Source organism: Helianthus annuus, chromosome 9 (genome assembly GCF_002127325.2).
Source record: "Helianthus annuus cultivar XRQ/B chromosome 9, HanXRQr2.0-SUNRISE, whole genome shotgun sequence".
In the NCBI taxonomy this organism is placed as follows: Eukaryota; Viridiplantae; Streptophyta; class Magnoliopsida; order Asterales; family Asteraceae; genus Helianthus; species Helianthus annuus.
Genome location: NC_035441.2, coordinates 169,886,104 through 169,955,140, shown reverse-complemented (window position 1 = coordinate 169,955,140; position 69,037 = coordinate 169,886,104). Strand labels below are relative to the sequence as shown.

At 36.6% G+C, this 69,037-nt stretch overlaps 5 protein-coding genes across 5 annotated transcripts; 2 read left to right on the top strand and 3 right to left on the bottom strand.

The window, feature by feature from the left end:
• The first annotated feature begins 4,151 nt into the window (after nt 1-4,151).
• LOC110876726 lies at nt 4,152-5,282 on the top strand. Its single transcript, XM_022124888.1, has one exon. It carries the CDS (start codon nt 4,152-4,154, stop codon nt 5,280-5,282), a length of 1,131 nt encoding a protein of 376 aa, XP_021980580.1.
• Nucleotides 5,283-29,318: 24,036 nt separating this feature from the next.
• Nucleotides 29,319-30,312, bottom strand: LOC110879507 (peroxisomal membrane protein 11A). Its single transcript, XM_022127977.2, has one exon. It carries the CDS (start codon nt 30,206-30,208, stop codon nt 29,459-29,461), a length of 750 nt encoding a protein of 249 aa, XP_021983669.1. The 5' UTR covers nt 30,209-30,312; the 3' UTR covers nt 29,319-29,458.
• A 643-nt stretch (nt 30,313-30,955) lies between these two features.
• On the top strand, nt 30,956-33,289 carry LOC110876725. Its single transcript, XM_022124887.1, has 2 exons — nt 30,956-31,966; nt 32,042-33,289. Exons 1-2 carry the CDS (start codon nt 30,956-30,958, stop codon nt 33,287-33,289), a joined length of 2,259 nt encoding a protein of 752 aa, XP_021980579.1.
• A 116-nt stretch (nt 33,290-33,405) lies between these two features.
• LOC110876724 lies at nt 33,406-34,429 on the bottom strand. Its single transcript, XM_022124886.1, has 3 exons — nt 34,205-34,429; nt 33,927-34,124; nt 33,406-33,849 (listed from the first exon to the last, which is right to left on the bottom strand). Exons 1-3 carry the CDS (start codon nt 34,427-34,429, stop codon nt 33,406-33,408), a joined length of 867 nt encoding a protein of 288 aa, XP_021980578.1.
• A 27,970-nt stretch (nt 34,430-62,399) lies between these two features.
• On the bottom strand, nt 62,400-64,300 carry LOC110879506 (protein BRASSINAZOLE-RESISTANT 1). Its single transcript, XM_022127976.2, has 2 exons — nt 63,893-64,300; nt 62,400-63,268 (listed from the first exon to the last, which is right to left on the bottom strand). The coding sequence occupies exons 1-2, from the start codon at nt 64,127-64,129 to the stop codon at nt 62,573-62,575; spliced, it is 933 nt and encodes a 310-aa protein (XP_021983668.1). The 5' UTR covers nt 64,130-64,300; the 3' UTR covers nt 62,400-62,572.
• Between the last annotated feature and the right edge of the window lie 4,737 nt (nt 64,301-69,037).

The window sequence follows — 69,037 nt, the reverse complement described above, 5'->3', positions numbered from 1 at the left end:
TTTTCTTCTTGAACAACATTTTCATCCTTCATCTTTTTCTGTTCTTTTGCTGCTCGTCTCTGCTTCAGCTTCTCCAAGCGATCTGCAAAATAAAATTGAAAACTTTTAGGAGATAACTGAGTTTTTACAGTATTAATATGCATTTCTTCCTCATCATCACTACTGTCATCAGTTAATGACTATGACTGGTCAAAAACTGTTGTTTTTTCTGAATTATCTTCAGAAGAAACAGACTCTTCCTCTTGGCTCGACTCATTACTGACAAACACTTTCAACCATTCTGTCATCAAATCAGGCTTTTGAACTATTTGTGCAATCAAAGCTACAACTTTTGAATCAGGTGGAATGTATTTGTCCCAGCTGAAACCTGCAGCCACTTTCTCATCATCTTGATCAATGATACCATAATAAGCTTTCTTATTTGCATCTTCGATCATTTTGGCATGTGCAGTTTGTGGTTCTTTTTGTTGATGTGGTTGATGAGCAACTTGTTGATATATGGCTTTCCGATAGTAATCATTGCTACCAAACGGATTCTTTGCTCCGCTAGCTTCTTGATTTTTGCGTTCTCTCTTAAAATGTCCTTTCTCCCTGCATCGAAAACAAGTAACTTTAGATTTATCAAAACCTAAAGTAGAGACATTTGCATCCAAGAAATCATTTCTTCCTGTAATCATCTTAAACTTTTCTGCTCTTCTCAAGACACTAGCTAAACACCATTTGATGTCCATAAGCTCCATCTCTTCAGCATCTATCTGATCGTAATCCTCTTTCGTCAGCATAGGATTTCAGATTCTACCAGCAACTAATCCTTCATAAGATTCTAACTGTAATATGCGAAACTTTCAGAACCCTAATGAAATAAATGTCATAAATAGTATGACATTACTATGTTGGATATTCAATGCCTAGAATGTTGGTTAACTTTTAACCATAAATTAATTAAGGTATAATAATAATAATAATAATAATAATAATAATAATAATAATAATAATAATAATAATAATAAGATAATGCTATGCAAATCACAATTCAAATTGTGTTTCTACCCCATATCTGTGTCTTGAAACCGAAGAAAAAAAAATATTAAATGAGTTAAATATGGTGTAAATTATACAGCAAACATTTAAAAAAAAACACATTTCCATATCTCTGACAATTGTGATGTTGCTTTCCTTTCTAACATATCTATTACACAAATCATGGGATTTTGAATCCCTTCAATCGATCAGCTCATCAATCAAATGTATTAAGCGATCTCGACAAATCATTCCAAAACTTTGTTTTCCCCTCTCTTTCTACTTTCCGTCCACCAGCTATAGTACCGGTGAAATCTCTTACGCCAACCAAGCGCAAGTTTGAACCTATCACACCGGTCCATTTCGCCTACGATCCGTTCAGTTGGAGCCGCAACAGAACTGTCGACCACCGGTTTGAACCTACCAAGCTTGCATGTTCCGCCTGTGGTTCCTGTGTTGAACGCTACGAAGACCGCTGAGCACTGCACCACTCACCGTCGCATCGCTTTTCACCGTTGAACCAGAGTTGTCTCATCGACGAGTCCACACCTCGTACCGCCATTACTCCGTGACATTCTGTCGCGCACCGTCTCTGTAGCCCCACCCGGTTTTTGTGCGAACCAGGTACGAGGTAGTTACCATTCTTTGTCTTTTGAACACCATTACACATGTTAATCTGTTTCGACGCCTTGACAGCCACCACAGTTCGTCGCCGGCTATAATTATCACCATCACTACCTTTTACTATCGCCGTTTTCTCTCGACCCGTTTGTCCGATCTATTGTCGAGGTAATAATCCCACCTGTTAGTAACTTATGTCCGGTATTCCTATTTGTATAATCTGTTTGATTTTTGGGGTTTTTATATTCCGTTTCATTTCCGGCGATCGAGGGTTTGGGGTTTGTTTGGGTTACTTACCGGCGAGTTACGAACTAAGAGATGGTTCCGAAATCTAATTCAATATGTATGTGTGATAATATAGATATGTGAGTATGTGATGTGTGTGTGTATGTGTGTTCTGTTGTATATGTGCGTATGTAGTATGTTTGTGCATGATCAAGGTTATCCACATTGTGTGTGTTCATTGTGTCATGTGTGTGCTGTGTATGATATGATATTTTTTATTAAGTTTGATTTTATTGTCCAAGAGTGGTGGACACGTTCTAACAAATATTTATTTAGATGGTTTATCTTAATGTTTGAATAGGTATTTATTCTTCTTTTGGGTGATAACAATTTAAGCAATATTGGTCCAACTAGTGATTTTGTGAAATTAATTTCCATTAACAAATTGACTAAAGTTGGGTTCTAAATCAATTAAGTTGTTGTAAAAGTGTTTGAACTGTTAATATTTAATAAGTTTCTAATGGGAGGTGATAAAAGTCAATTGGCGACATTCTTCAATCTTAAAACCACTTTAGGTAATTGAATGAGTGCCATGTATCAGTAATGATGCATGATTGATTATATATTGTTGTAAATGTTAGTGCTCTGTGTAATGTGAGTTTAGTTGGCATCTATATGGTGTGTATGGATATTATATGTCTTTGTAGTATGGTATGTATGTGAATACTTTTAGTAAATTCGATGTATTACATATATATTATCAGTTAACATGGTTTCAATTTTTTTAGTCATTCTATATTTCATATACATACCATATTATGTCTTTTCAACTATATAGCTCCACTGTTACCATTAATATAATTGAAGCAAAAGTGTACATAATCTTGGATAAATGGACAACTATGATTCTTCATAATATGAATGTAGAGCATCTAAGAATGGTTTGGATAAATTGAGCTAATTAATGAGTAAATATATAACGAGCCGCGGAAATTTGAATAAGTAATATAATTATTAAACCGAAGTTGTTCTTTCATAATCCATGGGTCGCCGGGAACAAAATTTAACAAAGGTTCTTTCGCTTTAATTAAAAAGAAATAAAACTAATCTCGAAGATACGGGATTTAGGTTTGCATACTTTTGAGGACGACTCTATTTGTGGATTTTTGCTTTGATTACTGCTTAAGGTACGGATTTTGTTTCTTTTACATCATAATATAATTTTATTTTTCGTTACACGTTGGTACGGATTCCTTGGTCTTCTCATCAGAGTATTTTTTTATCATATCCGTTACTTTGCAGTACGGATTTTGTTTGTTTCCGTTAGTTGCTTCATTTCGCATTTATTATTTGAGAAGTTCATAGTAGCATGCAATAGACTTTAACAGTTGTAATCATTGTTGCATGTTCTCGTTAGCTTTAATTGTTGTACTCTGTCACCCGAGCATGTTTGGTTTGGTTTGGTTTGGTTTGGTTCGGTTTGGTTTGGTTTGGTTTGGTTTGGTTTGGTTTGGTTTGTGGAGATGGAACAATGGGTGTACACCGTACTCACCGTCTCATAGGTGCATGGACTAGCTAGCCGTGTACCTGTTTGGTTGTTTAGGCTCGTGGGTGATTCCGTCTCACGTGACTTGGTTTGTTATTATTTATAGTCACGTAATCTGATATCTGTTTCTGATCTGATATGTTTATAATATTGCATGGTATGCTTTGTATGTCTGATTATGTTCTGCCTCAGATTATGTTCAGTTTTTGTTCAAGCGTCCGTTTTGGTTTTATGTTCAAAAGAATTTCTTATTTCTTTCTTTATATCCTTTCTTTACTTGTACTATTTGATTTTTCCGTTACTGGGCAACCTTTGGCTCAGCCGTAGTTTTCTTTGTTGTGTTTTCTTATGTGTTGACAGGTAATCCGGGAAATGTTGGGAACTAGTGATGATGAGAGTAAAATGCGGTTCAAGAATAAAGACTTTTATTTATTTCAACATTTTGAATTAATTAGTACTTAGGATTCTTGGTTTGTTTTAAGACTTTGTTTATCTTTCGAATTTAACTTTTCTTCGTTAAATGGATTGTGTTTGGTTTTTGATATCTATGATAGTGACACGTCAGCCCTATCCGGGTTGGGGTGTTACAGTTATGGTATCAGAGCCCAGGCTCCTTCCTGTAGAAAACTTTAACATTAATAAACATGTGAGTTAATGGGTAGACGTCGGGTTAGGATCTCTCTCTTCCATCTTCCCCGTCACTTTGAAATTTTCTTGTCTCTCACATCTTCTTTTTCAGATGCCTCCTAGAAGAAGTGTGAACAACCGTCGTAACGAGAATAACGACATCCCTATTGAGACCCTCATTGCTAATGCTGTCAATACGGCTATCGCGGGTTTGGTTCCTAACTTGTTGCAACAGCTTCAGCAAAATAACAAGAATGGGCCACCAGGAGGTAATAACAACAACGGACCACAAGGGGGTAATAACAACAACGGCCCTCAAGGCGGAAATGTTAACCCTCCTGTTGCCATTCATGATTGGCTTGATCGCTTCCAAAAGTTAAAGCCAAAATCGTTTAGTACCGCTGCTGCTCCCGTCGAGGCGGAAAACTGGATTGCTCTTATCGAGAAAAATTTTGAAGTGTTGGGTGTGAATGACGAATTCAAAGTCAGGCTTGCTAGTTACAAATTGGAGGACGATGCTCATAGGTGGTGGAAGACTTTGAAGAATGCTCGTGGCGGAGATAATTATGCAGCCGCACTTCCTTGGAATGAGTTTCGTACATTGTTCTATCAGCAGTATTTCACTGATGCTGACCGCAGTGAATATCTAAGAGAGTATTCCTCTATCATGCAGGGGGACGATGAGCCTATCATGGAGTTTAAAACTCGTTTCTGTCGTTTGGTCAATTTTCTGGGTCCGACTGCAGGTACACTAGAGCAGCAAACCAACACTTTCAAGTGGGCTATATGTGACCGTGATAGGAAGTTTATTCTGAATCTTCGTTTCGCTGATATTAATGAGATTGTTGATGCGGTCAAAAACTTGGATAATAATAAGAAGCATCGCCAGAGGATGTTGGATAATAATCGTAAGCGACCAAGGGAAGATAACCAGACTAATTCTTCTTTTCAAGGTGGCAATGATCAATCTCGAGACCGTAGGCACCGTTCTGACAGGAATTACGACAATCAGATACAACAAGACAAACAAAACCTGCCACAATATCGTGACCCTCCTTGTGCCACTTGTGGGAAACCTCATAGCGGGGTTTGTTGCCGAGCGGAACGTCTCTGTTTCAATTGTGGAGATGCAGGTCACCTGGTTAAAGAGTGCCCTAAGTTTAACCCTAGAGCTAATACTAGGGGAAATGCCAGACTTGCTGCTAATGATGCCGCTAATACCCCAGGTATGATTTTCGGTTGATTGCATATTAGTTAACGTGAGATGCATGCTCTAATTGACACTCTTGCATCAATATGTGATATCACTTCTACTTGCTAAGTACTTGATAACTAGGCCCACTACTTTAGGGTACCCATTAATTACATCTACCTCCTTAAGAGGCGACGTTATCTCTGATGTTTATAAAGATTATCCAGTTTGAACATAGTCCATTATCCGTTCCATAACATCCATTCGGACTTTTTATCTGTTCTCACTATCTGAACAGTTTGCTTGCTCTGGTGTTTGATATGTTGATTTTTGTCTGATCTCGTAAGAGTTCTCACTTGTTTAAGTCCATGTCTACCTGTCATTTTGTCACTCAGAATTTCTCTTGTGAGTGGTGTTTCGCTATACAACTATGATACTTGAATTTCGTACCATATGCATATGTTTAAATTTCCCTCTGTATCTGTACTTAGCAATTTCGAGGACGAAATTTTTTTTAAGGTGGTAGAATTGTAATATGCGAAACTTTCAGAACCCTAATGAAATAAATGTCATAAATAGTATGACATTACTATGTTGGATATTCAATGCCTAGAATGTTGGTTAACTTTTAACCACAAATTAATTAAGGTATAATAATAATAAGATAATACTATGCAAATCACAATTCAAATTGTGTTTCTACCCCATATCTGTGTCTTGAAATCGAAGAAAAAAAATATTAAATGAGTTAAATATGGTGTAAATTATACAGCAAACATTTAAAAAAAAACACATTTCCATATCTCTGACAATTGTGACGTTGCTTTCCTTTCTAACATATCTATTACACAAATCATGGGATTTTGAATCCCTTTAATCGATCAGCTCATCAATCAAATATATTAAGCGATCTCGACAAATCATTCCAAAACTTTGTTTTCCCCTCTCTTTCTACTTTCCGTCCACCAGCTATAGTACCGGTGAAATCTCTTACGCCAACCAAGCGCAAGTTTGAACCTATCACACCGGTCCATTTCGCCTACGATCCGTTCAGTTGGAGCCGCAACAGAACTGTCGACCACCGGTTTGAACCTACCAAGCTTGCATGTTCCGCCTGTGGTTCCTGTGTTGAACGCTACGAAGACCGCTGAGCACTGCACCACTCACCGTCGCATCGCTTTTCACCGTTGAACCAGAGTTGTCTCATCGACGAGTCCACACCTCGTACCGCCATTACTCCGTGACATTCTGTCGCGCACCGTCTCTGTAGCCCCACCCGGTTTTTGTGCGAACCAGGTACGAGGTAGTTACCATTCTTTGTCTTTTGAACACCATTACACATGTTAATCTGTTTCGACGCCTTGACAGCCACCACAGTTCGTCGCCGGCTATAATTATCACCATCACTACCTTTTACTATCGCCGTTTTCTCTCGACCCGTTTGTCCGATCTATTGTCGAGGTAATAATCCCACCTGTTAGTAACTTATGTCCGGTATTCCTATTTGTATAATCTGTTTGATTTTTGGGGTTTTTATATTCCGTTTCATTTCCGGCGATCGAGGGTTTGGGGTTTGTTTGGGTTACTTACCGGCGAGTTACGAACTAAGAGATGGTTCCGAAATCTAATTCAATATGTATGTGTGATAATATAGATATGTGAGTATGTGATGTGTGTGTGTATGTGTGTTCTGTTGTATATGTGCGTATGTAGTATGTTTGTGCATGATCAAGGTTATCCACATTGTGTGTGTTCATTGTGTCATGTGTGTGCTGTGTATGATATGATATTTTTTATTAAGTTTGATTTTATTGTCCAAGAGTGGTGGACACGTTCTAACAAATATTTATTTAGATGGTTTATCTTAATGTTTGAATAGGTATTTATTCTTCTTTTGGGTGATAACAATTTAAGCAATATTGGTCCAACTAGTGATTTTGTGAAATTAATTTCCATTAACAAATTGACTAAAGTTGGGTTCTAAATCAATTAAGTTGTTGTAAAAGTGTTTGAACTGTTAATATTTAATAAGTTTCTAATGGGAGGTGATAAAAGTCAATTGGCGACATTCTTCAATCTTAAAACCACTTTAGGTAATTGAATGAGTGCCATGTATCAGTAATGATGCATGATTGATTATATATTGTTGTAAATGTTAGTGCTCTGTGTAATGTGAGTTTAGTTGGCATCTATATGGTGTGTATGGATATTATATGTCTTTGTAGTATGGTATGTATGTGAATACTTTTAGTAAATTCGATGTATTACATATATATTATCAGTTAACATGGTTTCAATTTTTTTAGTCATTCTATATTTCATATACATACCATATTATGTCTTTTCAACTATATAGCTCCACTGTTACCATTAATATAATTGAAGCAAAAGTGTACATAATCTTGGATAAATGGACAACTATGATTCTTCATAATATGAATGTAGAGCATCTAAGAATGGTTTGGATAAATTGAGCTAATTAATGAGTAAATATATAACGAGCCGCGGAAATTTGAATAAGTAATATAATTATTAAACCGAAGTTGTTCTTTCATAATCCATGGGTCGCCGGGAACAAAATTTAACAAAGGTTCTTTCGCTTTAATTAAAAAGAAATAAAACTAATCTCGAAGATACGGGATTTAGGTTTGCATACTTTTGAGGACGACTCTATTTGTGGATTTTTGCTTTGATTACTGCTTAAGGTACGGATTTTGTTTCTTTTACATCATAATATAATTTTATTTTTCGTTACACGTTGGTACGGATTCCTTGGTCTTCTCATCAGAGTATTTTTTTATCATATCCGTTACTTTGCAGTACGGATTTTGTTTGTTTCCGTTAGTTGCTTCATTTCGCATTTATTATTTGAGAAGTTCATAGTAGCATGCAATAGACTTTAACAGTTGTAATCATTGTTGCATGTTCTCGTTAGCTTTAATTGTTGTACTCTGTCACCCGAGCATGTTTGGTTTGGTTTGGTTTGGTTTGGTTTGGTTCGGTTCGGTTTGGTTTGGTTTGGTTTGGTTTGGTTTGGTTTGGTTTGGTTTGGTTTGGTTTGGTTTGGTTTGTGGAGATGGAACAATGGGTGTACACCGTACTCACCGTCTCATAGGTGCATGGACTAGCTAGCCGTGTACCTGTTTGGTTGTTTAGGCTCGTGGGTGATTCCGTCTCACGTGACTTGGTTTGTTATTATTTATAGTCACGTAATCTGATATCTGTTTCTGATCTGATATGTTTATAATATTGCATGGTATGCTTTGTATGTCTGATTATGTTCTGCCTCAGATTATGTTCAGTTTTTGTTCAAGCGTCCGTTTTGGTTTTATGTTCAAAAGAATTTCTTATTTCTTTCTTTATATCCTTTCTTTACTTGTACTATTTGATTTTTCCGTTACTGGGCAACCTTTGGCTCAGCCGTAGTTTTCTTTGTTGTGTTTTCTTATGTGTTGACAGGTAATCCGGGAAATGTTGGGAACTAGTGATGATGAGAGTAAAATGCGGTTCAAGAATAAAGACTTTTATTTATTTCAACATTTTGAATTAATTAGTACTTAGGATTCTTGGTTTGTTTTAAGACTTTGTTTATCTTTCGAATTTAACTTTTCTTCGTTAAATGGATTGTGTTTGGTTTTTGATATCTATGATAGTGACACGTCAGCCCTATCCGGGTTGGGGTGTTACAGTTATGGTATCAGAGCCCAGGCTCCTTCCTGTAGAAAACTTTAACATTAATAAACATGTGAGTTAATGGGTAGACGTCGGGTTAGGATCTCTCTCTTCCATCTTCCCCGTCACTTTGAAATTTTCTTGTCTCTCACATCTTCTTTTTCAGATGCCTCCTAGAAGAAGTGTGAACAACCGTCGTAACGAGAATAACGACATCCCTATTGAGACCCTCATTGCTAATGCTGTCAATACGGCTATCGCGGGTTTGGTTCCTAACTTGTTGCAACAGCTTCAGCAAAATAACAAGAATGGGCCACCAGGAGGTAATAACAACAACGGACCACAAGGGGGTAATAACAACAACGGCCCTCAAGGCGGAAATGTTAACCCTCCTGTTGCCATTCATGATTGGCTTGATCGCTTCCAAAAGTTAAAGCCAAAATCGTTTAGTACCGCTGCTACTCCCGTCGAGGCCCTCATTTCAATTTCTTGAACACTGCCTTTGTAATACATTTTGACATCTTGTTGACCACTTGGATTATTCATCCTCGCAATCTTTTGTTGTTCAAGATCTTGACCTTCAATCTTTTCAATGAACTGCGAAATAGTCAAATTGTCATATTCCCAGTATTTTTCAAGATCATCAGATAAGTACCCCACTCTTTCTGAGGCAAAGCATCAGCTAACTTATCAACCCATTCATCTTGACTTTTCTCAATTCCCAACAAAGATATAGATCGTACTACGTGACAATATCTTTCGATCAACTTCTTTGACGATTCACCCGAAACTTGAAAAGAAATCGAATTCTTTCTTCAATAACGCTTTCTTACTTCTAATCATCTTCTCACTACCCTCAAACTTAGTTTTAAGAGCATCCCAAATCGATCGTGAAGTACCATCATGTTGAAGTAAAATAAAAATATCTTCTTTTATAGCCTGCTGAAGTAGAGTAATCATCATTTTTTCTGCTTTGTACATGTCTCTCTCTTTGTCATTCAGTTCAGAAATAGTTTTGATAACTTGTAAAACCGTACGCGGCTTAACATACTTTTTCTCAATGCATTCCCAAGATCTCAAATTGTTAGCTTGAAACCAGTTTTCAAATCGATCTTTCCACCCATAATACTCCTCAATGCCCATTAGCTTCGGGGGTTTTTGCAATGTTCCGGTCTCATTTTCCATGTTCATACTTTGAGCAATGGCAGCCGGAGTAGTCGGAATCTTTCATGATTCGGTTAACAAGTTTTAAAATCAGAATCTTTCAAACGAAATCTCCCAAGCGAAATTAATCCTTAAGCGAAATAACCTGTCCAAGCGAAATTACTTTGAATACAACTTCAAACGAAATTACAACTCAGGCGAAATTAGACTTTTCAAACGAAATTAGAAATTTCGTTTGAACTGGCCAAATGAAATCTAATTTCGTATGGAATTACACTCAGTTCCAAGCGAAATCACAACTTTGGAACGAAATTTGAAATATTTCAAGCGAAATACTAATTCCGTGTGGAATTAACTACAATTTCAAACGAAATTAGTCTCAAACTGTAATTCCGTGCGAAATTAGAATGTAATTTCACGCGAAATTATGCTAATGTCATCATTCGGTCAAACTTTTGTCAAATTGATCTGGTTTTAGGTCGATTTTAGGTCCAATTCTTTCAAGGGTTTGATAAAACACAATTTTGCATATAATGTGAGAAATTCAGATCATTTTAACCGTTAAAACTTGTTCAATTTAGAAAAGAAGGTGTAGAAGTTAGAAAATAAGATGAAATCAGGCTGAATTTGCTAGAACTCCTCCTCTTGTGCTCTGATACCACATGTAGGATCGTTTTACCGACAAAAACGAGTCGTTCAGAGGCGTTCTACTCAATATGAAAGGCGGAAACAGACATATCGAGTTCGATTCAGCTAGATATTTACTTTAAATGTCTTTCTGATTGATTTGACAAAGTTTTACAGCGAAACGACACTTTGGCAGCACTTCGGCTCCGGAAACACACATTCACGAATGACTCAAACGAAAATACCTAGCACCTATTTATAGCTACACTAATTTCGCATGAAACAGGTTCAAACGAAATTACCTTTAAGCGAAATTAGGGTTTCAAGCGGAATTATAATTCCACACGAAATTACAAAGTAATTTCGTGCGAAATTACTAGAATACCACTTCATGCGAAATTACCTAATTTGACATATTTCTTGAACTTTGAGCCCTGAACTATCTATATACAAACAAGACTCGATACAAGTCGAAGTCGACAGACGTATGCACCAACAGTATGAGCGACCAAGGACCTTCAGACGCTTACCGTCAGTTGTCCAGCTCACACCTAGGGACGAAGACACCTCTTCACAACCTACCCTCTCGTGGTATTCGGCTGATAATGAAGATGGGATATTCGTGTTCAAAAGACAATCTGAAGAGCCATTCCCTCTCAAGAAGAGAGGATGGTTCAGTAGAGGAGCTCATGAACGTAGGAAGAGGATGAAAAAGTTATAGCAACAACGAGCTTTGGCAGCCGCTAAAAGAGAAACGAATGCTCACACTCAGGATATGCTCAATAGGAGTCTAGCAAATTTCCATATACTAGCAACCACAACTGCCGACCCGAATCTAGAACAACTCAAACCACCCTTGTTCTTACCATTGTTTCCCACACAACCAATGGAAATTGAAGCCAACCCAGAAAACCAAATCCCAATGCCTGCTTTTGACCCAGCTGAGATCCCTAGAATACCAACACCCCATCCCTCAGACCCAGACTATGACCCCTGGTTTGACGACCATAGGGATTACCAGCAACGCTACCCAATACCAGAGGAACCCATGCCAAACCTAGCAGCCTACCCAGATCTTGACCCTCTAGACCCCTATTATGATAATGACCAATACATCAGGGAAATCCTAGAGAACCCTTACCCATACGAGGAACCCATGCCCCAGTTCCCAGACCCAATACAAGCCCCTGTACCACCCATGAGCACTGAGAATGTGCAAGAACTCTGAACCTTTGGTGAGGAGATTTTAGAAGGAAGTGAGAGGCTGAGGCAGATAGGTGAAAAGCTCGTCTGGAAATATGACGAGCGTAATATGGAATTTTGGATGAACCCATACCATTAGTAATAATATATATATATATATATATATATATATATATATATATATATATATATATATATATATGTGTGTGTGTATGTTTGAAAAAAAATATCTAGACAACAGCTACGGATGCATAATAGTATTGTAATTTTAGATTTCAGTTTCAGTTTGTACTAGAAGTGTTGGGATTGAACCCTACCAGAGGAACAGATAATGAAAGCCAAAACCGGAGCACAACAATGGATTCACAATAAGCAGCTGTTTACTATAAGCTTTCCCCTTGACTGTGGCTTCAACATCTGATATACTCTAAAGTACTGCCTTTATCAACAACTGCTGGCACTGGAAACTGCTGATCAGATCAAAGACTGATGAAGACTAAAGCCCTGCTGCCCAATCTACTGCCTTGAGTCAAGCACTGTTGATCATGACAAGTACTGCTGGGTTCACAGCAGTGGAAGGATGCAGCAGCAATTTGATTCATCTTATGCAATATAATGTAATATCAGTAGTTAGCATAGCAGAGGTTGTATAGATCAGTAGATAGAGTTTGTTAGTTTGTTAGAAGTCACTTTCATGGTGACGTCAGCTGAGATGCCCAGTGGTTTGGACTGCCTATAAATGTAACAGTACTCTGTACTATTACATTTGATTGACTAAGCAAGTTCTTCTTCTCATGTCTAATCCTTTCATCTTGTGCAACCAACCTTGGAGCATCAGGCTGAGGGGGAGTTTAGTATTGTAAGCATGCTTGTAATCATTTGCTTTGTAATTCAATCATTCGACTTAATGTGAAGCATTTGTTTATCATACTATTCTCTTCTTTGATTGTGTTTACAAAGTTTGTATTCATTTCCGCTGCACTTTACATTATTTCATATTCTCTTAATGTACAAATTATACAAACAAACACAATCATGAGAGCTTCCGATCCTAACAATTGGTATCAGAGCTTGGACAGTCAAATTCGATCTAACAATCAATTTGACATAACAGTTCAGCTCACAATTCATTGATACTAAGGTTGGTCATATTTAGTTGAAAAACAAAGCAATGAGAAATCATGTTCAAAGTGACTATTCTAAAGCTTTGTAAAACCACCAAGATGTCATAAGATTCACAAATTTCAAACAACAAGTGATGTCATGCACAAATCACCCATAGTTTTCAGATCTGAAAACATGTCTGGTAACTATGGTATGACTATCTTCATTCAAAATTGATCTCAACTGTTGATATGAAATTTTGTGATGATTTCATCATATTTTATACTAAAGTATGAACCTCAGATTAACGAAACCTATGTTCATATAAACATTAGTGTTTTGCTAACATAGAAAGAGGAAAATAAAACTTTAGTCATGAAATCGTATGTGTTAAAAAGTAGGTTGAGAATCCTCAAAAGGACCAAATCAATCCTGTCAAAACACATTAAGAAAAACAGGGATCAAAACAGTCCAAATCATACGTAATGTGAGATTTGGTAATAAAACATGTACAAATGTGGCCAGATCTCAAAACATTACTGAAAAATGATTTTGGATTAAGTATATCCTCAATAAAATCTCCCAGTAAGTATTTTCTGTACTTATGAATGGGAAGGGTAAAAAGGGAAGAAGAAATTGAACAAAAACTCAAAAAGTGTGTTTATCTCAAAACTTTTGAAGTCAAAAGAAAAGAGTATAAACATAAAACACTTAAGAGTCCAAAATTGGGGAAAGGAATGGTCATAAAACAATTGTGTGCATTCATTGATTCAGGGAAGTTCAGGTAAAAATAGTATCCCAGTGATTGAACTTAGAAGAGAACTTTGCAATCATTTGATAAGAAAATCCAAACAGTGGTCTTAAAAGCTTGAGAATGATATGATTGTGAACTGATTCGAAGAGTTACCAGATCCTTTTGATGTTGTTTCAAAAACATCCTTTATTTTTTTAAGGTGTTTTTCTCTAATAAAGCCAGATATATTATTTTTTTAATAATATAATTTGTACTTTTATTTTTTATATATAGTAAAAGTTGCTTCTCTGGTCAGGAGGTAATTTCCTTATTTTTGTGTGAAATTACTATTCCTAAAACTGATCAAAAGGAAATGGTGCACATGTCAAGGTCATATTAAGCTCAAGACTGTTTACCACAGATCTAAAATTGATTGCAAATTAGTTTTAAACTACTGAGAAACTCATGTTCTAGTTCAAATAATTAGACACAAAATGAGTAGTCTCGGTAAAGAAGTTCTCATCATCTGGGATGCTAAACCACTGTCAGAAAATAGTGAACATGTGGAAAACCTAGAACAAAATTTCCTAGAAAAACTGCTGACAATTAAACTTGATAATCTACATCTAAAATGTAGTTAAGTATAGCATTCCTACAAAATAACAGATGTTGGACATGATATTGAGCTTACACAAGACAAAATCAATCCCCACATCTGAACAAGCAGATGCTAAAATTATTTGTCAAAAGTTAAAACACTGCTGCACTAACAGTTGTTATACTAATGGTCTTCATTTTGTTTTCTACCACTATTTTCCCTTAACTACTGTTGTGTCTCAAACATCTGCTTTCTAAAATCTCTCCACTGCTGAAAGTCAACCCCTGCTCCTTCAATTTCTTGATAAGCACTGTTGTATAACATCAGTGTCCTATCCACTGATGTGCTATCCATTGATAGTTAAAATCACCCACTGATCCATTTATTACCGTTGTAACTACTGATGGTTGATCCATCAGTGGCTCCCAAAACAACTGTCCTCCATTATTTACTCTTCCATCAGGGGTTGGCACGTGGTCAGTTTTTAGTCGTCAGATCATTATAACCGCTGCCACGTCAGTATTTACTTTTTCCCTAAATAAAACCCTGATCAAAATCCCAAACAGGGGTTCACTGTCAAATTGAATTCCAAACATTCTCTTCACAAAGTAGTTTCCCACTCATAACTCCAAAACATTCTTCGATCTTCTTCATCAAAATGACAAAACCAAAATCGAAATCAAAATCAAAATCATCTTCTTCCTCTGCTCCCACAGACGCCAATCAAATGGCCGCTGAAACCACAGAAATTCGCTACAAATCCCCTCACAACTATTTGGGTATACTCACAAAACCCACAACAACCAATACCTTCGACTCCATCATCGACACTTTATCTGCATCAAAGTACAAAACTTTGTTGACAGAAGACGCTCCCATTATCTACAAACCCAGAGAGAGTTCTGGAACAATGCTACCCTTGAAAAACAAGGAGACACTGTCACAGCCATCAACTCCTCAATATAGGGTAAAAAGATTCAAATTTCTCCACAATCCATTTCAGAAGTCTTTAAACTCGATGATCTGAAAGGTAAAACTTCATTCTCTAAAACCGAGTTGAAAAATGATTTCGTGAATAGGGGGTATGCAAACCAATCAAAAAAAGATACCTTACAAAAAGGTTATTTCCCCTCTGCACCCAGGTTTTTATTTCACACTCTTTTAATGTGTGTCTCTAATAAAACAACCGCTTTTAATGAAATACCATCAAAGATCCAGTGCCTGGGATATGCTATTTTAAATAAAGAAAATTTTAATTATTCTCAGGAGATCTTTGATGATTTGGTGAAAAATGTTGAGAGCAAAGCATTTCTACTCTTTCCAAGGTTTCTAAGCTACTATTTTGAACAAAATTTTGAAAAAGAAGATGCAGATTTGCCCAAACAAGGAGCTCATTTTAAAATAAATGGTTTAACGCCTGAAACATTCTCTAGAATGTTGGCACCCATAAAAACAAAAGCAGAGGTGCCTGAGCAGAATTTAGCAGATGAAACTGCTCCTCAGGTATCGGCTGCTGAGCCCACTGCTCCAGGTGATCAAAGCAGCACACCCACTGTTTTGAAACCCACACCTGCCACCACTAAAAAGACCAAAAAGAAAACATCCAGAAAGCCCCCCAAACCCAAAACAAAGGCACCTCTGGAAGATGAGATCCCAGAGCCACTGCCGGTGACAACACAAATGTCACCAATAACCACTGCTGCAACTTCCTCGCAGCAGTTGGAAGAAAGATCTCCACCCTTGCCTCAAACTCCTCCTGCATCCTCACAAAAGGATCAGGTTGTAAGCACAGGGACCCCACAATATGAAGCTCTGGACCCACTCAGATCCATCTTTCACAGTCCTGATCCCAAGGACATGTCTCTTTCAACTCCCTTACCTTCACCCCCTACATTACCACCATCCATAATGCCCTTGTTGCATGCAGTTGATATTACTCAGACACAAACCAGTTCCTCTCAATCACCTATCACTGAGAGTATACTCCCATAAGTGACTGGGTCTGATGCTGATATCTTTGCTATCCCAGCAACAACTGGGGAGGTTACACTGCAGGAGTTACAAGTAATTCCTGTCAGTAGTTCAAGTGGAGCAGCCACTACAAATGTTGAACCCATTGGTTTACATTTGGACAGTGGTTTCATTCATAAGACTCCCTTGAAGGCAATTTCTTCAATAGCACCTGTGAGAACCACCAGTGAGATTGTTCTGCCCACTGGTACCCTCAAAAGGCTATCAAGTGCTGAAGAAAGAAGTCCCTAGTACCAAGAACAAGGGGCATCAATGAATGACTTTTGGGACTCAGTTCCTAAGTCACACATTGGTACAACTACTGCTGGTGGGGATTCAAATGATCCCATTAACTTGGGTGATGATTCAAAATATCAGGAATTGACGGGCAGAGTTGAAAATCTAGAGACCTCAGTTGCTGAAATAAAGGATATGGTGCAACAGCTGTTAAAAGCTCAAAAAGCACAATCCACTGCTGCTCCAGCTCAAGCACCTGCACAACCTGCATATGCTGCAAATGAGTTATGGAATATGTTCCAACCACTGCTGGAAATACAAAAACAGATGGTTGATCAGCAGCATGCTATACATGTACAAAAGCTGACAAACATGGTGGAGTTAAGATTTAAAGATACTCAGGCAGACATTAAAGCTATCAAGGCTCATCTCCAAAGTACCTCTGGAAAAATTCCTCCCACTGTTCTTTTCATGAATGAACCTTTCCCAGATAATGCCAAAAAGGGGGAGAAGATCAACTGGAAGAAGAAGGGAATTGAAGATAGTATCTATATTGAGCCAGAAAATAGCCAAACCAAAGCTGCAGTATCAACACACACCACATCACCACACACCACCACAACCACTGCTCCACCATCATCATCATCTGTGATCACATCACCAAAACCAAATTCACCACTAAAAATAGCCACCCCATCTTCACCTCATGCCAAAAAGCAGAAGACAGCTGATGTTACAACATCTGCTGTAATGACAACAGTGGTTGAAACACCAGTTGTTTCAACAACTGTTAGTCAACCACAAACCACTACCACTACCACAGAAATCACTACCATTCCAACCCCTGCTCAAAAGCAGAAGACATCTACTGACACATCAGTAGTTGTAATGAGAACAGCGGTTGAAACATCAGTTGTTTCAACAGCTGTTAGTCAAACATTAACCACTGCTCTCACTATTCCTACATCACAACCAAAATCCATTTCATCCACAAAGCTTTACACCAGAAAGAGAAAAATTACTCAGGCAAATGAGGACAAATATGATCGAAATGCTGCAAAATATCCGATGGAACTGGAAGCTGTGAAAAATGAGATGAGACAATTTTACACTGAAGATGATCCTTCAAACAGAAGATTCCCTTCACTCATAGGCTTCATAGTCCCAGAAGATATAGATGAATATCTTGAGCTCAAAGCAAGGCAGGCTAAGATAAGAGCCAAGATTGAATGTGAAGGTCAAGGTGATGAAGCCATCTCTGAAAAATTGGAATTCTTGCTCACAAAAGTTAAGCAGATGGAAGATTTTGCACAAGAATTAAGCAAAGAAAAAGCTGATCAACAAAATAAATTAAGAAAAGAATATCTTGATTATATTATGAAAGAAAAATTCTATCCTGCTGAAGAAAAACAGTTTGAAGAATGGCCAATAGTTGCTTTAAAGCATAAGGCAGATAGGATTGATAGAATCAAAAACAATCCTAGAAAGAAGAAGACTGCTCCAAATTGGAGCAAATACAAAAAGCTCATAGCTGACCTAACATCTGAGTACAAGAGAAAGAAACAGGAGCTGGTGGATGCAAAGGTGGACACTGCCACTACCATAGCAAAATGGTCAAAGCAGCATACTGATGAAGCTTATGAAAGGCTTAAGAAAAGAAGGATAACTGTCTCAGACACTTCAAAGAAGCCTGACTACAAAAAGCTTGAACAACAGATTGAAAATCTCAAAACACTGCTCACATCAGCTGATAATCCTATTCTTGTGTCAAACCAAGAAGAAGGAAAACGGTTGTCTAGTGAAGAAGTAAAGGAAAAGGAAGCAGAGTACTTCACAGAAACCATCAAGAAAATGGGTCTAAAAGAAGAGAGCTCAGTAAGACTTCAAAACCTTTTCAAAAAGGTATTAACCAAGCCTGCATCACCAAGCACTTCAGAAATATCAGACATTGAGCCAGATCAACAAAAGAGACAAGAGCAAATTGAAAAGGAAACTGCAGAAGATGTAGCTGCAGCAAATGATGTCATTGAGAAGGCCCTCAAACAAATGTCTGATAGCTTACAACTTTTCACAAGTCCAACATCTCCAAACTCATCAAGAAATAAATCTCTCCCAAGAAACCCATTAGGATTAAAAGTACTAAAGTGGATGTCTGATCAAAAGACCCACGTATTGACCTTGGTCAGATCCAATGGCGAAGTGAAGTTCATATCAAGGAAAGAAGCACTAGGCCTTAGTGTTGAAGATTTGCAGGATCTCCTTGAACTTTCACTGTGCAGGGATGAGGATGGCTCAAGTTCCAAGGATTTTCAAGAAGAATTTAAAAGACAAGCTAGGGAACTTTTGATGAGAAATAAAAATCCAGAATAATGAAGGGTTTTGACATTATCTGTTCCAGGGGGAGATTGTTGGGATTGAACCCTACCAGAGGAACAGATAATGAAAGCCAAAACCGGATCACAACAATGGATTCACAATAAGCAGCTGTTTACTATAAGCTTTCCCCTTGACTGTGGCTTCAACGTCTGATATACTCCAAAGTACTGCCTTTATCAACAATTGCTGGCACTGGAAACTGCTGATTAGATCAAAGACTGATGAAGACTAAAGCCCTGCTGCCCAATCTACTGCCTTGAGTCAAGCACTGTTGATCATGACAAGTACTGCTGGGTTCACAGCAGTGGAAGGATGCAGCAGCAATTTGATTCATCTTATGCAATATAATGTAATATCAGCAGTTAGCATAGCAGAGGTTGTATAGATCAGTAGATAGAGTTTGTTAGTTTGTTAGATGTCACTTTCATGGTGACGTCAGCTGAGATGCCCAGTGGTTTGGACTGCCTATAAATGTAACAGTACTCTGTACTATTACATTTGATTGACTGAGCAAGTTCTTCTTCTCATGTCTAATCCTTTCATCTTGTGCAACCAACCTTGGAGCATCATGCTGAGGGGGAGTTTAGTATTGTAAGCATGCTTGTAATCATTTGCTTTGTAATTCAATCATTCGACTTAATGTGAAGCATTTGTTTATCATAGTATTCTCTTCTTTGATTGTGTTTACAAAGTTTGTATTCATTTCCGCTGCACTTTACATTATTTCATATTCTCTTAATGTACAAATTATACAAACAAACACAATCATGAGAGCTTCCGATCCTAACAAGAAGCATAATACATAAAATAGAGTAAAAAGTCGCAATGTTCGACGATTTTGATCAACATGCTTGTTGTGTGATTGCTTACATTAATTATTATCTTATGATATTAATACGTGGTAAATGTTCAAAATTCAGATGGACAACGAAGTGAACCAGGAAAACCAGAATAACAATAATAATGGAAACCAAGTGGATAACAGTGCCATCCAACACATAGTGGCAAAAGGAATTATAGACGCAATGCCATATATTATTAAAACGGTTAAGGAAGCGGATAATAAAAGTAAAAATGACAGTAAACGACCTACTGAACCGGAACACAGCGTAAACAATGGACTCATACTTCAATTGCCCATTCCAAAAAGAAGAAGAACCATGTCTTATGGTTGTTCTTACAAGGAATTCTGGTCTTGTAAACCAATAGAATTCTCGGGCAATGAAGGAGCCATTGCAGCTCTACGCTGGATAGAAAAGACTAAGGCAGTCTTAAAAATAAGCAAGTGCGCGGAAGAGGATAAGATAATGTTTGCCTCCAATCTGTTTAAGAATTCAGCTTTAGAATGGTGGAACACTATCCTCCAGTCTAGGGGAAGTGACCGAGTCTACAATATGGAATGGGAGGAATTTAAAAACATGGTGGAAAGGAAATTCTGCCCTCCCAATGAAAAGGAACATAGAGCAAATAAGTTCCTAAACCTTAGAATGACTGGAGTGGATAGTAAGGGTTACACTACTTTATTCTTCGAATATGCTAGAATAGTGCCGACCCTTGCATCACCAGAACCAGTATTAATCTCCCGTTACATCTGGGGATTAATCAGTGAGATTAGGCATGTAGTCAAGGCAGCTAGACCTCAAACCATAGAAGAAGCTGTAGAACTAGCAAACACCTTGACTGATGAATTAGTGCGTACACGAGAAGAGGATCAGAGGAGGAACCTAGCTCAGAAACTTACCCAAGAATTTCGTTATGGAAATTCCAATCATGGGAAAAATGTAGGTTCTACTTCTGCTCATTACTACAAATATTGCAAAAGAAAGCATTCTGGAAGATGCTCTATATATTGCAATTTTTGCAAAATATCTGGACACAAGGAAGAAGACTGCAGGAATAAACCTAACAACAGGATATGCTACAACTGTGGAGAACAAGGTCATATCAAGCCGAACTGCCCAAAGCTAGCTCCAGCCATGAACAACAAGAACACTAAAAATGCTAGAGCATTTGTTCTGACTACAGAAGAAGCAAAGAAGATCCCGGATGTGATAGCCGGTACGTTTTTAGTTAATGATGTTTTTTCTAAAGTATTATTTGACTCTGGTGCAAACCAAAGTTTTATTAATACTTCATTGAGAAAAGAAAAGCTTTATGCAAAGTTTTCGAAGTGCAAGTTTTGGTTAAAGGAAGTACAGTTTCTTGGACAACTAGTCAACCATGAAGGAATTCATATGGATCCCACAAAGATTGAGGCAATTACTAAATGGAAAACCCCTGAGTCACTAACCGAGGTTAGAAGTTTCCTAGGATTAGCCGGTTATTATAGAAGGTTTATTCGAGATTTTTCTAGAATAGCCATTCCTTTAACTAAGCTAACCTGTAAATCTGTTAAGTGAATGGGGACCAAAACAAGAAGAAGCCTTTAGAACTCTTAAGCAAAGATTAACCAACGCACCCATACTAGCATCACCAGAAGGAACAGAAGACTTTGTAGTTTATTGCGACGCTTCTAAGTTAGGTTATGGATGTGTGTTGATGCAACGTCAAAAGGTTATAGCCTATGCATCTAGACAACTTAAGAATCATGAAGAGAATTATTCAACCCATGATTTAGAATTAGGAGCCATAATTTTTGCCCTGAAAATTTGGAGACATTACCTTTACGGTAGTAAGTTTACCATTTTCACAGATCATAAGAGTCTAAGGTATGTTTTCGGGCAAAAGGAGTTGAATATGAGACAAAGACGCTGGATGGAAATACTTAGTGATTATGATTGTAATATCCAGTATCATGCGGGAAAGGCTAATGTAGTAGCCGATGCTTTAAGTCGAAAGTATCATGAAAAGCCAAAAAGAGTGCGTCCTCTTAAATTAAATCTACAAGTAGATTTAAATGAACAGATTAGTAAGGCACAAGAATCAGTAATCAAGGACGATACTAAGAAAATGAAAGGAATGATTAAGGAATTAGAACAAGGAACTGATGGAATTTGGAGATTTCATAAGAAAAGAATGGGGATACCTAAATTAGGAAACATACGCCACCGTATATTAGAAGAAGCCCATAAGTCTAAGTATACGATGCATCCTGGAAATGATAAGATGTATCAGGATTTAAGAAAGAACTTCTGGTGGATAGGAATGAAAAAGGATATAGCAGTTTATGTTGCCAAGTGTCTAACCTGTTTACATGTTAAAGCAGAACATCAGAAACCCTCAGGTTTGTTGCAGCAGTTAGAAATGCCGGTGTGGAAATGGGAATTAATAACAATGGATTTTGTTACCAAATTACCCAAAACAAGAAAAGGTAATGATACAATCTGGGTGATTGTAGACAGACTAACTAAGTCAGCTCATTTCCTACCAATGAAGGAAACTTTCAGCATGGAACAATTAGCTAAGTTGTATGTAAATGAAATAGTTTCATTACATGGAATTCCTTTATCAATTGTTTCTGATAGAGATAGCCGTTTTACCTCTCATTTTTTGACAAGTTTCCAAAAAGCAATAGGAACCAAGTTGAATCTAAGCACAACTTATCATCCTCAAACGGACGGACAAAGCGAAAGGACAATTCAGACAATGGAGGATATGCTTAGAGCTTGTGTAATTGATTTCGGAGGTAATTGGGACGATCATCTACCATTAATAGAATTTTCTTACAATAACAACTATCATACCAGTATCAATGCTGCACCATTCGAAGCACTTTATGGACGAAAGTGCCGAACTCCAGTCTGTTGGGCAGAGATTGGAGAAAAGCAATTATCTGGACCAGAAATAGTACAAGAAACAACGGACAAGATCATTCAAGTCAAGGAACGACTGAAAGCAGCACGCGATCGACAAAAGAGTTATGCTGATAACAGACGAAAGCCTTTGGAATTTCAAGTAGGAGACAAGGTGTTATTGAAAGTTTCTCCTTGGAAAGGAGTGGTAAGATTCATCAAAAGGGGAAAGCTAAGCCCCAGGTATGTTGGATCTTTTGAGATTATTAGAAGAACAGGACCTGTAGCTTATCAGCTACAACTGCCAGAGGAAATGGCAGGAATACATGATGTATTTCATGTATGCAATCTCAAAAAGTGCTTAGCCGATGAATCACTAGTAGTACCTCTTAAGGATATAGAGGTAAATAAGAAATTAAAGTTTGTAGAGAGGCCTCTACAGATTGAAGACAGGAAAGTTAAGAACCTCAAACAAAAGAGATTAGTTTTAGTCAAAGTAAAATGGGATTCCAAGAATGGACCAGAATATACTTGGGAGCTTGAATCAGAGATGCAAAGGAAATATCCACACTTATTCCAGTAGACCTCGAGGACGAGTTCTAAAATAAGGTGGGGAGGATATAACAACCCTCCAAAATTATTCTGACACCCCTAATATATTTAGAATGTCCCTATACGTCTTAAAATACACCCCGTATACGATATTTGGCCCTAAATACCTTTATACAATTAAAAATAAAATAAAAACAAATTCTGTGGAGCGCTCGCGGGCCGCGAAGGCTTTGCCTTCAGGCTACGCTGGGCGCGACAGCTTGAAGCTAGAGCGCCCCCGGTGCCGCCACGTGGCACGATACCCGGATAGGCTACACGTGTGACTAATCAAAGCTAGAGCCTAGACCCCCTATATCGCGGGCCGCGTAAGACCACCCCTGAGTTTGCGCGGGGCGCGAGAGACTGGCGGATCAAAACTATAAATAGGAGACATTAGCTTTCATTTTCGATCGCTCATTCCCGACTTTCTCTCTCAAATTTCTCTATAGTAGGCACTATACCCGGGCATAATACCCCCTAAATAACGAAGTTCTGCCTCGTTGTAAGTATCATAACCCCCGGTTACGTATGAGATATGCTGCCCGATTGATCTAGTGCTCCGTAAAGGCTGTCGAGGTTCTGCCCGACGTAGTCGTTGGAGTTCTGTCTCGGGGAGGGTATAGCTAATGTAAATATTTGGGTTATTATACTAACGCGTGTGCATTGTTTAATTAATATATTATAACCAGGAAAAATCGCAGGAAAAACCCTAAAGTTGCAATGTGAGTAATCTCCTTTTTGTAAACCTTTTACAAACTGTTTTTACAAAACCTTTATTTATTTTAAATTATAATTAGTAGTGATTGAGTCTTTGTAATTCTACAGTTACTGCCGGTATGTTGGGGTTTTGTATACAAAATGTGGAACACGTTACCATTGGACAAAGAGTTGGCCAATGTGTAATATGACCCACCAGTCAGGATTGACAGTACTGAATGAGTAATTGTGTAGATATAAACATTGTAATCGCTCTCAATACTGTAACTTGATAAAACTCTTCTTGTTTAAACCGGGATTCACTCACCAGTATTTCCCACTGACAAAATATTTTAAAACGCGTTTCAGGTAATAAAATGTGAAAGCCAAATAGAAGCCAGCTGGACAGCACTGAAGGCTTGGAAAAGTGGCTATAAAAGTTACCTAAATAAAGATGTTTTATTCCAATAAAATAGGGTTTATCCCTATAAATCATTTTGTAATGAAAACTTGGGTTTTATCCCAACATATTTATTAATATAAAATGTGGTGTTTTACTCTGATAAAATATTTCATAACTACGGTCCTGATGAAATTTCCGCTGCCAAAATTGATAAACACCGATACCACTAAATCTGGTCTCGCGACCGCCCGTTCCCGGGTGATCAGGGGACGAGGGTTGCGGCACCCTTTCTCTCCCACACCCACCCACCACCACCATCAACCACCCACCAAAATTCTCTCTACCCTTCTTTCTCTCACTTTGTTTTCCACCACTACCACCAACACTGCCACCCCAGCCACCATAAGCCTCCCTCGGAAAACATCAGCCACCACAAGCCCGCCCCCGCCGGCCTGCCACCACCAGCCTCCCCGACCACCTTCTGTCACCACAAACCTCCCCCGCCACCACAAGCCTCCCTGACCACCATTAGCGACCATAAGCCTCCTCCCCCCACCACCACTGCCTCCTCCAATCCCGATCACCCCAAAACCCAACCCTCAAATCAAAACCGTTCACCGCCTACTCCAAGCCCGATCACCCCCAAATTGAAACCTTCTGCCGCCTCCTCCACAGAAAAGGACATAAAAGTTGAGTTCCTAGCTAAACCTTTTTGTTGAATCTAAGTTGTTGCCTAAAGCTTATGTCAAGCTATTGGTGGGTTTTCAGATTTGAGAGGTTTCATGGTGGTTGCAATGGTGGATTTGAGGGGTTTCCATGGTGGTTGCATTGGTGGTGGTTGGAGGTTGAATGGTGATTGGGTCGTATAATACTGATGATATTGAAGTTAGAGAGAGAAAGAGAGTGAGTGAGAAAGAGTTGATAGAGAAAGGGTAAATTTTTTTATGTTTTAAAATTATTTTTATCTTATTTGATATATATTTTAAATAAATGAGTAAAATTACTAAAATAGCCTGATGTGAGTTCCACTTAGTCAGATTTAACCATGAAAACTGACTAAGTTAGAGCTAAAGGACATAACGTGCAATAGTTTGCAAACATCAAGGATGTTTTTTGTACTTTTTGAAGACAAATGACATGATTTGTAATCAGATGTCAACATAAAGGACGATTTTTGTAATTTACTCCAGAAGATAGAAGATGGGACCTAATTGGCATGCCATGTAGACATGCAGTGACATGTATTCAGAATATGGCAATGCATGGAATAGTTGACGGTATACCAAAGAAATGGGTGGATCAAGCTTATTGGTAAGATACATGGAAAATGGTCTATATAGATACCATTGACCTAATAAATGGCATGGACTTGTGGCCAATATCTAGATGCCCAACTACCTTAACAACTCCAAAGCATTACAAGCAGTTTGACAGACTAAAGAAAAAGAGAAAGAAATCTACTGAGGAGTTCCAATAGTCGAGTCAAACCAGTTCAACCAGTGGAAAATATCAAGGACAAGCAATTATGTAACATGTGATAAGTGCAAGATAAAAGGACATAACAAGAGGATTTGCTAGTGATGTGTTTGTAAAAACACCTTGTATATTGTAAAGTTTTGTACATGTTTTAGTCATTTAAAAGCATCGTTTCATATCTTTATGTTGTGCTTATGTTGCGTCAGGTTTATAGGTATAACAGGGGCTAAACAAGGTAAAAGGAACATCCAAGCAGAAAAAGGGCTCGGCGGGTCAACACGGAAGCTGTAGCACAAGTTCTGGAAACATGAAATCGCAAGAAACATTCCCTATTCCATATTTCAATCATTTTTGTGAAACCAAAGTTCCCTGGAGGCGATTTACAGAGTCCTGACATCCCATCCATCCCGTTTCTTCATGTTTAATCCTTCCAACTCAAGATTTGAGGTTGCAATGATGAACATGCGAGGCTGAACTTCTCGTGACTTCCCCCGGATGAACGATTACTTAGTTTATTACATTAAACTCAGTTCTGATTCTTATAACTGGTACTTTAACCACTTGTGTTGTGTAACAACCTTCAAAATACAAGTAACAATTCCCACAATACATTTTAAGGACCCCTGATTGAAACCCGAACTTGTACGGCGTGACCCGATGTGAAAAACAAAGAAACTTATAACAGGAACCCCCGGAGGTACGCGGGGGGATCCCCTAAAACTCCCACGATACGCGAGAGAATGTTAAGACACGCGGGACTCGAAAACAACATGTGGCTGGCCTATACGAGCAAACAAGGCTATCCTAGCCTACTTGGAAGCCGCCGCGACATGCTGGCGTGACCACTATGCCGGGCGCGAGGTGCGAGGAATGCCAAATGTGGGTATATATTCAGCTATGTAGGACTAGTTCAGGTTGCTCAGTTCGATAGTTCAGGTTGCTCAGTTCGATCGTTTAAGTGCTGCCGGTACCCGGCTATACTTTGTCATTCGTTGTGGGTTTTGATCTCGTGATTATCGTTAAAGTTGAGTTGAGTTGAGTTGAGTTAATACACTAATATGTGTGCATTGTGTATTTAATTAGGTATACCAGCTTTAAACCATTAGGCAAGACCTGTTAACTTAAATCTGCAATGTGAGTCATTCTATTTTTACTAAATGCTTTCAAAACCCCATTTGTTTTACAAGTTGTATTTACTGTGATTAAGTTTTTGCATTCTGAAATTACTACCGGTACGTGGAGTTTTATATACATTACTTGATAAGCTTTACCATTGGACAACGGGTTAGCCAATGAGTGATATGACCATAGTCACAGATCTGGTCGAGTGACAAATACCGATTTGGGGTAATTGATAGATATAAACAAATGTAAAAACCCTTAATGCTATAAATTATAACAATGTGTTTTCTTACAACTGAATGAACTCACCAATATTTTCCACTGACCAAATGTTTTTAAAACGTGTTTCAGGTGACTTATTGTGAAAAAAGGAAAAAAGTGTCGTGAAGCACTTCAGCTTAAATAAGTGGCTATATAAACCGTGGCTATGTAAACCTGAAATAAACATGTTTTCTATAATCAAGGATTTCCTAGTGAAATTCCTATATGTAAATGCGGGATTTACTCCACAGTTTATTGAAATAAAAACTTGGTGTTTTGAAAACTCTGATAAATTTTTCCTGACACTCGGTCGTGATGATTTTTCCGCTGCAAAATAATAAACACCGGTACCACTGTTGTTTGCCTCGCAGCGCCCGACTCAGGGTACGAAGAAGATTAACCATTTCACACCACTTCGGCTATAAATAGGAGCCTTCACCTCCAGGTTTAACCATTATGTTCCTTGCTCTCTCACTCTTAATCACACACTTATTTCCTCAGAGCATATACTTATCCTTACGCTGGAGAGTGGTTAAGAGGAGAACCCTCCTATTCCCCTCCTCGTAACGATCTTAACGGGGTGTTTAGTGTTTTGCAGGATCATTGTCACCACAGCTTGGAGAAGACAAATAAGATTAACCATATTTGTCAAGGCACATACCACAAACTAGTTTGGTGTTTTTTTTTTTTTTTTCAGTGAGCAAACCTCTAAAATGACAATTAGTTTCTATTTGTTCCTATCCAAATTACTTAGATTTGTTCAACAACATTCTATTGATTTATGTCATTCTAAGTGATTTTTATGATCATGTTAGTTATATAATAGTTAGAATAAATTGTATGGATTATAAGTGTGATAACAAAAGATCATTTTTATTCTTTTCTTTATAAATTACACATGATTCTTACTAGTTGCTTAGACATAACACATGATGGCTTCGTGGTTAGGGACACCAGGTGTTTAGATGTTAGTTATATAATAGTTAGAATAAATTGTATGGATTATAAGTGTGATAACAAAAGATCATTTTTATTCTTTTCTTTATAAATTACACATGATTCTTACTAGTTGCTTAGACATAACACATGATGGCTTCTTGGTTAGGGACACCAGGTGTTTATCTCATGTTAGTTATATAATAGTTAGAATAAATTGTATGGATTATAAGTGTGATAACAAAAGCCATCATGTGGCATTAGAGGGATTTTCAAAGTAGATTTTAATGGGTGTTTTGTTTGTTGCAAAAAAAAACTTAGTCATAACACTATTATTCCTTGACCAACCTCCAAGAGATCAAAAACACTTAGCACAAAATGTGTAGGAGCTCGTATTATGAAACAAACATAGACATAGGATGCATCTGTAATTGAGAGTGTTATTAGTCGTCTTGATCTCGTTGGCAGTTGTAGTGGTCGCATATGGTGGCAAAGTGGAAACACAGAGATAGCAAGAGGGGTATACAACAACGGAGCGACCTGTTTGAGGGAAGAAGTCATCAGTTTCTGTTTCTGATGTACGGGGAACATGGTTGACGAAAATACAACAATCCCCTATATTAAGAGGAGGTAGACAATATGAGCAGATGAAGAAGAATCCGGGCATCCAAACGAGAAAACTCACGGATGGCCAAAAACACAGCCATGTCACCATCTCACTTCAATCCATGTGTCCTTAATTTCTCCTCGCTCGCTCATAGTCCCCCGTTGTGGCCGTCGATATCACGTCACTCATAGATGGCTAGAAGCTACCCCACCCCACTAGGGATGCTCTTAGAGGAGAGGTGAGATGGTTAGGGGTTTATAAGTTTTGTTTTAAAGAAATACAATATAAAGGATAAAATGATCATCTCCAATGAAATTAATGTACTTTTTCAGTGACAATTAGTGAAAATGGTCATAAGTGTTACGATAGAGCAAGAGTTATAATACGATTAAAAAGAAGAATATGAAAATGTGACATTAAGCCATGTTTTAGAAACAAAAATCATGATTTGGACATAATATTGTCCGAACAAAAGACATAGCATGGTCAAAATATGACATTGGCAGATTAATCCTTCATAACTTCAATTTTGAACTAGTATGCCAAAACATCAAGATTCATTCACATTCTGAACTACAATCTAGCAACTTAAAAAGAACCAATTTCCCATATACTTATTATGATTCATGTATACTCAACAAATGACACATCAATTCAAATTTCACAGCTATCATATTTAATCAACAAGACAACCAATTCTTATGAGTACTAATAACCGCGGACACCATCCCAGCCGACGCCATCAACAACGGCCCCGAAAGCCGCCCCTTCCCATCGCGAATATCCGCGACCGCCATCAACCCATCCGCCACATCTTGCACCAATGACAACCTCTTCATCAACTTCTTTTCCCTCAACTTCCCCAACCTCTCCATCTCAGGCTCCACATCATCACCTCTCGTAACCGCAATTTCAATACTCGATAACAAACATCTTTCATCAAATGAAATCCCCTTTAATTCCTTAACCTTCATACTAACACTCCCAACATACCCAATTAACTCAGCCCACGCGCTAATTCGTTGCAAAACACGCGCGTGGGTGGGGCTAATGAGCCCTGATTTGGCTAACCACACAAACTGTTCAACAAAGTAATACACACCTTCTCCGCCGTATGCAATCAATGCGATTATAACATTTTGTGTGGTGTCGAGTTTTGCTGAGCGGAGTGAATTGATGTCTTGGATGAACTTGCCTAGGCGGAAGGCTTTGCGGCTGAGCCCGACGTTGGATTCGAAGGTTTTGAGGCGGCGGTGGAAGGGGTGGGTGGCGGGTACGAGGTCGGAGGAGAGGATGATTTTGGTGGCGTAACGGGAGATTTTTAAGAGTTTGTCGACGCCGTCGCGTTTGGCGAGGTATGCTTCGAGGTGGATGAGGAAGTCTCGGTTGTTTTTTGGGGATTTTGGTTTGGTTTGTGTGTTGGATTCCATGGTGGAGATGCGACGGCGATGGTGGAGATTGATTGGGTAATTGACAGGTTGTTGTGTTTTTTTAGATTCAGGGATGGTTGTTTACTTTGAGTTGCGTGCCGAATGATGTTTTGTTGATGATTTTTTTTTGGGAAAATTACCAGCATAGCCGTTTGACCAAGCCATTTTCCAAAATAGCCATTTGACCGGGCATAATGCACCATCCCATCAAAGTGAACTCCCATATTTATGCACCTTCAATTCAACCATCAGATAGCCGACACGTGTCCCTGCTGCCTGAAACGGCTTTATGCCGCCTCGCCTGGCAGCCGAGCCGCTTCCCCCCCAAGCCAAGCCGCTTCGCAGAATGCCTGATTTATGCCGCTTTGAGGACTGCCAAGCCGAGCCGCTTCATGGTAAAGCCGAGCCGCTTTACCCAATTCCAAGCCGCTATAGTCTGAATTTAAGCCGCTTTACCCCCCAAGCCGCTATAACCTGTGCTCAAGCCGTTTCATCCAACATCCAAGCCGCTACACCCCGGATACGAGCCGCTTCAGCTTCCCGCCAAGCCGTCTAAACCTATGGCCAAGCCGTTTCACCCTGGTCAAGCCGTTTCATCCAACATCCAAGCCGCTACACATGTTTTTTTATTTATAATTTCGTATGTATATATATATACATCTGTTTTTTGTCTTTTACACACATCTGTGTTTTGTCTTCTCGTTATCTTTGTAGTAATACATTGTTTGGTCACGTTTAGTATAACTCATGGGTGTTAAGTGTGTGATATACATCGGGGGTAAGTGGGAGGTTGTTAACGGGAACATCGAGTATGTTGCCGGTCACGATTGTATTACTAGACGTGGTTTAGAAGTTGAAACTACTTTTTCCTACATCACTTTTTTAAGTTATATTCGAAAGATGTGTGATATTCAAAATATTACTCGGATATCCTACCGGATGTCTTCGTTTACAGATCCGATAGATATAATGAATGATAATGATGTTGTTTTTTTGTTTAATTTGGCTAATAGTAAACCATTTGAATTATTTCAGTTATATGTCATTCAAGAACCCGGTGTTGAGTCTTCTGATTGCGCATTTTTAAACAATTTCAAAGTTCCTGATTTGAATTTATCTTTTGATGATAGTGATAAAAAAATTAATGAAAACTGTACCCAATTATATTTACCGAGTAATACCCAAGGCATATCTTCTATTGTGTTTGAGCCAGGCCACATTTTTAATAGCAAAGAGGAAATGAAACTTGAATTGGGTAAAAAATGTTTGATAGAACGATTTGAGTTTAAAGTTGATAGATCGTCTAAATCACGGTACGAAGTGTCATGTTGTGTTGATGGTTGTGAGTGGCGTTTTAGGGCATACAGCTTTGCTGGTGATAGCGCATTTTACGTTAAATATTTTAACGATAAACACACTTGTTCAAAGACGCTCACACACCCACATTTTCGTCAGGCAAACCCCCAAGTTGTGGGTCATTATTTAGTGCCTCAATTAAAAGACGGTGGTCGAATTTATCGCGGAAACGAGATAAAGTCCGATTTTAAACAAAATTTAGGAATTGATATTAGTTACATGCAAGCATGGCGTGGAAAATGTCATGCTTTAGAACTCTTGCAAGGTACAAGCAGAGATTCTTTTGCCGAACTCCCAATCTATTGTTACAATTTGGAGCGGGCGAATCCGGGAACCGTGACTCACATTTGGGTTGACGACGAGAGTCGATTTGAAATGGTATTTGTGGCTATTGGTGCAGCGGTAAGTCGGCATGGACCTTAATAATATTTTTTTTATCTTAAAATATGATGGTCATTCACTGATTTTTTTTTTCAGGTTCGTAGTTTTATGCGTAATTTAAGACCTGTTATTATTATAGACGCTGCCCATTTGAAGGGTGAATTTAAAGGAACATTGTTTTTAGCAGTTGGCATGGACGGAAATAACCAGATTTTACCAATTGCCTATGGAATAGGCAAATCAGAGGATGGTGCTTCTTGGACATGGTTCCTCTCAAAGCTTAAAGGTTGTGTTGGTGAAATTCCAGATATGGCGATCATATCGGATAGGGCCAATTCAATACATTTAGCTGTAAGCAACGTGTTTCCACACGCTTATCATGGTCTCTGCTGTCGACATTTAATGGTGAACTTAAGTTTACCGTCGAATAAAAAAAAGGAATACGAGAGCCTCTGGTGGAAGACCTGTAAATCTTACCGGTTGTCTGATTTTAATGAGTCTTTCCACACTCTATGTCTTGCAGTTCCTAGAATACGGAACACTTTAATAAGTATCGGGTTTGGACGGTGGGCAAGAGCGCATTGTCCCGGCAATCGATATCATTATATGACATCTAACAGTGCAGAGTCAATTAACGCTTTGTCTAAAGACTATCGTAAATTGCCAGTAACCCAACTTATTGAATTTTTCCGTCAATCTGTTCAAAAATGGTTCTATGATCGTCGGCTGGAGGGAATTAAGGAAAGACATGAGCTTACCCAGTGGGCTCAAAAAAAAATTGCAAAGAAAATTGATGGGTCTAGAACTTGGACTGCCGCTGGTGTAGGGTTGAACACTTTTGATGTTGACGACAGGAAAAAACGTGGTTTTGTAAATTTTTACGATCGAACATGTAGTTGCCGTGTTTGGCAAGTTTCTGGACTACCCTGTGGGCACGTGATTGCTGTATCCAAATTCTTAGGTGAAACTGACTGCAGTCATTATGCTTTCCGATGTTATTCCAATGAAGTGTATAAAAAAACATACGAGGAAGCGATTAATCCTCTTCCTCATAAATCTGAATGGGAGATACCAGAAGATCGTATAAATGTTCGCCCCCCGCATATGACAAAACGTCAGTCGGGCCGTCCGCGAGCAAACAACAGAATCTTGTCTCGAGGGGAAGAACCCACGCCTCTATATTGTGGTAGGTGTAAGTCACATGGACACCATCGTGACGTTTGTTCAGCCCCAATCCCATCGCAACAACGTTCGCGTAAAGGCAAGGAAACCGTTGCTCACGAAGACCCAGGAAATAATCCGTCTGATAATTATTTTCCGTCTTATAATTTGGGAGATTTTTAGTTTTAGTGTAGTATTTTGGAATTTTTTTTATGCACAACATTCTGTTGAAATCCTTGTACTTGAAAAATATATTCATATTTTAACTTGAATTATTTTAACATGCATAGATACAAACATCAGTTTTTTTTTTGTGTGAATCGGCCAGCGTAGAGTTCATCCGCCATGTACCGTCTGTATCTGACACAAGCATCCTGTAGATTTTCCTCTTCCCATGTCAATGCAAAGTTTTGAACAAGTTTTTCCATTAACATACAAATAATTACACCTGAATTTCGACCTGTATGATCCCCGTTATCTGGCCACACATCATCCCCCGCACACTCCAAGGTATCTGTCTCGTTTATTCCAGAAAGTTGCCAGTACGATATGCGACCCAAAAACCATAAGAATGGAGACTCAAATTCAAGTAGAATTTGATGTATTTTTTTATGTATGCAAAACGACTCTCCACAATGCATTACATTACAATTATTTGGGAAATAAACTTTAACTTTTAGTGACAACATGTTTATCTGTAAGATTAACCAGTGTTGATCCTTGTGTGAAACTGGCATGTAGACCTACAAAATGTCGATATTTAAATGGCCGGATCAAATTATTTTTGGATGAAATTAATAAAATAATAAACAACTTTTACCGTATCCACATTCCAAAATGCAGGAAATTTTTGTCTAGACCCATCTGCATAGCTGTAAGCATCATGCTTCTGTTCAACTACCATGTTGAAAAAATGAGGGGGCATAATTGTCCAACGATAATCATTAGACTGGCATGGCCGTGTCTCGCTTTGAGTTTCCCGTAAATACATTAGCTTGTTACACCATGCATTTATGTGCTGGAAATTAAAGGGCAAAACTAATTTTAAAATATTAAAAAAAAAACATATATAGTTCGTATGTTTAGATTTTTAAATACCGTTTCTTGTATAAAACCATTGCCACAAAACCCAAGAAGTCCGCCCCACCAGTCTTTTCCTAACGGTGTAACGCCCATGTATGTCGAATAGCAAGTTGGTGTATCACCATCGTAGTAAAACTCAAGAACATTTGGAGACCAATTGTCATATCGATCATCTTCAATGATCCAACGCGTGTTCTGTACTGGATGAGGAATGGTTGAGCAAGACCTCCTTTTGGACATTATTAGTTCCTCGGTATGTTGGAAAGAGGAAGCATAAAGATGTGTATATATAGCCACCTCCATCCAAATATGTATGTTTTTTTAATTTATTTTTTTTCTAATAATTACTTAAAAAAATGCACAAGACTTTATTTATTAAGATAGAATAGGAAACAAACGGACAATCATTTATATAAACGTACGATTAAACTATAAATCTAAGAAATAAAAAATAGATTATTTCTAAGGCCAATCACCCAAGAAGAATGGGGGCGGCGAGACCGAACGATCACTGTCTCGACCGTCAGATCTTGGGGAGTACCAACATGTACGACGTGGGCTCTCCGGTGTTGGGCATCGAGTGTCCTCCTCCCCCCACCATTCTACATACTCCTCTCCCGGGTCCGTTTCATAGCCTTCCGGTCTTCCATGCTCAAGCATCTGGTTAGGTTGATTAGTGTTTGGCGATGCAATTTGAAGTGTGCTCATTGCTAAATCGTATGCCAAGTTCAACTCTTGATCTGTTAAATCGTCAGGATGTTCTTGCTGGTAATATTCATAAACAATGTTTTCGTTTTCTAGTGGTGGGTTTGTAGTTTCTTGGTTTTCTGAGTTAATTGAAGGTGGTGGGTTTGTAGTTTCTTGGTTCAGACGACGTCGTGTTAATCTCCCAGGTGCGGGAAGTAGTTGGTTCGAAGGAGGAGGGTTCGGTCGACGTCGAGTGGATCGCCGACGTGTTGCGGAAACCACTGGTTCGATAGGATCTTGGTTACCTACACCCATGTTTGTGTTCATAGTGAGTTGTGTTTATTTTGAAGGTGTAATGGTGTGTGTGGATGTTGGGGGGTTTATATAATAGAACGAAGTCATCATAATTCTATATAAATAATTAAACATTTAAAATAAATATCATTAAACAAGATTTGGGCGTGGTAAACATCGTCAAAAATACAGTTTATCTGCCATGAAACGTCTGTATGCTAAAAAATTTTGAATTGTTTGTCCGGATCGAATAATTGGTTTGTCTACTACTAAATGCTCCATAAGCATACATAGATAGACTCCCTCATTTCCTGAGAGTGACCTGTTAGACACCATGTATTCTTCATTAACCTCGAAAATCATGCGTTTTTCCGGTTTGCCCGTCTTTTTCCAATATTGCAAATGCACCAACAAAGCTCCGAAATAAACTGCGAACTTAGTCAACCGTGGGTGAATAACATTTCTGTACTTTTCACCAACACATATGTTTTCACATGCGTATATAACTAATTCCTGAGTTACCAACTCAAGTCGAAGCAGCACCCATTCTCTATTTTCCAGCGGCAGTGGGAAAAAAACGTAATCAACGTCGATGAAAGAAGGAAATGGGTTTAATTTACCATTACCATACATAGCCACGTTTTTAGTAACAGAGTCTAATAAATTCTCATAGAATTGTGGTGGTAGAATAGTCCAACGCAAGTTTAGCATTTTCTCCGTTTGAAGTTTTCTACTCCTCCAAGCCATCAGTCTTCCAACCCAACCTTCAATATGCTGTAGAAGCATCATTTATTAATTTTTAGATATGTTAACATCAAAAAAACAACATATTGTACAAAGATTAAAACGAAATTTACTAAAGCCGTTAGGTAGCCGTTACTACGATATCCCAACAGAGTGCCCCAAAAATTTTGGTCTAACTCAATTGATCTTGAGAAAACAGCCGAGTAGCAGAATGGAGCGTCTCCATTATTGTAAAATGTGACCACATCTTTCGACCAATTCTCCGTTTCGTCGTCTAGAATTGCCCATCTACCTGTTCTATGGAGGTGTAAGCTTTCACGGTTCTGTACAAACTGGTTGTCTTCAGCATTTTGTGCATTTGAAGATTCAGAGGACGAACTTTCACTATTGTTTTTTGGCTTCCTCAATTTGCTAAGAATCCAACTTGATGATTTGTTAACGGGTTGAGTGTTTTTATTAGATATTTTTTCCAACTATATGAGAGAAAGTGGTTTTTTTGTGTGTTGTATTTATACTCCAAGTCTTAGAATTAATTACTTATAAGTATAAATATAAATTATTTTGTTTATTAACTTACCATGTTAGTAAAATAAAAAAAAATTAAAAAATATAAATTACGCTAGGTATGCCGCTATAGCTGTCGGATATGCCGCTATAGCTGTCGGATATGCCGCTATACCTGACGGTTATGCCGCTACACCTATGTCTTTCCCTTTCCAAGATGATGTGACATGACCGCTGCCCATTATGCCGCTACACCTGCCCAAGCCGGTACACCTGCCAATATGCCGCTACCGCTATGCCCATTATGCCGCTACCGCTATGCCAAAGCCGGTACACCTGCCAATATGCTGGTTCACCTACAAATATGCCGGTACACCGCTACCCCAAGCCGCTTCGCTGTATTTATGCCGCGTAACCTGTCGCCATGCCGCTACCGCTGTATTTATGCCGGTACACCGCTACCCCCAAGCCGCTTCGCCATTAAAAATGCCGCTTCACCTCTACAAATATGCCGTTTCACTTACTCGGTTCACCCAGTGTTGACACGTGTCCGAACAATCTTCTTAATACGAAAAAAAACAAAGACTTCCCACTTTCCAAGTCATAAATTCTCTTGTTTTTTTTGAACCCGACACACGTGCACCCGTTTTGAAGAACCAAAGATTTACGAGGGGACCACAGTCCAAGAACAGTTGGGACCACCATTCTACAGTAGGGGACCATGGACCAGTTTTACCAGGGCCCGACCCGACCAGGTAACATGCAACAAGATCAGATTATGCAAGATCTAGTATACCAATCGCCTCCACCTGTAAAGGTAAGTATATATGTTTTCCCTTTTATGACATTTTTAGTTTATTTTATAATATTATGACATTTTTTTTTTATCTAAAATTACTAGAAAGTCCAAATCAAAGTTAGACAGAAATGGTCGGTTATAGATCGATTGAAGGATGCCATGTCCGAACAAACCGAATCATATATCAGAGAAACTTGTTTTGGTAATTATTTAGATATAAAAAGTAGAGTATGTGATAGCAAGCTTTTAGTCGGAGTTGCAAGTCTTCAAGAAAATACACCTACACCGCATCTTGGTATTCCTTATAAGCTTGCCGGAAGAACCCTAATGTTTACCCCTAAAAATTTCTGTCTAATTACCAGGTTAGAGTTTGGGCCCACAGAGTGGACACCAAAGGATCACGAAGATTCCTTCAAACGGAGAGTGTTCAATGTGAAAAAGCGTGTTAACATGGCAATGGTTGAAGAAAAATTCGTTGTTCTAGGGATATTAGATCCAGATGATCAAACGAGGATTTGTCTTTTGATGTTGTTAGGGTTAGGTTTTTTGGGACTTCAACGAACTAATGTTTTTGATGATAGATTGATACACCTTGTAGACGATCTGGTGGTATTTAGACAGTATCCATGGGGGAACTATTTTTGGGAAAACACGGTTACGAATGTTTATAATATGTACATTCGACAAAAAAAAGATACAGCTGGTTTTTCTTTAACAGGCTTCGTCTGGCCCTTCAAGGTAGCACTTTCATCTTATTAATTATTACAGTTATATGTTGATTAATTAATTATTACAGATTATACCCATTTATGTGCAGATGTGGATCATGGAGATTTTTCCAGAATTTCGAGCAGAACCCGAATTATTTCAAGTACAGACGATTCCAAGATTTTTAGGTTGGGGAGCCGGAACTAAGTACCAGAAGCAAGGTGTGGAGAAATATCTCCGTAATGCTATTAAGGTATTTTCACTAAATTTACAATTATAAAACATATTTATTTACTTTAGGTAACTGTTCTTATAATTTTTTGTATCGCAAAATATAGAAACCTGAATTCCAACCTCTTATGTGCATACTACCCACCGATGCTGAGATGCGAACTGAGTGGTTTGTTGCCAGTTCAGATTATTTGGATACCCAACGTCAACTGTATGGTATTGACACGTCGTCTGATGTACGGTCACATATGACAGCTCAAGTACGGCCTCAAGATTTAAATGAGGTGTATAATAATATTTTCGGTTTAAATGAGCCGAAACAACCGTTTTCCCCGGCACCAGACCGAACAGAAATTCCACAACAAAATTTTGGTCCCGGTCAATTTTCTTATGGGGTTGGTTCTAATGACGAACTTATTGAAAAATTTAAGTTGTTGATGGATGAAAACAACCACAAGTTAAGTTTGATCATGGATGAAAACAACCACAAGTTAACTGCCATGTTAAGTTCTGCGGGTTTACATGGTGTTCGGCCGGTTCCTGCTAGTACTCCATTTTCCATGCCAGAAGTTAACTTTAGTGATAAGGTAATACTTGAATTTTTTTAATTTATTATTTTTATAAATTTTTCATAATAATTAATAATTTATAAACTGATGACATTTTTTAAAATTTATAATTTCAGGGTGTAGCCGACCAGTTTGAAGTGTACGATAATAGTTATCGTGTGCCGAGCTTCAACAGAATGCAAGAAGATATTGTAAGTTATAAACTAATGAAATTTTTTAAAATATAATTTTTCAACTGTATAGTCTTATATATTTTTTTTCTCGTAGAATGCTGATCCGGAGTTGGTCAATTTGAGGCGATCTGAACGGCTTGTCAAGCCCTCATCCTGTGTGCTATCACCATTTGTTGTTTTTAAACATTTGAAAAAAGGGCAAACAAGGAAGCGAAAAACAGATGATCAAAAGATCGCTGAAATTAGGAGTTGGTATCCTAGTAGTGGCGATGTCCAGCTCCGATTAACGACGGGTGGATTCGTAGGTCCGTCATTCTGGTCAGCACTGCTAGGTGACGATAACGAGGGGTGGTTGAGCGATGATGTAAGGAATTTTAGATATATTATCTGTTTACTAACAAAGGTAAAATATTATTTGATTTTTTGCTAAACAGCATATCTTTGGTTGGATGATCCACTTGTATGAATCGAGAGATCGTAATGCCCGTTGGAGTATTTTACCACCATATTTCCAAATGTATTTTTATGGAACGACTCTCCCTGAACAAACATACAAGGGTTATTACACCGGGGTCGTGGAACCTTTTCCAGCAATTACTACAGCTGATGAGGTTCTTTCTAATTTAATTTTAATTTTATTTACATAGTTCCGTAAAAGTTTATTAATTTTAAAAAATAAAATATAGGTGTATGTACCTTTGCTTATACCGCAAACACACTGGTTTCTGGGGGTTTTCAACCTGGTTAACCGTACTCTGACTGTTTACGACAGGTACTATTCTTTTTCGTTTGTGTTTTTAGTTAAAAATTTATTAATTGTAACATTTCTTTTTTACTTTGTCATTATCTAATATGTTTTATGTTTATATTTTGTAGCCTTGCAGAATCGCCATTTCTGGACCGGGGAAGAGACCAAGTGCTCACTCATATTAATTTTGTCTTTGACAATTGGCTACGTAGGCACGGTTACTACACCACAATGCCCATACCGCTGACTTACCCCTTTCATGTTACTTTTGCACACAACGTGCCTCAACAAACAGGGCCTTTAGGAGATTGTGGGGTATGGGTTTGCATTTTCCTGGAAAAGCTAATTAACGGGAAGCAGATTAATGACGGTGAAGACCCCAACGTAACGACTAGCAATATGAGGCGGCACCTTGCTATGCTTTTCTATGATTCAAAATTAGAAGGAGAGTCGAGTGTTGAAAAAATAATTCAGAGTGTTGAACGTAATAGTGATGTAACGACACCGTTTTATTAGATTTGTTATGTATTTGAATTAAAAAAAAGTTTAAAATATGTTATTCTACTATTTTTGCTATAATATAATATAATACCAAAAAAATTAATAATAGTCCCTTATTACACCTACCACCACCTATATATACCCCCCCCCCCAAAAAAATCAACTACACTTAGCAAAATGGTGCTATGCAGGAATTGTGGATCGCAAACAATTATAAAAACTTCCTGGACCGCTACAAACCCGGGAAGAAAATTCTATTGCTGCATCAGTCGACGAGGAGGCTGTGGGTTTGTGGATTGGGCAGAGGGGCCCTCGTGCCAAAGAGCTATTGATGTATTTCGACATTTCATGCATGAACAACAACATGTGACCGTTGCAAATCAAGCAAGTGAAATTAGGCATCTTCAAGACGAAGCGTTAACAATGGCGGTGAAGTATACACGCGTGAAGATGTTGTTACTATTTAGCTGGGTTTTTTTCGTCTTGTGTTATGTTGTTCATTAGAGTTAAATATTCTAATTAAAATTAAATAAATAGTTGAATTCCGAGTTTGCACCGAGTTTTTCGTCACTCGTAGTTTCTATTTTACTTTATTTATTAACTATCAATACCCCTTTAATTTAACTAACCTATTAAGTTTTAATATTTAAAAACATAAAAAAAACCTTAAATAGCCACAATTCTTTGGTGGGGGATAGCTATTACCGCGGTGGGGGGGGGTGGGGTGGGGGTGGGTGTGGGGTAGCGGTGTGGGGGGGGTGGGTGTGGGGTAGCGGTGTGGGGGGGGGTGTGGGGTTGCGGTGTGGGGTGGCTAATGTTGGCTATAAATAGCCACAATTGATTAGTCTCCCAAACCATTCACAAGTTTGTTACTTAAAAAAAACACAAGATGGTTAATTGGACAGAAGAAGAAGAACTAGCATTAGTAACAGCTATCGTTGACGCTAAACGAAATTTACAACGCGGACAAACCGCGTACTGGGGGCAAGCGTTTCAACACTATCAACAGCACGTCGGCAACGCGCGACACAACTTAAACGCGTGTCAACACAAATGGCGTGATCTTAAACCGAAGTTGGATCGGTTTAACGTTACTACAACCGTGTCCCGGCGGCTGGGTTGAGCCACGATGATCGGGTATATATCGCGAGGGTCGAGTTTAGGCACGAAGAGAATACGGATTTTAAGTTGGTTGACCACTTTAATATTTATCTTACTTCGTAGTTTTTTTTTTTTTAATGCTATGTAGTTTTATATTTTTAGGATTTAATAAGTAGATTGTGTAATATTTTTAGGATTTAATAAGTAGATTGTGTAATATTGTTAGGATTTAATAAGTAGGTTGTGTAATATTGTAATATTTTTAGGATTTAATATTGTAATATTTTTAGAATTTATAAGCCCGTTTTGTATAATATTGATTTAAGTATAATGTTTATTATTTCTAATTCAACTCTTATCGATAAAAATATATACAAATTTCCGATATAAATCATGATTAGTTATTTAAAAAAATTATATAAACGATATTTCTTAGTTTTTTCCATGAATGACTTGATATATTTATTTATATAAACGATATTTCAAAGGATCTAACATAGCGGCGGAAAAACTGGCTATTCTAAAACTTTCAATTAACATATAAAAGGAATTAACTTGGGTATCCTATCAGCTCCTGCCTGGAGGAAAAACTGGCTAAGACACTTTGATTGTAACATAGTGGCGCGGGTTCGAGTCACGCAGAGGGCCGGTCCGAACAGAAGGACCCCCTTTTTGTTTCTTTTTTTTTGACTCTTAACTGAAGTAACTGAGTTTTCTAACTCAGTTAGTGGTTTCTTTTATAAAAACTAACCTATTTGGACTAACTAGGTTATTTTGAATGTATTAAAGGATCTACTAACTAGGTTAGTTTTCTACTAACCTTGTTAACCAAAAACTAATTTATTAAAATATTAGTTTATTTAATTTAATTAAATATTAAATTATTAAATTAATAATTAATAAAAAACAAAGATAAAAGAGATAAAAATGAATTCTATTCTTCACAATATTCAACCGAGTTATTAAATATATGGAGAGAAAGAGTATTTTGATATTTTTGGATTTTTTTTGATATTTTTTGAAGTTTTTTGATATTTTTTTGATGTTTTTTTATATATTTATATTTTTTAAAAAATGATACTGTAGCGGCTCGGCTTGTACTTAACGCGGCTTGGCTTCTAAATTAGGCGGCATGGCTTGTACTTGTGGGCAGGCGGTGAAGCGGCTTGGCTTGGGGGGGAAGCGGCTCGGCTGCCAGGCGAGGCGGCATAAAGCCGTTTCAGGCAGCAGGGACACGTGTCGGCTAGCTGATGGTTGGATTGAAGGTGCATAATTATGGGAGTTCACTTTCATGGGAGGGTGCATTATGCCCGGTCAAATGGCCATTTTCGAAATTGGCTTGGTCAAACGGCCAAATTGGTAATTTTCCTTTTTTTTTTTTTTGAAAGGCGTTTTGTTGATGACTTGACTTTAGTTTTTTATTTGAAAATTGATGAAAGTTGTAACTAAAACCTAATAAAGTAATTGTTTGTTTTTTTATTATTTTTTTTAAAATGAACTGCATTAAAATCAGTGTTGTAAAAATCGTTACTAAGCGGTGATTAATCGCTAGTTAGCCAGTAACTGAGTATATTTTTGTTAATCAGTCCATTAATCGTTAGTCGAGCCTAGTCCGCCAGCCAAAAATCGGCGATTCCGACAGATTCCGGCAAAAAACCTGTATATTCCGGACAAAACATCTAAATTCCGGTCAGTTTCCAACCAAACCATGTGAATTCCTACAACTAATTTTGTATGCTTAAAAAAATGAGTTGAGTAAGAGTTGAAACCAAGCTATTTAAAATATTTAGCTATAAAAATGTGTATCTATACATAAAACTAAAAATTACATATAAAAAACCCGATCTGATTAATCCCGAGTAGCAGCTAGTCCCCACCTCACCAATCGACTAGCGACTAGCGAGTTCTCCAACCTTGATTAAAACACACCTCCGACCCAAACAGGTAAAAGGCTAAACATATTATTTTTTTTTTCTAACGGCAAACATAGAAAAGTATAATAACATAAAGTGATGAACATTTGGGTATTTTTTTCTAACGGCAAAGATAGAAGAAGTATAATAACATAGTCATAAACATTTGGTAAGTTCATGGCTCTAGTATGTAACGCATTATATATTATATATTATATAATATAAATAGAATTGATTTTGCTTCATAGGGCTGGACTAAAATCGACAATAAACGTAAAATCATGACACAAATTTATAACATTAAGTGATTCATGCAACGTAAAACGTAGACAGAGTCAACCTTATATAACCACTTGACAAAAAAATTATTATATGCAACTTGAAAAAAAAATATTTGTTACTTGACAAAAAAATTATATTATATGCTACTTAAAAAATATCACCAACAGTCGGGTCTTCCAAAACATCAAGCCACTTCCGTGACAAAGCTAGTTCTTTGATAGGTATCTACCTCTCGACTGTCTTCTGAGAACTTTCTTGATTCAGGCCCTTCTTACGGTGTCTACCACTCTTGGATGAAGCCGCTTGGGTTTTGGTTACAGGTTTGGTATCATGTACACTTTGAGTTTCAGTGGATTGTGAAGATTATGGTGGATATGGGGATTGTTGAGAATTTTGAGCCGAATGTGACATTTGAGAATAGTAGATGAAACCGGGTACGGGTAGCGGTGATGACGGATGCGGGGATCGTGGAGATGGCATGATCGGATAGTACTCTACTTCACTCATTTGTGGGGTTGTTCGGTACAAGTTCTCGGGTCCATCGGTTGACGTTGAGCAAAGAAAACGGGTGATTCGGGCTAAACGTGTTGTTGGGAAACGTGGCAAAGAGAAAAAAAATTGTGGAGTGGGTTGATGTTGATTGTGTAGGGAAGATTGTATGGTATATATGGTTAAAATTTAAGGGCTATATATAATAGCGTTTATAAAACAAACTTTATTTTGAATTTTGACCGTTTGACAACGGTCAAATCACTAAAGGCCTCACCCACTCATCTTTGGCGCTTGCGTAACAAAAAAAATAAAAATGAAATCAACTATGGGGTCAGGGGCGGACCTATAGTGTTAAAAGGGGTAACCCCCGTTGCCCCTTGACGCTCCGACGGTAGTGTAAATTTTGGAAAAATTTGACGTTTTCTCGATTTCGTTACCCCTTTATTTTGAAACGTTACCCCTATGCGGATTTTCTAGATCGCCATTGTATGGGGTCCCTCTTGACGCCCTTGCAGTGTTGTATGGGACACCATAGTACTTAGGTGACGAGGACGTGAGCCCACACCAGGCAATCTTAGCATGTGTTTCTAGAGATTTGGTATTTTTTTTTTCTGAAAAGAACAAGTGTACGGGACTTTAGCAGAAAAAGAAAGTTCCTAGCACCGTTACTGTTTCATTTCGAACACTAATTTGGTTTTGGCAAGTTCTAAACATATATTTAGGGCATGTTTGGGTAAACTTATTGAAACAACTTATTGACTTATTGGCTTCTTGGAAAAGTCAGGATTTTGTGACTTATTGACTTATCCCCCTCACATACACCCTCTTTGCCAAACATCATTTTAGAGCTTATGACTTTTCAAAAATTCAATAAGTCAATAAGTTGTTTCAAAAAGCTTACCCAAACATGCCCTTAGTTTTAATCAGATGTTGTGTTTATTAAATTAAAGGTTATTTTTAAACATGAAATGTACAAATCCAACTATAGTCACGTTCTAGAAAGCTAGGGTGTGACAATAACTTTTTTTTAGATGTTTAAGTATTTAACATACATCTTATGTTGTCAGCTATGAAATGTGAGCTATCGTTCGGAACTTGGACTTGTAGTTTAGTTACTACTAACCTTCGCTCCCCATCCACCACTTGTGGCCTAGTGGTAGGAGGTTTGGATCTCCAGTGGAGACCCAAGTTTGATACCTACTTGTATCACTATTGGTGGATTAATGTAATGAAAGATTTGAGCTATGTCTTGTGCGAGGTTGTCAGTTTGAATCTCGAGCTTACCCGGGTTTTCGTCCAACCGTGTGTTACGCTAGAGAGTTCTGCTCTTGTGGTAGCACAACGGCTGTCAAGTGGCAGCTGACGGTATGGTTTCCCAGGGGAATGACCAAGGCAGTGACGGAGCTTGACCAAAAGTTCTGAGGGACGGAAAGTCATGAGACCCAATTTATATATTGTATAAATATTTAAGCAAAATAATTGGGGGATAATCCTATATAATTTTAAAATTTCAGGACGAAAAATAAGAAATTTTACACTTCTAACCGAAACATTGGGAGGCGGGTGAACCCCCCCCCCCCCACACTAAGCTACGCCCCTGGACCAAGCCAAACTCTGAAGCTTGGGCCCTGTAAAGACAACATCGTCTGGCTTAAGTGGGGCAACAGGGCTCTTCAATTTGAAAAATGTAGTGGTCTTAACACAAAAAAAAAAAAAAATCGCCTTTAAAAAAAAAAACTATCGCTCCCCCTGCTGCCATTTAAGGTGCATGACATTGACATACCTTGGTGATACTAGGATGATTAGTACTTTTCAAGATCTAGTTTTTGGTTTAACAATTACTTAATAGTTAAATTAAGATATAATATGAAATGTTTAAAACCAAGTATGGTAAACAGTTTTGACTTAATTTTTTTTTTGATAAAATACAATTTAGAAAGAAATTTACATCGAGATAGATGGTAAACGGGCAATAAACTGCACCGCTACCTCTCCATGTTGAATCAGTTTTGTTTAAACATAATGGAAAACATGAAAACATACCTGTCACCGCAGACAGTGCAGTGGAGAATCCAGTGAGAGAAGAAGCCACAGAGTTCGACATCTTTGTCAAGGTAATCTGGTTCCTCCTTAGGGTGCAGACTGATGATGGTGATGATTAAACAGAATAGGGAGTTCGGCTATGGAGAGAGAGGTCGATATTGATGTTATGATTATTAGGTTGTGTGTCTAACCTTAGAACCTCTACATAAGTCTCCTTATATAAGCACCAAAGAGGAAACCTAATTAGTTAATAAGGGTAATATGGTCCATCAACAATTACCAACTAATTATTTAATAGGTTATTATATATTTTGATCTATATAATGTAAATGATTATAATGGCTACTAGATTAAATATTAAAACATAATATATTCAAGCTTACATTCTCCCACTTAGCCGAGTAATCATTTACTATGAGTATTAGATGAGCCTGATCAGGAGTTAACACTCATTTTAGCCTTAAACAAGTACTATAGCAGAGAAATACAGCCGTTGAATCATTATGCGACTCAGGACCCCCATTAGTCATACTATAGCCTTAATTTAAAACCTAATCATTATGATCAAAATACGCATAAGCCCTTTGTTTGATTTGTAACTTTATTTGTCTATATGCCATTATACCGGTTGAACATATTCTAAGAGACATAAAAAATCAAACTGAGGAAATTTCATTAATCATAAAACGTAAGATAGTACAATATGCTTAAATAAGGTCTTTACTAAATCCCATATTCCGAACATCTTCTTCGTAAACCTTAGGAGGGAGACCTTTAGTCATCGGATCCGCAAGCATATCTTTAGTACTAATATACTCAATACAAAGATTATTTTCCTCAACTCGTTCACGTACGAACAAATATTTTTTATCGAGATATAAACCAACTCCAGTCGAACTGTTACTGTTCGAGAAACTAACGGCAGCTGAATTATCACAATAAAGCTTCAATGGTCTAGAAATGGAATTAACGATTTTGAGTCCAGTGATCAGATTTCTAAGCAACATTCCATGACAGGTTGCGTTATAAACTGCAATGTACTCTGCCATCATTGTGGAAGTTGTGGTCAACTGTTGTTTATGACTCTTCCATGAGATAGGTCCGCCTGCTAACATAAAAATATAGCCCGAAGTGGATTTCTTATCATCTTTGCATTTGGCAAAGTCAGAATCAGAATAGCCCACCACTTCTAAATGATCACTTCTTCTATAAGTCAGTTTATAGTCTTTCGTCCCTTGCAGATATCGAAGTACCTTCTTAGCTGCTTTCGAGTGATCTATGCCAGGATTAGTCTGATAATGGCCTAACATTCCAGCAATATAAGCGATATCTGGGTGAGTACAGACTTGAGCATACATCAGGCTCCCGACTACTGACGCGTAAGGTATCTGGCTCATTTGCTCCTTCTCAGCCTCTATTGTCGGACACTGGAATGAACCGAAAACATCTCCCTTAACTACTGGAGCGACGGAGGGTTTGCACTGTTGCATGTTGTAACGTGTAAGGACACGATCTATGTAAGCCTTCTGGGATAATCCTGAAATCCATTTGTGTCTATCTCGGTGAATTTCGATGCCAATGATGTAAGAAGCATCTCCGAGATCCTTCATGTTGAAGTTATGCGAGAGTAACCACTTCGACTCATGAAACATGTCTAAACTATTACTTGCCAATAGAATATCATCTACGTAAAGGACAAGTATAGTAAAGTTACTCCCACTCATCTTGAGGTAGGTGTATTGATCCACTTGATTCTTCATAAAACCTTGTTTCTTCATGACTTCATCAAACTTGAGGTACCACTGACGTGATGCTTGTTTCAACCCATAAATGGATTTCTTCAACTTACAGACTAGATGCTCCTGCCCCTCAGGTTTAAAGCCTTCAGGTTGTTTCATGTAAACTGTCACACCCTGAATATTGCGGAAGCGTGATTATGGTGTGACTTTCTTAGTATCATTGCATTCAATCACAACAACAACTATATGATAAAAACCATAGATTTGTCATCCATTCAATAAGTTTAAAAACATAACAACATTGTCTGAAACATAGACTTTAAATTCAAGTTTTACAAACCATACGAATTATTTAGGTGTTCACTAAGGACTCGACAAAAGATATTAAATAAAACCAGGATTTGGGAGGAGTGTCTGGTCCAGGATAGGACACCCTAGCCAAACCCTAAGACCATGGATGACATCTTTTATTCTTGATATAACTTGAAACATGCAAACGCCCGCCAGATCCAAATCTAATTCCCTGAAATACATGTAGTTTGAAAACATCAACAAAAGTTGAGCGAGTTCATGTGTTTGTTTGTGTGTATGAATAAAACCTTTGTAGTCATTGTATGTATGTATGTTTGTAAATCCTGGTATGAAAGCAAAACAAGGAAACAGATCGATTAATGGTTTGCAAGGCCATTAACATACGTGCAACGGCGTAGGAAGGCTCAAACCTAGCAGATTTGTACCGGGCCTCCGGCTGTAAGACATAGTCACCTCATGGGCCAACCCAGGTCCACATGGGTGTGGGCTCGCTACACCCAAATAGATCTATCACTCATGTCCCTTGGTCCTAACACGAGGATTAATGGTCTTGGGAGTGCGCCTACCCATTCACATGATCTACTATACTTTCCAAAGCTAACCATACCAATTGTAATTGTATGTAATCATTTTGTAACATGTACTTCACCCCCGAAGTTATAAAACTGAAAACAGTTAAAAGAAAATGGGGACATGAACTCACAGTCTTGCGTCTTCGGGTCACAGTAACTCAAAGCTCCTTCGGTGAACACGACTACCTACAACGTGCTAATGTCTATTAGACGAACGGGCCGTGACTTGATTTAGTATTAATGTCTTTGTGTTACGTTTCTTTTATGTCTTTGATATTATTCCAAGTTATATAATTATTGTCAAGATAATTAATATTTTAACTTAAATTATATTTATTAAATTTTGGAATAATTGTTAAACAATATATATTAACTTAATACTTCCCAAGTATTGATACTTGTATTTCCTTCCCAAGGATGGGGGCATCTTTTACATGTGTATTCGTATTCTTGTATTTGTATATTTTTGCCATGTTTTGGTGCCGTATTCCGATATATACGTGTGAGAATACGTATTTTTATTGTATTCATTAAGTATTCACATACTTAAATTTATATTAAATTTTCCGGAATATTATTTCTAACAAACGCCCACCAATATAGATATTTCTAATATATATATAGGGTTAGGTTAACGTACAAATGCCCTTATCGTACATTGCGTACGCTACAATCTCAGCCGTCCGATCATCTTCCCGCATTGAATTCGCATGTTGTTTTTTTGTAACAATTTCGCGTGTTGGTTTTTTAACATGCGATTTCATCAAAATTACCACATGCGAAATTGTTACAAAAAAAAAACAACATGCTATTTCATCATAATTATCACATGCGAAATTGGTACAAAAAACAACATGCGAATTCATCAAAAAATATCACATGCGAAATTGTTATAAAAAAAACAACATGCTATTTCATCAAAATTATCACATGCAAAATTGGTACAAAAAAACAACATGCGAATTCATCAAAAATTATCATATGCGAAATTGTTATAAAAAAAAACAACATGCGATTTTAAAAAGCGGGAAGATGATCTGACGGCTGAGATTGAAGCGTACGTAATGTACGATAAGCAATATTGTATAGTATTCTTTACCTATATATATATATATATATTCAAGAAATATTACTTAGAAAAATTATTTATAATTTTTCTCTTGGCAAAAATATTTGTAGTTCCAAAATAATATATTTTCAAGTTTACTCAAGAAAATATATATTTTTCCCAAAAATGATATATCTTCTAATAATTCCAAGGAAATATATATATATTTTTTATTCACCAAAAATTGTATATTTCCTTCTTGTCAAAATATGATATAACTTTGTGATAACCATAAAAATCATATTTTCATTTCCCTGTGTCCAAAATATTTATTTACCAAAAATTAACTGTGAATTAAGTTCCGGAATATTTTGTAAGTTACATTTCTTGTTCGGTTTCGCCAATATTTTTGTGTGTAACTTGTATACTTATTCCTTGAGATTTTGGGTAATACTTTGGATGGTAATTCTTGGTGTTTTGTGAGTTGTATTATTTCAAGTCCTAAAATAATATAACTATTACACAAAGTATACAAATAATCACACATGTGTGTCTTCATTGTATATATATATTCTAAATATATATTTAGCCATTTTTATTTATAAAAACCAACCTTCAATATTTGTATTTTTGTAACAAAAAATTATGGCAAAGTTTATGTAACCATTGATTGTTGAAAATACACTTGTAAGTGTATGTTTATAAATATTTTTCTAAGTGTTTATATTTTTAGGAAATTTTGCCATAGTTTCCCCTAAAAATGGAGGTTTCCATGTTTTCAATCATATCATTTTCTTTTGTAAAATCATCACAATCAATTCACAATCAACTCTAAACAACTTACACTTACCAATTTTGCCAAAACCATGCTTAATCTACCACTTCATGAACTTGAAAGTTTGTGAAAATTTGTAGTAACTTGGTAGTGTGTTTAGTGAGTTTAGTTACCCTTTAAAGTGTGGTTGTTTATTTAAAAACATCATTCTTGAATGATTTAGATGTTTACAACTTGTAATTATGTTTTATAAAAATGTTTCTTTATGAAATTTTCTTGTTACACAAGTGTTTCTACACTTGGTTAATCACTAAAAACAAGTCTTGTTTATGTAAGAACCAAGATTATATGAAACTTATGTTTTTAACTTGGTTTCTTTAGAATAATCCATGAAATATTTAGATCTACAAGATTAACAATATACTTTGATCATTACTTTACAAGAAAACCTTATGTTTCTTTCAAGTTCATGCTTTATGTGTGGATGATTCATCATCCTTCAACAATTTCTACTTTCACATCTTGCTAAATTATGTTTTTAATCATGATTTAGCAAGACCTTATGATGATTAACATCACTTCTACAAACAATCAAAGATCAACAAACATAACAACTTATATTCATCAAGATATCTTTACTAAACAAGCTTATGTTCATGTCCACTTCATATGATTCTTTAGTGTTCTTGATGTTTTTGATTATGATTCATCATTAACCACTTAAAATAGATGTAGAATAGACAGATCAAGGTTCTTACCACTAGCACAAGGCTAGGGATGATTCTATTGGAGAAACTGAGTGGATAAAAGCAATTAGAGAAGGTCCTTTAGCTTCCAAAGCCACCAAGCTCCTTTGTATACCTTCTAGCACCCTTGTAAGTGTATGGATTGTATGAAGGAAGTTGAATGATGATGATGGTGGTTGTGGTGGGTTTCGGCCGAGAACAAGAGCAAGGGAGGGAGAGAGAGGTGTGTGAAGTGTGTTATGATGAAATGAAATCAAGAACTCTTAAGGCTTTCTTATAATCTATCCTAACCTCTTAACCCTTGTGTAATGTGTTATAAAAAGTAAATACAAGATCCAATAATTTATTAAATTAAATCAAGATGGTGGGGGCCAAGTATGGGTCGTCCCATAGGTGGGGGGGGGGTCTAGCTTAGGTTTGAACCATTTAGTTGTAATCTAGTTCAAATTCAAGTATTGGTTACGTGTTTCAGTTATTAGATATTTTTAGGAGGTGTTATGATGTTCGGTGATCATAACTAGCTTGGAAACATTAAAACAGTGCTTCTAGTGTTAATTTGGTGTTTCGAGTAGTGTCCGGTTGTTCGGTTAGATACTGATTCGTTAAAGTGCTAAACCTTGCAGTTTAGTGTTCTTTATGTACCCTTTTGTGACACTTTTAATTCCCGACACTTAGGAAAGCATTCAGGACCACTTTGCCATATTTCTGCACAATATAAGTATGTTAAAATGTTGATTTATGCTGAATTTTGCTGAATTCAGCACTTTGGGTGAGTTTTAGGCACTTTCCGGCACTTAAACTATTACTTAGAAAGGCAGTTTTGTGATCCTTACTTCCCTACACTCTATACTAGTGTAGTACTTAGTTTCTGGCTCATACTGGGTCTCAAAACACTGTCTGTCTATGTGCTGAGTTATGTCAGCATTTGCTGATTTATCCATTTACTGTGCTAACTGTGCTTTGTGCATCATTTATGTCAATATGTTTGCAAGCAGTAATGATATGACATTATGCAATATGTAATGCACATGTAAATATAATGCAGTAATCAGAAAGCAGTCAATTGTAATTCAGCACAGTCATTAAGCACTAATCAAGATTAATTAATTGTACGGATACCTGGATTTTTGACAGTTGTCACATAAACATCTTCGTCTAAGTCTCCGTTAAGGAAAGCGGTTTTAACATCCATCTGATGCAACTCTAAATCAAAATGAGCTACTAAGGCCATGACGATCCTTAATGAATCTTTACGAGAGACAGGTGAAAACGTCTCTTGATAATCAATTCCCTCTTTCTGAGTGTAGCCCTTTGCAACCAATCTCGCTTTGTAGCGTTCAACGTTCCCATTCGGATCCAGTTTTGTTTTGAACACCCATTTACATCCTACGGGTTTGACACTGTTGGGTAATTCTACTAAATCCCAAACGTCATTTTTCTTCAGGGATTCAAGCTCATCAATCATTGCTTTATTCCATTCAGAAGACTGATCACTGCTAATGGCTTCATTGTAAGAGATAGGATCATTGAGCTTTCCGGGATCCATTTCAGTCAGGTAGGTAACATAATAATCCCAATTAGTAGCCCTTCTTTGCCTAGATGACCTCCTGAGTGGATTATCGGGTTCAGGGATGTCTTGGTTTTGAGCGTTTGATGTGCCTTCGTCATGAGGTATAATGGGTTCTGATTGTAGAGGTTCATTTGGAGTTGGTGCAGTAGCTTCAGGTACAGTAGTTGCATTGGGTACAAGAGGAGTAATCAGAGTAATGGTAAGCGACGAGTCTCCCCCCCCCCCCCCGCATCTTGTACTTCTTGCAATTCTTCGTAAGGGTTGGTACTGCTCCCACTGACCTTGAAATCCTCCAGGAACGCAACACGCTTGGTTTCAACAATACGGGTGACATGGGAAGGACAATAGAAACGATAACCCTTTGAATTATCAGGATACCCGATAAAGAAACAGGTAACTGTTTTAGGGTCAAGTTTCCTTAGGAAAGGATTGTAAAGTTTTGCTTCAGCAATGCAGCCCCATACTTTCATATATTTAAGACTCGGTTTCCTTCCTGTCCAAAGTTCATAAGGAGTTTTAGGGACAGACTTAGAAGGAACTCTATTGAGTATATGAACAACTGCTTTTAACGCTTCAGTCCAGAGGAATAATGGTAAATTAGTGTTGGCTAACATACTACGCACCATGTTCATAAGGGTACGGTTTCTTCTTTCAGCGACACTGTTCTGCTGAGGTGTGCCAGGCATGGTGTATTGGTTCACAATCCCCTGGCCCTTACACAACTCATAAAATGGACCAGGAACTTGACCCACATCGGTATGTCTTCCATAATATTCACCGCCTCTATCTGATCTCACAACTTTAATCTGACGATCTAATTGTTTTTCAACTTTAGCCTTATAATCTTTAAAAGTTGTAAGAGATTCAGACTTTTCCTTAATTAGATACAAGTACATGTAATGAGAATAATCATCATGAAACTGATAAATGAAGTATGTCATGTTATGCCAGCGATTTGGTACGGACCACTAATGTCAGTATGAATGAGTTCTAATAAATTAGAGCTCCTAGTGGCACCTTTCTTATTCGCTAATGTCATTTTACCTTTAAGACATTTGACACATGTTCCAAAATCAGAGAAATCGAGAAGAGGTAAGACTTCATCCTTTACGAGACGATTTAATCATTCTCTTGAGATGTGGCCTAAACGTTGATGCCACAACATGGATGAAGTCTCTAAGTCTCGTTTCTCTTTCATCTTTGTGAGTAATTCATTAATGTTATATGACAACAAAGATTTGGAAAAATTATCATCTAGTTCTAATCTATAGAGACCACCATCTAGAATACCAGTACCATAAAGAACAGAATCATAGAGGCTAGAGAGTTTGCGATGACCATGGGAAACAATAAAACTGTCCATGTCTAACTTTGGTCCTGATACAAGGTTCCGAGTTACCTCAGGAACATATAAGGTATCATAAAGTTTAATACATAAACCAGTTTTCATAAATAATTGTAATGTTCCAATGGCCTTCACTTCTAATTCTCGATCAACCCCAACCTTAAGCGTTCTTTGGTTTTTTTCCAGCTTCCGGATTGTAAGGAATCCCTGTCTTGAATTGGTAACATGAACCATAGAACCAGAATCAAACCACCAAGAATAAGCAGGAACATTTAAATTATAGGACTCAAGTATCCTAAAATAATCGTTACCTTTCTTAGCCAGCCACTCCTTAAAGTCAGGGCATTCCTTATGCATATGTGCTGCCTTTTTACAAAACTTGCAGTGGATTTTGCCTAAAGAGTTCTTAGAGCTAGAGGGTGCACTTGTATTGGGATTGGGCCTTTGGACTTTTGAATCATCCTTCCTCTGATGATTGTTCTTCCTCTTATTAGAATTGGAGGTGGTGAAGTTTGCAACATCAGTAGTGCGATCCATCCTCATACGCTCCTCCTCCTGTACGCATATACCGACCAGCTCACTCATCGTCCATTTGTCCTTCTGAGTGTTGTAATTGATCTTCAATGCTTCAAAGGACGAAGGAAGCGAAGTAAGGATGAAATGAACGAGGAAACCATCACTGATTTCCATTTCCAGCCCCTTCAGCTTATTGGCCATGTCATTCATCATCATGATGTGCTCGCGAATGCCGCTCCTCCCATCATACTTAGTTGTCACCAGCTTGAGAATAAGGGTACTAGCGTGAGCTTTAGAAGTCCCCTTGAACTGCGCCTCCACAGAAGCCAAGTAGGTTTTCGCATATTCAGAATCAGGAATGGCTCCTCTGATTGCATTGCTTATGGACTGCTTCATGAACATGAGAGACATGCGGTTACACCTAGTCCACTTTTCATGAGTCAAGTGCTCAACAGCAGTACTTTGAGGAGTGAGGTCCGCTGGCTTATTCTCTCTTACAGCATAGTCAAAGTCCAGCAGTCCAAGCGTAAGCATGAGAGCATCCTTCCATGCAACAAAGTTATCACCAGTCAAAGGTGGAATCCCGCAATTGGACGCTGATAGTGGAAATAAGATGAGCAAGTTATGATACTAAGGAAAAAGTCCTAATGTGATCTAAGGGCATGTTATACTAAGGCAGGCATAAATAATGACCATTTTAATTATGAAGCTGTGATATTATCTATTACTAACATCAAAATAATAGACTTAGTTAAAATTCTACTTAAACGAAGACAAATCAACTTTGGCCAGAAGTGTAATCATTTAAGCATGTGTGCAAAGTGTTTGTGACAAATCAGCTTTAGCCAGAAATGAAACAATCACTTTAGTTATGCAGTTGTTAAGTATGTTATATATGAAAGAATTAAATCATCTTTGGCCAGATATTAAGACATTCACGTTTATAATGCACACTTAACATAGCTTTCGTAATACTTGAACGATAAGTAGATGTATCAAATCAGCCTTGGCCAGAAATGATACATCAGAAGCTCATTCAAGTTAAGCTATTTTGGTTTTGTAAAACATTATCTGATTCTGATTAATTAACTAAGTATTTACAAAACCAATTATTTAGTTCACATTAAACAGCCTAAAATAATGAGGTTTCGAGTGAGATCTCGACTCAGTTATGAGGTCTCGAGTGAGATCTCGAGTCACGTCTCGACTCATCTTGTAACATTATGAGGTCTCGACTCATTAAGGTCTTGAGTCGCAACCTCAGTGTCTCGAGTCGTAATCATGGTCTCGACTACTATGTTTTATGAGATCTCGACTCCTTGATGAGGTCTCGAGTCGCAACCATGGTCTCGAGTTGTGAAGATTGAAGCCCTTAGTCGAAACCTCAGTGGTCTCGAGTCGAAAACTTATGGTCTCGAATCAAAATCGTTGTCTCGCGTTGTGAAAATTTGAGAACTCTTATGATTTCGAGTCGAGATCTTGTGGTCTCGAGTCGAGATCTTGGTCTCGGGTCGTTAAAAGTGATCTCGAAACTCCTGTTAACAATTGTTAATGTAAAAGTAACTGAAAATTCAAATTCTTAGGGATTTTGCGATATGGTTTCCTGTTTTAGTGATGATCTAATTTTATCAAATATTTCGAAAGTTATAATCTGTTTATCTTTTAAGAGTTTTCAAAAATGTTTAGAGGACAAAATCAGATCAAAACAAGAAAAAACACTCAATAATCCGAATCATATTCCAAAACATAAGGAATTTTCGAATTTTCCTAAGAACATATGATGAACCCTAAAAAATAAAACATAATTCTGGAACCCGAAACTTGATTTTTAAGGCTTTTAAACAAAATTTCGGTCATAAAACATAACCCATTTAATTTCGAGTGAACATATAATTAATCTTTTCCGAAAACAGTGATCTCGAGTGGCTATATTCGACTCGAAACCGGCTGTGAATTATATTAGACTTTCAAAATTCCGTTTTCCAGATTTCTATCCCAGAATTGATGGATACGAAAACAGAACTGACTACTCAACATATGCTCTGATACCGCATGTTGAATCAGTTATGTTTAAACATAATGGAAAACATGAAAACATACATGTCACCACAGACAGTGCAGTGGAGAATCCAGTGAGAGAGAAGCCATAGAGTTCGACATCTTTGTCAAGGTGATCTGGTTCCTCCTTAGGGTGCAGACTGATGATGGTGATGATTAAACCGAATAGGGAGTTCGGCTATGGAGAGAGGGGTCGATATTGATGTTATGATTATTAGGTTATGTGTCTAACCTTAGAACCTTTACATAAGTCTCCTTACATAAGCACCTAAGAGGAAACCTAATTAGTTAATAAGGGTAATATGGTCCATCAATCATTACCAACTAATTATTTAATAGATTATTATATATTTTAATCTATATAATGTAAATGATTATAATGGTTACTAGATTAAATATTAAAACATAATATATTTAATCTTACACTCCACACATTCAATATAATACAATTTTAAATTGCATTATATATGGACTTTAGATAAATAGATTGTTGATTAGTGTTACAATCGAGCGTTTTTATATGATTGGACTATCTGAAAAGAAGTATACACAGTTACAAATTTAGAAAAGTGCATCACTAAACATACCCGTATACTTTGATGGCTCTTAATTTCCGATTTTAGCCTGTAAACTAGTTTTGGATATATTTAAAACAACTAGTTTTGGACAACTAGTTAGTAAACGGGTAATAAGCTGCGCCGCTACCACTTTTTGAATAGCAAAACTAAGTCTTTTAAAAACTACATCCAATTTTAATTTTCAATTGCCAAAACTAACAACATAGTGGGTTAACAAAAATAGATTTATTGTCCAACAGATTTAGGTTTAAAACCCCTAATTATTTTATATTTTTTGACAGCTAAACTTTTATACCATGGGAATTGAACCCGTGACCCCTCCTATTTTAAACCCTATCCAATTTACCAACACCACTGAGCTATTTTTAAGTTGATTAAAAACCCCATATTTAACTTGGGCATAAAACTTCAGATACTAGTTCTCTAGTAGTATGAAACTGGCCCGAACCAGCCCGGTGATTGGGTCGTGTCGATTTGGTTTACACTAGTTGTAAATAGGTTGGGCCATGATTGCTTAAGGTTCTCGTCTTGGCCAGGCCTTAGTTCAAAATTGACCCAGTTCACTTTACCTGTAAATGGGTTGGGCCGAGGTTGCCCTTGGATCATGGATCATTGGATGGGCTGCCTCCAATTCAAACTTTTTGTTTGCATGGGCTTCTTTTGTTTATAGACAGTCAACATAGCAAGTTTGACTGAATGTTATCATATGAAAACACCAAAGTCAAAACTCATAAGCAAGAATTTGATGAAACGAGGTTTTCGTTGTGTAGGTCCCACCGCAGTCTATTCGTTTATGCGAATCTCATATGGTTAATGATCATCATGTATCATGTTTAAGATATCTCGAATGCAATAGCATTGTTAGATACAACAAGAAACCAACAATTTTAGATGACACTTATCTTTACCAGGGTGAATGAATTGCTTGAATCAAATTTATCAAGGGTAACATAGCTAATCTAGCGGTCAATAATTCTGTCATTTAACATGATTAAGATTAGAATGTTCATTGTTGAGAAAATAGGTGTGTGAATTTCTTATAATGATATTCTTTACAACAATAAGATGTTTGGCACGTGTCGTTTTCGTTTTGTATTCTTAATTAAGTAGGTTCTTTGGTTTATTGCATTATTTTTGGCTGGTCACATGAGACATGCTCAGCTGTTTTGCCTGATTAGGCAACATGTTTGTGTCTCATGTAATGTAAGCATTTGGGCCTCCCCTCTCTCAGTCTCACACGCAAACCATATATATAGAGTACAACACAAATGATGTAACAACTTGTGCCATTTTTTATCAAAAAATTGTAGTAAAACATTCATAAAGACAATGAAATTTTAATTGTAGTAAAACATTCATAAAGACAATGAAATTTCGAAATCAAAATAGTGAAAAGGGTGTGGGTTTATAATCTTTGTCAACATGAAAGAAAATTTGAGAGAGAGAATAAGAAATTGGGTCAACTCAGCAAAGTCATGACTTTTTTCATATGCTTTCTACAAAAAAAAAATTATTTAATCTCCGATCCAATTGTACACACATGCATATATATACGTCTTATAAAAATAATAATTTATAAAAGATTTCAGGATAAGATAGCGCATACGCGTGGAGATAAAGGTACCTGTGTCAATTAATTGCACGTATTTTTGTAGCATTACATGTGAAGTTGAATACACTATAAAATGGATTGGACACACAATTATAATTTAAAATGAATCAAAACTCATTATAAAAACAAATAAAAAGCTAAAAAGTTGGACGCGATATTGTAATTAGTATCACACATTATTGCAAAAAAGCAAACCCTTTAAAAATAATATTAAAATAATAGAGATGAGATTGTGATATTAAAGAATATACATGTATATATGTGTCTATTTGAATGTGTGATTGATGTTGTTAGTTGGGAATTAAATTTGAGGGGAATGTTTTGGTCCCCAAAAACATGCCATGTTACTTTTGGTAAATGCACACACGATGGCCATACTATAATGTTCTTATGGATAAAATATGAAAGATATAGTTGTGTCGTATAGCATAACTATACGCGTTTATTATCTATTATATTAGGCTTAAATCTCCATTGATCTATCTATGTCGTACCAATAACTTGATCTATCTATCTATGTCATATCAATAACATGGATAACTTACTATGAGATTATGTTACTTCTTTCTCTAGGGGTGTATGCAAGTCGGAGAAACATATAAAAGCGTAATAACTACACCACATAACACATACATGAAAAACCTAGTTATAACATACAAAGATGATCAAAGTGTAATCTATCTATACTATATTAATAAAGGGGGGTGTGTATGCGAGACCGGGGGGTGTCATCTATCTAAGTCATCTACTAATATCGATGTTGGCGACCTTAGTTGTCTCATGTGTAACTCGGAGGAAGAAACAGTTGATCACGTTTTCGTAGGGTGTTTTGTTGCTTCGATGGTTTGGGAAGGAATTTCGTCTTGGTGTAAAATTCCAAACATTATAGTCTTTTCGCTCAAAGATTTGCTCTCCATTCACAAAGGTCTTAAAGATTCGGATAAGAAGAGGAGTGCGGTCCATGGTATAATTATGATAGCTTGTTGGTGTTGCAAGAAATAATTTCAAGTTTTCTAATTCTCCAGTTAGAATTGAAGGCATTATAAGTGAGATCAAGGCTTTTAGTTTTCTTTGGTTTTCCACGAGATCTAAGTATAAAGGGATTGATTGGCATGATTGGGTTTCTTTTGTAAATATGTAAGTTTTGTGTGTAGTTTTTTTGTCGGCCCGGCTTGGGTCGGCGTTCTCTTTTTAATGAAGTTTACTTTTCAAAAAAAAAAATCTACTTTTTTTGTTTCTCCACCTATCTCTCCTAATTAATTATAAACTAGAATTACGACCCGCCGCAATGCGGCGGGATTCTTTAGTTATAACTAAGTCGATTTAGGACGTGCACGTTATGTTGAACCTGTCAAACGGGAAAAAATAGACGATGTAAAAACGTTCACCCACACACGCACATTGTGTCATGTTAACTCGCAAAGTTTAGAACGAAACGTGAAAAATGCTAAACCATAGACGCACGTTGCGATGTTTTAAGTCACAAAATTCAGAACAAAGCATAAAACGAAAAATTTGCGGAAAATGAAAACTATAAAGGACCAAAGTTGAAAGTAAAAAAGTTGTGAGGATAGATTGCAAAAGATAAAAAGTTTCGTGTTAAAAGTAAAAAAAAACAAAAACAAATAGTTTTGGGTTAAAAGTAATTTATGAAATACTTTTAGGGGAAAAGTAAAAAAATCAATTTTTTTTTTTTGAAAAAGCCCCAAAGCCAAGGTTACAACAACCATATGCATAACCATTTTTTTTTTTGAAAAACCCACAAAGCCAAAATTACAACACATAAGTATAAAAAATCAAAGTGGTTAAATCGCAAAAGATGGAAACGTTTGAATTAGAAGTAAAAAATCAAATTAATAAAAGGGGTTAAATTACCAAAGATTAAAACTTTAAACTTAAATTGTTAAAGATTAAAAATTTAGGGTTAAAAAGGAAAGAAAGATTAAAAATTTTAAACTTAAATTGTCAAATATTAGAATTTTAGGGTAAATTGTCAAAGACTAAAACTTTAGGGTTAAAAAGGAAACAAAGATTAGAAGTTTAAACTTAAATTGTCAAACATTAAAACTTTAAGGTTAAAAAGGGAAATTTTCTTTTTTTTTGAAAGACTCCCAAAGCCCAACTTACAACACATATATGCACTAACACCTTGCTTATTTATAATACTTGGTTTTTAATTAAAGTTAAAGATAGTTAATATATAATCAACCAAATGAATTTAATATGAAATTAATTACTAAGGGTTTGCTATTCAGAAAGGGGTAGCGGCGCAGCTTGTTGCTCGCTTACCCGCGATATTAATGTAGTTCGGCCAGTTCACGTATAATATAAAACTAAATCTAAATTAATGAATCATAAAAAAAAGTTGATAAATTTGATTAAAAAAAAAATTACTAATTTTTAGATGAGCATATCAAGATCAAAATTATTTTGGTTAAAACATTAAAAAACAAAGAATAATAATAATAATGATAATTGATTTTATGATTAATTTCTAAAACAATTGAAATATTTAATGTGGTTGGATGGTAATAATGAGAAAATACAATAATGTTAAATAATAAAAAAATAGATTGTATTAAAAAATCAAAGTTAATACTCAGTTAAAAGAAATACGTTAACAATTTACATTACGTTTTATTCTATTATTAGTATAATACACGAGTTTATTTAACCATTCTATGCATATGTTCATTTTATAACATTATTTTTTATTGCTAATTGTACAACATTACAGTTATCAACCCATATAATACACGGGAATGTAACCTTGTTTTAATATATGTTAGCTTGTATGAATCAGACATGAGAATCAAGCCAAAACAACGAGCCTAGCACCAAATTAAGTTGAACAACTGAGCCGAACCAAGCCTCAAACTTGGCAAGCTTCGCTTCGGCTAGAAATGTAATTATGTAAATGAGCCGAGCCACACGTGAGCTATTCGAGATCATCTCGCTGAAAACTCGAATCAAGTCGAGTTTAAACGAGCTCAAATTATTATTGAGGCCCATTTAATAAACAAGACCAAACCATAGCTTCAAATATCGATTTCGAGCCAGCTTGCGAACTTAAACGAACAAATGTAATATATATAACTTTTATTTAATATACTAAATATATATTTATATAATATAATTATTATATACAAACCTATGATAATAATAATATTATATTTTATATAAAAATTATAACTATAAATATATATGTAAATAATAATAAAAATAACTAAATAAATAATAAATAATACATGAGGCGAGCTCAAAGTTGTAAAACTACTCACGAGCCATGCTAAAACTTTATAATTACAAGTCGAGCTCAGGCCTGAACTTTCTCGAAAGTATACGACCTGAGCTTACAAACTCAGGCTCATTTACACCCGACTAGGTTGAGCTAGTGCACAGTGTACACCCCCGACCTCTTATAACATCGCGTCATTATGATTAGCCAAATATGCAAGGCTTGCATCGATTAAAACCATAAAGAGAATAAACTGTGACAAGAAAGTAAATACACAATATCCATTTATGATCAAACAGTTCAAAAGATCTATATGTAAAATGAGTCTGCAATCACTTCATCAAAATTCAAAAGACATCATAAATTCCACTATTGAATCATAAATGTGCATCTTCAAGAAAATTCACTGGTATGCTAACCTCTAAAATCATTTAAAAAATTAATAAACTTTAGAATAACCATAACTTAAAACAATAAAACACACATTATATTTTAGAAATCCCACTTCCAAGAGTAAGCTCAAGATCATCCATCCCAACATCATGAATCCTTTCTCCTTCCCAAGCCTTCACACCACCATTTTCAAACTCAAACTCCATCCCTTTCCCCTTATCAAAACCGCCATCATCGGCTTCAGCTGCCGGAGCCACCGGTTTCACCAGGTTAAAAGTTGGCGAGTTGGGGTTCGTCAACATCGGCTCGTAGTTCTTAAACCTCACCCATTGGCATGAGTCAATGGTGGAGCAATCAGATTCATCACCCTCGGGTATGGTTGCTGGTGTGAACCGTTGGTACTTCGTAGGGCTCGTAGGTGCAGATGACGCGAAGACCGGCAAGTTGAAAGAAGAAATTGATTGCTTGCTAAATGACTCCCAGTTGAAATTGTTCGGTTTCGGGCACTTTGAAATCGGGGACGAGAGCGGTGGGGTAACGGGGGCACTGTTTGAGATACGCAAAGGGGGGAGTGAAGCCAGGATGGTGTTATTAAGATACGCAAACGGGTTCTTGTTCATGTCCAGGGTGGACGGGCTCGGAAACGACGAGGATGACGGGCTGCATTGATATGATGGGATCGGGGTAGGGAATGATGAAGACGATGGGCTCGGTCTTTGGGAAGAACATGGAGTTGTAGCATTCGATCCTGCACCGGTATCAATGGTAGGCAGTGGTGGCCTGGAACCCTGTAATTCAAACAAACACTTAAGTTACAAACTTAATTACAAATTCCCTGCCGTTTAGATAAAAGAATCATGAATTTCTGCAATTTTTTTATTAAATTTACAGAAATTCTGGTCAATGAAAGTCAAACCAGTTTTCGCCCGAACATAGCACCGTTTTTTGTACAAGTTTTTGACCAGTTCGGTTCGGTTTTAACTGTTTTCAGCAGGAGGATTTTCAAACCGGTTCCTATACAGACCAGTTTCTATATCGGATCAGTCCCGTGTTACAAAACCAGTTTCAATATCTGATCGGTCCCGGGTTAAAAACTGGTTTCTAAATCGGGTCAGTTCCAGAACCGGTTATTTGTACACCTCTACTTTCAAGCAAATTAAGCTGCATAAATGCATAATCAATCAACTAATCGAATCAACTCAACAACATTAACTAACATTTCAAATCAATTCATTAGATCTACACCTTAAAAACCCTAAATCAACAACAGACGATCAAAACACACAAAATTTATGCAACTCCGATTCAATCTCAACCGTTTAATCGATCACAACACAATTCATAAATCATAACCCCCAGATCTAACAACCAACAACAAAATGAATTGATGAAAAGTTAGAGTAAAAACATACCTTACGAAAAGTAGTACCATCAGGAAGAACAACCCAACCAGCTTCTTTACAAAGAGCTTTCAAGACCTCATTATTATCACAATGTTTTGGCAAATTATAATTCCCCTGTGCTCTCAACCCATTGTATATATTCGCTGCAATCGCTCTCCGTCGTCTCTCTCTCCTCCGGTTATTCTCCTTCTCTCTCGACGACGGCTTCCTCCTCCCTCCGCCACCTCCTTCCGGCATCATTTCCATCTCTCAAAACCCCAAACCCAAACACAATATATGTTTATATCTCTCAACTCAATGACTGTTATATATATATGTAAAATGTATGTTTGTTTCACAGAGTGGTCAGTCACAAGTATTTTGCTTCTCCCCAACCCTGTTTTATCTGGAAGAATCTCTCTGTGTTTTCGGTTGTGTGATTTGTTTGTTGTTATTATAAAAAATAATATTCTCGAGTGTGTTGGGGGCCTTTGACGTCAAAGGGGGTGAGAATCATGTGTGGAGGGAACACGGCGCCTACCATGTGTCTGCAATCATTTCAAACTAGGCTGGCCCTTGGATGTGTTTTTGATGGCTTATCATTAACGTGTTGTTGGGTTACAAGGTGTGAACTGTTGCGTATAATTATTTATTTATTTCCCGGTTTCTGTTTTTTTAATACACGAGGGATGTGCTCTAAAACTAATAATAATTTCATGTATTTTTAAAAGGTGAATTTGAATAAATGGCGAACAATTAAGCAATAATGCATATATACCAATTTGAAAACCCAATAAATATAGAAAAACTAGAGTATGAACGTGCCATCAGCGGAACCACCCGATACACCAATTCAGAAGGAAACCCAATAAATATAGGAAAACTGGAGTATGAACGTGCCACCAGCGGAACCACCCAATCATATCCACCTCCATTAAGCAATAATGCATATACACCAATTTAAAAGGAAACCCAATAAATAAAAAAAAAAAAAAACTCTTTTATAGAAATCGAACCCAAAAACTCATGGTCTCTAATTTCATACCTTCAGTAAGCCCTTACCTCACCTGAAGTGCCGCTAATTTCATACATTTTATTTAATTTGTTTTTTCTAAAAATAATATATTGGGATTCGTGATTTACAAAAAAGATTTACTTTTAACATATCATTTATCTTTTTGTAGGAGATACGGTAATTAAATATTTTTTAAGCCACAAAACATGGATCTTAATAACAAATTAAAATAAATTTATATGTATGCACACTTAGTATAGGGGGGTGGTGAATATAGATTTAAAAAAAAAAAAACAAATAGACAATTGGGAGAATGCATTAATAGTTGTATTTTCTTTCGTGGTGATACAATAATCGTATAACCTGCTCTATGTAATAAAAATTGTATATGTACTTAACATGCCTACCAAACGACTTGTAGTTTGCCCGTCGAGGTATGTTGGAAAAATGTTTTTTTTTTTTTTTTCTCGTGTCAGTTGATAGTTGAAGTCTAATGGTAGATATATAAATATTTTTTAACAACAATTCAATGATAAGAGTAGAATTAAAATATGTGTGTCGGCTAATCTCTAAAAAAAATTGAGATGCATTTATATGTGTATAAATTTTTGTTACGATTATTAAATACGGTTGAACAAAGCTGTAAGTAGTCAATTAAAGTATTTTATCACATTGTCGGTAAAACCCAAACACCATATTATGTTTTAGAACATTTTTCTTTATTAAACAATATTTGTATTTATAATTTACAACATTTGTCTTTATTAAACAATATATTTATATTTCAAAAATTGTTAATGATTACTTGAAAATGTTCAATTTCCTTATTAATTGTAACATAAAAAAAAACTATATTTGATTCCCATGCTAATGCCATAAAATGGAAAGTATTGTATTTGTTTTAACTAAAAATAAACTTAATTCATTTATCTGTATATCTTTATCTATTTTTCCCTATATCCTTATAATATCTAACTACTATAATAAAAGAAACCACTTTATGGACACTTGTCATCATATTAGATCATCTCTTATAGATAATTATTATTTTAATTTAATCTCTTCTAATTAATTATAGATAATCCTTCTACAAAATATTATTTAATTTAATATCTTATATTATAGATAACTCTCCTACTAAATATTATTAGTTTAATATCTTATGAATAATTATTATTTAATTTAATCTCCTTCTCATTTATAATATTATTTATTTGAATTAATTATATTTGAACGTTTTGTTTAGTTTGGTATAAAATAAATTTTACTAAACTTAAAATAAAATTAACTAATATTATTTATCATTTATACATTTACGGAGTTTTAAATAAAGCGTTAAATTTATTGAGATTTCGTTAACAAATTTTGCAACAACAGAATAATCTATTTTTATCACAAAAACCAAACTTTGTATTAATATATTAAATATTTTTATTTTCACTGTATAAAATTACATTTACTCGATCGATGTAACACGTGAGGTTTTTTAAGATATAACTTTTTTATTATTTGATATATAAAATTAGATTTACTCAATTCGTACAATACAGGGGGTTTTTAAGGATATATATTTTTTTATTATTTAGTACAGAAAATTACATTTATTCAAACCGTGTAATGCACATATTTTTAAAGATGTATTTTTTTTATTGTTTGGTATATAAAATTTCATTTATTCAACCCGTATAATAAATGAGATTTTTAAAGATGTATTATTTTATTATTTGATAAACAATATTACATTTATCTAATCCGTGTAATACACGTGGTTTTAAAGATACAACTTTATTATTTTGTATATAAAATTACAATTATTCAACTTGTACAATATGGTTTTTATAGATATAAATTTTTATTATTTAATATATTAAATTATATTTATTCAACCCGTACAATAATTGAGGTTTTAAAGATATATTGTTTTATTATTTATACATAAAATTTATTTATTCAACCCCGTGTAATACACGGGGTTATAACCTAGTTATAATATATTAGATTAAGTATATGTTTTAAAGGAAACTTCAAACCATCACTTTTTTTTCTCTTGGAAGCATGGGTGAAGCTTTATTGGGGTTGGAGGTGCCCTAGTCTCTATCGATTTTTCTACCATATTGTTAGTTTTTCTGTAAAAAAAATTGTCGTGTAAAATATTGGATTTTATGAGTCCAGCCCTGCTGATTTGGATTTTGAAAGTCCGACTTCGATTGACTTTTCGTTCAAGCTTCACAATTGCTTTGAAGCAAGGTTGTACCTGAGAATTTGAAGACTATGTGCAATTAAAAATAAAAAAATAAGTCATGACAAAAATTTGAAGTTTTCAATTGGGTTACACAAGATTAGTTGGGTTAGATATAAATATGTTTAAAAAAACTTATTATCCCGATATAATTTAGCAAATATAGTTCCTCTTACTAAGTTACTATTCAATTTTTGTTTGTTTTAATTGGTGCTTCAAAAGATACTCCCCAATCAATACATAACCACTACTTTTTATTTGTTTTTTCTTTTTTTTTATCATAATTTTGGTACAACAAGCACATCGGTACAAGGTCTTTGATTTTTCATTTATATAAAATGGTATTTATGAATTATTAAATTACTAAAGGATATTGTTGCTTATACTTAGATTGCTTGAAAAAAAAAACGAGTAAATTACAAGTTTTGTACTTTATGTTTGTCCCAAATTTCAGGCGCTGTTCTTTACCTTTAAAATTGATGAGTTTTGACCTTAATGTTTCAAAATCTTGCACGTTATGTCCTTTAGGGCAAACCCAGTTAATTTTTTTTTTTGTTAAAACTGATCATGTGCAAGGCACATGAGAGCATTTTTGACATTTGACCAAATTATTTAAATAAATATCTTAAAAGAAAATATAAATATATATATATTAACAATTTTCATTCTCTACTCTCATCTCTTTCCTTCTGTTCATCTCTTTCCCTCTCTTCTTCAACCATAAAACCTCCACAACTTACTAACACCAACACCTCCACCTCCACCACTGCCGCCACCACCTCCTTCCACCACTGCCGCCACCACCGCCACCACAACCTCCTTCCACCATCGCCATCATAACCCCCAAGCCACCACCGTTGAAACCACACCATAACCACCTACCACCGCATCATCCACCACCAAACCCTAACATCAACTTTACGAAATTTCAGACCAAAATTTCAACCACAAAATTCAAATTTCAGACCAAAATTTCAACCGCATCATAACCACCTACCACCGCATATCCACCACCTGATTTGGAAACGCCGTCGTGCTCGTTTTGAGTTCTCCAAGTCAAGCTTCAAGGCGGTCATGGTTTCAACAATTAGGGTTTTTGTGGGGTTGATACTTATGACCGACGGTGGTGGTTCGTCTCTCAACCACCACCTGTAACATTCTAGTATTGCAGGTTTTGGATTTTTGTTGTAGGTTCATCTCTTAGCCACCATCCTACTCGTTTTCATTTTGCATTCAAAAGCCCTAAGGTTTTATTCGTTAATTGTGATCATATAACTCGAATTTGACATGAAACAGGGTGCGCAAATTAGGGTTCATTATTGGGGAAGATGATGACTGATGTGCAAGATATTAGGGTTCATTTTTATATTTTCTTTTAAGATATTTATTTAAATAATATGGTAAAATGTCAAAAATGCCCTCATGTGCCTTGCACATGATCAGTTTTAACAAAAAAAAATTAACTGGGTTTGCCCTAAAGGACATAACGTGCAAAATTTTGAAACATTAAGGACAAAACTCATCAATTTTAAAGGTAAAGGACAGCGCCTGAAATTTTGGACAAATATAAAGGACAAAACTTGTAATTAACTCAAAAAAAACATATACATCAAAACACATATTAAATGTTTGTATCTACTAACATTTTAATATACTTATCGGTTCAATAACCATAAATTTATTATTAGTCCTCAAAACTAATTCAATCATTACATTTTTACCAGCACATCACAATTGGTTTACCTAAATTACGTACGCAATTATGAGTCTAATCGCAATTGGTGTACCTAAATTACGCATGCGATTACGAGCCCGCTGCAACGCACGGTTCTGTTATACTAGTTGAATTGTAAATGTTATGGGTGTTTAATTATTTTGAAAAATAAATTGTTTAAACAAATACAAATTTAAGCACTCTCGA

Coding starts and splice junctions, on each gene's coding strand:
- LOC110876726 (XM_022124888.1), top strand. CDS start 4,152: ATGCCTCCTAGAAGAAGTGTGAACAACCGTCGTAACGAGAATAACGAC.
- LOC110879507 (XM_022127977.2), bottom strand. CDS start 30,208: ATGGAATCCAACACACAAACCAAACCAAAATCCCCAAAAAACAACCGA.
- LOC110876725 (XM_022124887.1), top strand. CDS start 30,956: ATGGGTGTTAAGTGTGTGATATACATCGGGGGTAAGTGGGAGGTTGTT. Junction 31,967..32,041: donor TTGTGGCTATTGGTGCAGCG/GTAAGTCGGCAT, acceptor TTTTTTTTTCAG/GTTCGTAGTTTTATGCGTAA.
- LOC110876724 (XM_022124886.1), bottom strand. CDS start 34,429: ATGTCCAAAAGGAGGTCTTGCTCAACCATTCCTCATCCAGTACAGAAC. Junction 34,125..34,204: donor ATGGTTTTATACAAGAAACG/GTATTTAAAAAT, acceptor TTTAATTTCCAG/CACATAAATGCATGGTGTAA. Junction 33,850..33,926: donor CATTTTGGAATGTGGATACG/GTAAAAGTTGTT, acceptor GACATTTTGTAG/GTCTACATGCCAGTTTCACA.
- LOC110879506 (XM_022127976.2), bottom strand. CDS start 64,129: ATGGAAATGATGCCGGAAGGAGGTGGCGGAGGGAGGAGGAAGCCGTCG. Junction 63,269..63,892: donor ATGGTACTACTTTTCGTAAG/GTATGTTTTTAC, acceptor TTTGAATTACAG/GGTTCCAGGCCACCACTGCC.